At 41.7% G+C, this 72,089-nt stretch overlaps 2 protein-coding genes and 2 long non-coding RNA genes across 14 annotated transcripts in view; 2 read left to right on the top strand and 2 right to left on the bottom strand.

The window, feature by feature from the left end:
- The first annotated feature begins 13,570 nt into the window (after positions 1-13,570).
- kcnj13 (potassium inwardly rectifying channel subfamily J member 13) lies at positions 13,571-35,321 on the top strand. Its single transcript, XM_042063513.1, has 5 exons — positions 13,571-13,606; positions 18,938-19,133; positions 20,075-20,216; positions 23,956-24,101; positions 34,707-35,321. The coding sequence occupies exons 2-5, from the start codon at positions 18,950-18,952 to the stop codon at positions 35,318-35,320; spliced, it is 1,086 nt and encodes a 361-aa protein (XP_041919447.1). The 5' UTR covers positions 13,571-13,606; positions 18,938-18,949; the 3' UTR covers position 35,321.
- A 12,969-nt stretch (positions 35,322-48,290) lies between these two features.
- LOC121683746 lies at positions 48,291-63,285 on the bottom strand. The gene is made up of 3 exons (XR_006022894.1): positions 63,198-63,285; positions 52,148-52,159; positions 48,291-48,302 (listed from the first exon to the last, which is right to left on the bottom strand). It is a non-coding gene; the product is annotated as an uncharacterized LOC121683746 (long non-coding RNA).
- LOC121683726 (ferroxidase HEPHL1-like) overlaps positions 62,482-72,089 on the top strand; it is a 98,080-nt gene continuing 88,472 nt past the window's right edge. For 3 of the 10 annotated variants that reach the window (XM_042063496.1, XM_042063495.1, XM_042063497.1), the window contains exon 1: positions 62,490-62,781. In XM_042063496.1, coding sequence (XP_041919430.1) covers positions 62,654-62,781 — 128 coding nt within the window. In that variant the 5' untranslated portion in view covers positions 62,490-62,653. Of the gene's footprint in view, positions 62,782-72,089 lie in introns of all 10 variants that reach the window. The other 7 variants (XM_042063490.1, XM_042063491.1, XM_042063492.1 and 4 more) reach the window with 4 other exon arrangements.
- LOC121683740 lies at positions 63,888-66,572 on the bottom strand. Of its 2 annotated transcripts, none has more exons than XR_006022889.1 (5): positions 66,279-66,572; positions 64,769-64,883; positions 64,519-64,657; positions 64,173-64,227; positions 63,888-64,064 (listed from the first exon to the last, which is right to left on the bottom strand). It is a non-coding gene; the product is annotated as an uncharacterized LOC121683740 (long non-coding RNA). The 2 variants fall into 2 exon arrangements; XR_006022888.1 differs by having other exon boundaries at positions 64,474-64,657.

Here is a 72,089-nt window from a genome sequence, read left to right on the forward strand (position 1 = left end):
GAGCTGGGGACTGATGCACCCTGTCCCTCCCACTGTATTTCTATGCGTCTGGGTCGTTCCAGCACCCCCTTAGTTCCATTGGAGGCATTTCGCCATCTGCCATAAGTTTGGCTACACATGCAGTTACATCAGGTCTAGTCCGACATGCTGGGATACATCCAATTCCCCATCACACCTGACAGCCAGGAAAGAACAAAGCGGGCGTTTTGGGCGAAGTGTGGGTTCCCTGGTGTCCTTGGTGCTATAGACCAGCGGTTCTCACCCATGTGCAACTCTGTGCCCCAACAGAAAACGCACTGATTTACATCAATCGTAAGGGAACCCATTCGATCAACATAAAAGTGATTTGCGATGCAACTTGTAAGATCACTCACGTATTTGCAAATTACCCTGGCTCAAGCCACGATTTATTCATACTGGCAAACTCTGCCATTCCAGCCATCTTTGAGGGGAATCCCCCCTTGGATGGGTGGCTGTTAGGGGACAACGGCTATTCGTTAAAGACATGGCTGATGACACCATTTATTATGCCAGCAACAGTGCGTGAAACGGTAATCGAAAACACACAGAAACACGCAGTGTGATTGAACGAACATTCGGCATACTGAAAATGCGCTTCAGGTGTTTGGATAAGTCAGGAGGCACTTTACAGTACAGTCCTAAAAAAGTCGCAGCATTCTTTGTGGCATGTTGTGTTTTACACAACATTTCCATGGATCGTGGATGTGTTGGTGACATAACTGAGGAAATATTAGAGGACTTTAGGAGACGTGATGTTGAACTGCATGTGCCGATGCCATTTAACCCAAATACCCCAGCAGCAGCACGGGAGAGGAGAGCTTATTTGACAGAAGAGCTGCATCGTCTATAGTGAGGTAATTTGGGTGGGTTTTTCCCATCCCCATACAATGCTACTACTCGGCCTTTTACAGCCCTAACAAGAACGTCGGTTTATTCTGTTGTGAAGCGCTCCTGGCGTGCACCTGGGAAATGGAACCCTAACCCTAACCCTAACACCATGGAACAAGCGCCCTGCTTTTAAAGGGAATGTGAGATAACGGTCTGATTGGTTTATTGCACGTTACGCCCAAACCAAACCCATGATTAATGTAGCTACTTCAGACCACCCCATTTTAGATTTGCGTCGGGCGCAACAGTCATTAACCCGCCGGTAAAATTGCAACAGCGCCCAAGATCCGCCCATAAAGTGACTTGCGCAAAGTCAATTGCGCTGGAGTGCAAGATAGATCCCCTTATTCATTATTGCTATGTTTCAAACAAGATTAAAATGAAATGTTCAGTGACCTCTACCTGCCACCAAAAAAAGTAAAAAAGAAAAATGCAATCAGGTCCTCAACGTTTCACAGCATAAAACTCCGCTTGTGTGAGTCCAGTCTAGTCATTTACCCGTAAAACTCCAAATAATAGCCCAGGCTTTTATTTTCCCAAATCGCGAAACTGCACCGGCTTGTATTAGAGAGAGGCGTCTATATGAGACAGGCCTTTAATTCCCTTCACACAAAACTTTTCCTTTGCAAAGATGGAAAATATTATCGAATTAATTATTTCAAACACACTGAATATCTACCTATATGACTAGGCTATCTGGTGACAATTACGGATCATCATTCATTTAGTGTTGAGATGTTGTTCATCGAGTGAGAGCCTAACGTTACAGTAAGATCCAAATAGCGGGGATAGCCAGAACAGATGAAACACGTTTTAATCAAACGTAATTTACAAAGAGATCGTATCACACTGAAAGCTCATATTTTGTCACTAGCAATCGGTCCTTTGTCAAATACAGTTGCATTATCAGCCCTGACTACTATTTATACAAAAGTGGAACGTGCGTAATGTTTCATTCTCCCTCCTTTTCGGCACGAATGAAACAGCATGAGAGAACATGAACCATATTGTTTCTCCCATATTGTATTTGCCAAATTTGACAACAGTCTACATTTCAAATCATAGCCTACTTCCAGGCGCGAGGGAACATATTTTTTACCAGGGGTGAATAATGGATGTCCGACGATTTCGAATTTAGACAACTAAATACGCCATTTCAGCGCCGTGTATGAGTAGGTCTAAGAGTGAGAAGTTTTATAATGCCCTGGGCAGCCACATTCCACTGCAACTATGCGCAGGACTTGCCACTCCGACTCATCAATAAAAACTGCGCGCACACACACCAGACCCATTAGAAGCGCACTTGACTTTACATCATTAAACTATTTCAGTATATAGCCTAGTCTAAGGTAAATTCCTTTTCTGACTTAATTCTCTTTATCACCATGGCGGTACGCATTTAGAATAAAGAATAGCCTAACGTTCGCAAACCCTTCTGGTTTTGTTGCCAGCATAAAAACAAGCTTACCATCGGCCTATCCGCAAATTTTAAACAAAAGGGATGAATTGAACGATGACGAAGTCGGACATATAGGCATAGTTCCTATTGAAAAAGTTATACAATTTGGAACTCTAGCTTTCCCCACCGCAGTCTTTTAATGGCATCTAATCAAAACGTGCACAGTCTGCACCATACTTAAGCCCAAATCACACCAAAGATTTGTGACGAGATGAGCGGCAACATTCTATCAACCAGCAACTTCATGCAACATTCTAAAACCTTGCAACTGTGACCAGACATGGTGAATGCTTTGTGACGGCTTGCAATGACGTGCAACATATAATTCACACCGCTGCAACTCCTTTCTGTAACTGGGCTTTAAACAGACAATCTGACGGGTTTTAGAAGATTAAATACAACCCGAAACTAAAAAACAGACCTGGGCCCAGTTCCCCGAAAGCATCTTAAGCCTAAGAGCGTCATAAAGTCCCTCTTACGAACGTCTTAAGATTTGCCGTTTGTTTCCCGAAACCATCGTAGCTTAAGAGCGTCGTGAAAACACTCGTAGATCTATGAGTGCTCCAGAGTACTCGTTACCGGCTAAGAGAGTCTTAACAGTACTTCTCACTGAGGTCACCAACAGGACATACAGAGGAATTACAAATTAGAATACATAATCCAACTTACATTCCCATTCTTTATTGTGTTTACCTGATGAATCAGATTTTAGCGTGCAAAATAGCATAGCCTACATTTAATGGTCATAATAATGTGATGAAAAGCGGACAAAAATGCAATCAAGTTATGAAACGAGACGTTGCCAGAATATATTTTAGAGAAAGCAACATGTGGTTTAGTCTGTAGCCTACTGCATCAAAATCGAAGCCTACACATTTCCTCTCTTTGCTAAGTGAAGGCTATATTTTATTACATGTAGGCCTATGAGGTAAAAAGCAGAGAAAGCAACATGTGGTTTAGTCTGTAGCCTACTGCATCAAAATCGAAGCCTACACATTTCCTCTCTTTGCTAAGTGAAGGCTATATTTTGTTAGGCCTATGAGGTAAAAAGCAGAGAAAGCAACATGTGGTTTAGTCTGTAGCCTACTGCATCAAAATCGAAGCCTACACATTTCCTCTCTTTCTTACTCGACTTCTTTCTTATCTTCAAACGTGTTCTTAAGTGACACCGCGAAAAATTATTGCATGGTGCAACAATCTAATCTTAAAATAATTACAATTATTTATGTCTCTGTGTGGTATATAACCTACTTGGGATGCTTACATGCAGATGTCAAAGTGTCTATTTTTGTATTGATGTGAATTAATGTGTAGATCCGAAGTTTAAATGGTAGGCCTATAGTTGTGACGTGCAGTCACCTGACATCACCGTCAAATCCCTGGGCCCAGTTTCCCGATAACGACGGAGACACGCTCTTAAGAGGGTTTTCTACGATTCATCTTAACGATCGTTCGTTTGTTTTTTTCGACTGTTTCCCGAACATGCTCGTAGCGTGAACGCGCGTGCACTACTCTTAAGAGGAGCTGTCCACGTTAATAGTTCTGAAATATCCTCTAATTTGATGGTGATGTCAGGTGACTGCATGTCACAGCTATAGGACTACCATTTAAACTTCTGATCTACACATTAATTCACATCAATACGAAAATAGAAACACTTTGACATCTGCATGTAAGCATCCCAAATAGTCTAGGTTATATACCACACACAGACATAAATAATTGTAATTATTTAAGATTAGATTGTTGCACCATGCAATAATTTTTCACGGTGTCACTTAAGAACACGTTTGAAGATAAGAAAGAAGTCGAGTAAGAAAGTGAGGAAATGTGTAGGCTTAGATTTTGATGCAGTAGGCTACAGACTAAACCACATGTTGCTTTCTCTGCTTTTTACCTCATAGGCCTAATAAATTATAGCGTTCACTTAGCAAAGATAATGGCAAACTATTCTGGCAATGTCTCGTTTCATAACTTGATTGCATTTTTGTCCGCTTTTCATCACATTATTATGACCATTAAATGTAGGCTATACTATTTTGCATGCGGGACTTTACAACGCTCTTAGGCTTAAGATGCTTTCAGGAAACTGGGCCCAGGCCTCTATTGGAGACTGGCTTTGGAGGTCTGAAAGGAGGAGTGGAGGAGGAGGAGGAGTGCAGTATGGAGGTCTGAAAGGAGGAGTGGAGGAGGAGGAGTGGAGGAGGAGGAGGAGTGCAGTATGGAGGTCTGCTAGGAGGAGGAGGAGGAGTGGAGGAGGAGTGGAGGAGGAGTGGAGGAGTGCAGTATGGAGGTCTGAAAGGAGGAGTGGAGGAGGAGGAGGAGTGCAGTATGGAGGTCTGCTAGGAGGAGAGGAGGAGGAGGAGGAGTGCAGTATGGAGGTCTGCTAGGAGGAGTGGAGGAGGAGGAGGAGGAGTGGAGGAGGAGGAGGAGTGGAGGAGGAGGAGGAGTGCAGTATGGAGGTCTGCTAGGAGGAGTGGAGGAGGAGGAGGAGTGGAGGAGGAGGAGGAGTGCAGTATGGAGGTCTGCTAGGAGGAGTGGAGGAGGAGGAGGAGTGGAGGAGGAGGAGGAGTGCAGTATGGAGGTCTGAAAGTAGGAGTGGAGGAGGAGGAGGAGGAGTGGAGGAGGAGTGCAGTATGGAGGTCTGAAAGTAGGAGTGGAGGAGGAGGAGGAGGAGTGGAGGAGGAGGAGGAGGAGTGGAGGAGGAGGAGGAGGAGTGCAGTATGGAGGTCTGCTAGGAGGAGTGGAGGAGGAGGAGGAGTGGAGGAGGAGGAGGAGTGCAGTATGGAGGTCTGCTAGGAGGAGGAGGAGGAGTGGAGGAGGAGTGGAGGAGGAGGAGGAGTGCAGTATGGAGGTCTGCTAGGAGGAGTGATTGCATCATTGCCTCAGGAGGAGCTGCATCATTAGTCTCATTCAGGCAAGTACAAATGTATGCATGATATAATATTGCTGTTGTTCATTTTAGCTGTCATTGTACATTACTCACTCTATAATGTACAATGACATTGTAGCTAAATGTTGTAGAGCATAGTGACCTATGCAGTTAGGACGAGTCAGTGCAGTGGAGGTATCGGCCGAACAGATTTACAGGTTTCCATGCATCAGGGAGAAACAGAAGGCTCCCTATGTTATGAGATGCATCAGGGAGAAGCAGAGCCCTATGTTATGAGATGCATCAGGAAGGCTCCCTATGTTATGAGATGCATCAACAACTATATGAATGAATTTGGCCTAACTGTTGTGCTTGAGTATGATCTCTAGGCAAATGTGTATGAAGGGCCTCTAACTTTTAAATAAACAAGGACAATCAGTGTGTATATGTTTCAATCTATGATGCTTTAGGACCTGTAAATGATTTGATGCCCTGAATTTGCAATTTTTGCATGACCATCTCATAATATAGGGAGCCTTCTGTTTCTCCCTGATGCATGGAAACCCGTAAATCTGTTCGGCCAATACACAGTGTTCAGGGCAGCTCATATATAAACACAGTGTTCAGGGCAGCTCCTATATAAACACAGTGTTCAGGGCAGCTCATATATAAACACAGTGTTCAGGGCAGCTCATATGAAAACACAGTGTTCAGGGCAGCTCATATGAAAACACAGTGTTCAGGGCAGCTCATATAAACACAGTGTTCAGGGCAGCTCATATATAAACACAGTGTTCAGAGCAGCTCATATGAAAACACAGTGTTCAGGGCAGCTCATATATAAACACAGTGTTCAGGGCAGCTCATATATATACACAGTGTTCAGGGCAGCTCATATGAAAACACAATGTTCAGGGCAGCTCATATAAACACAGTGTTCAGGGCAGCTCATATATCTCACAGTGTTCAGCTCATATAGCTCATAGTGTTCAGGGCAGCTCATATATAAACACAGTGTTCAGGGCAGCTCATATGAAAACACAGTGTTCAGCTCATATGATAACACAGTGTTCAGGGCAGCTCATATATATATACACAGTGTTCAGGGCAGCTCATATGAAAACACAGTGTTCAGGGCAGCTCATATATAAACACAGTGTTCAGCTCATATAGCTCACAGTGTTCAGGGCAGCTCATATGAAAACACAGTGTTCAGGGCAGCTCATATATAAACACAGTGTTCAGGGCAGCTCATATGAAAACACAGTGTTCAGGGCAGCTCATATACACAGTGTTCAGGGCAGCTCATATGAAAACACAGTGTTCAGGGCAGCTCATATATAAACACAGTGTTCAGCTCATATAGCTCACAGTGTTCAGAGCAGCTCATATGAAAACACAGTGTTCAGCTCATATGATAACACAGTGTTCAGCTCATATGATAACACAGTGTTCAGGGCAGCTCATATATATACACAGTGTTCAGGGCAGCTCATATAGCTCACAGTGTTCAGGGCAGCTCATATGAAAACACAGTGTTCAGGGCAGCTCATATGATAACACAGTGCTCAGGACAGCTCATATATAAACACAGTGTTCAGGGCAGCTCATATATAAACACAGTGTTCAGCTCATATAGGTCACAGTGTTCAGAGCAGCTCATATGATAACACAGTGTTCAGAGCAGCTCATATATAAACACAGTGTTCAGCTCATATGAAAACACAATGTTCAGGGCAGCTCATATGAAAACACAATGTTCAGGGCAGCTCATATATCTCACAGTGTTCAGCTCATATAGCTCATAGTGTTCAGGGCAGCTCATATATAAACACAGTGTTCAGGGCAGCTCATATGATAACACAGTGTTCAGGGCAGCTCATATGATAACACAGTGTTCAGGGCAGCTCATATATCTCACAGTGTTCAGCTCATATAGCTCCAGTGTTCAGTTCATATATAAACACAGTGTTCAGCTCATATATAAACACAGTGTTCAGTTCATATATATACACAGTGTTCAGCTCATATAGCCCCAGTGTTCAGTTCATATATAAACACAGTGTTCAGCTCATATAGCCCCAGTGTTCAGCTCATATATAAACACAGTGTTCAGCTCATATACGTAGCTTGTGTTCAGCTCATATAGCTCACAGGCTTTTCATTACTGTAAATGAGAAGTGCATTGCAGTCTACAGCCTACAGTGTACTCTGAATGCCTCACTGAGTTGCTTTAGCTCAGAGAATGGAGTTTAGTGTTTTAGCAATTGGAAAAAAACACACACACACACACTCACACGCTGACACACACACACACGCACTGACACACACACTCACACTCTGACACACACACACACACTCTGACAGGGCCAGTGTTGTGTACACACCAGTTCTGTATGTGTTTTTATCCAAAGACAACGTGGAGAAACTCACACACACACACACACACACACACACACACACACACACCTTCTGTCTCTCTTTCTCTTCCTCCCTCTCTCTTCCTGTCTCTGTATCTCTCTCTCTCTCTGTCCATCTTGGTATGTGTGTGTGTGTGTGTGTGTGTGTATCTCTCTCTCTCTGTCCATCTTGGTATGTGTGTGAGTGTGTGTGTGTGTGTGTGTATCTCTCTCTCTCTGTCCATCTTGGTATGTGTGTGTGTGTGTGTGTGTGTGTGTGTGAGTGATAGAGCAGTATTCAGAGCAGTTCATTACAAGACGTGTGTGTTTGTGTGTGTGTGTGTATTTCATCTAAACAAAAAGAATGTTCTTTTAGCCTTTAGTCTTGACCTACTCATGTCAACCCACATCACACTCACACACACACCCCCTCTCTCTCTCTCCCGCTGTCACACACACACACACACACTCAAAACATTACCCAGTAACAGTATTAACAGAACACACTCACTAACTTATCTCATCCTCTCTCTGACACACACACACACAATGAAAATAAATAAAAACAGATAGTAACAGTATTAACAGAACTAACTCACTGACCTCTCTCATCCTCTCACACACACACACCACTACCAGACACACACACAGTACACACACACACACACACCACACAACTACCAGACACACACTTCACATACATACACACACACACACACACACACAACGATCAGACACACACACACACAACTACCAGACACACACACACACACACACACACACACACACACACACACACAACTACCAGACACACACTTCACATACAATGGTCATTAAAATCTGTAGAGAAGCATGTAGTGGACTGACACAATTTCACACAATACAAACACATAGCATAAACACAAACATACACACACACACACACTCTTAAAGCCCACATCTATACACACAAACACACACATAGCACGCACACACATTTATACAGTACAAGCACATAGCATACACACACACACACACATCTATACAATCATATAGCACACACACACACACACAATACAAACACATAGCATACACACACACACACACACACACACTCTTAAAGCCCACATCTATACACACAAACACACACATAGCACGCACACACATCTATACAGTACAAACACATAGCATACACACACACACACACACACACACACACTCTTAAAGCCCACATCTATACACACAAACACACACATAACACGCACACACATCTATACAGTACGAACACATAGCATACACACACACACACTCTCTCTTAAAGCCCACATCTATACACACAAACACACACATAGCACGCACACACATCTACCTTGAATTTTCCCTGGGGATCAATAAAGTATCTATCTATCTATCGATCTATACAGTACGAACACATAGCATACACACACACACACTCACACATCTATACAATCATATAGCACACACACACACACACACAGTACACACACACACACAATACAAACACATAGCACTCGCATACACAAACACACACCTCAATACATGCAAACACACACACACAGCTTTGCACCATGCGAATAAGTGTCCCCTCGGTGTAGTCCATTTTCAAATCCACTCCGGGCCTGGTGTTACCTCTGTAACACACATACCCACACACACACACGCACGCACGCACGCACACAGACACACACACTCACACACACACACACACACACCCACGTGCGCACGCACGCACGCACACACACACACACAGGCTTTGCACCGTAACTCAGCTTGGTGTCGGGTTTCAACACATAAGTGAGTGAATCACTGCATTGTCACAGCAGCACCAAGTGACACCAAGTTAGAGGACTGCAGGGTTTGCTTTTAGCTTACACTCACACACACACACACGCACACACAGTGTTTGCCTTTTGCTTACACACACACACACACACAGTGTTTGCCTTTTGCTTACACACTTTTTGCAGAATTTGGCTCATTATGTCAAAACTATATACTAAAAAAAAAAAGCATATATAAGTATTTAGGGGGCAGCCGTGGCCTACTGGTTAGCGCTTCGGACTTCGGAGGGTTGCCGGCCGTTGCCATTGTCTTTGACAATGAGCATCGCTAATCAAATCGCGTGGAATGGATACAGTGCGTCAGATGGAGGAAGCTAGTTATGTCTTGGAATGTTGGTTAGATGTCACCTCACTGTAAATGTCTTGGAATGTTGGTTAGATGTCACCAAATGTCTTGGAATGTTGGTTAGATGTCACCTCACTGTAAATGTTTGACTGGCCTTTCCTCTGTTCCTAGAGTATGCCGAAACATTTGGAGGGGAATCAGAGAGTGGTAAGTCCTGGGAGGGTTCATCTTATTATTTATCTTCCATGGTCGGCATTGCCTTTGTATTTCCCCAAAATGTTCCATCTAAGCAAAGCAAAGGCCTACTAAGTTTGAAAATAGTTTGCCACCTCATAGTATGATTAGCCAGTGCTCTGCTTCTTGTCGGCTGTTTATTACATCCAGCACTTCACCGCTCGGTTGGCCATTTCTGCGGCCAGCATGCCAATGGCAAATGCATTGTGCATGGAGCATTGTGTTATATTAAATTATCTTGCATGTAAGAGCTGGCATTATGTCATGATCACTTCTAGTAATAATCACATTTGATTGGAATCTCCTGCAATTCCACAGGGATTCCTTTTGCAATTTGTGTACAACAAATGTTATATTGTTTGTTGAATTTTTCTTGCCTCCTCCTTTGGAGCTTGCCAGAGGCTGAAGCAGTAGGCTACTACATACAAACACAATCGTTAATCGACTCAAGGCATTCCAGCCTACTAATTTAATAAAAAGTAAATCATGCATGATTAAAAAATAACTCAATGTAGGCTACTTGGCTACGCAATAAGGTTTCCATTACAACAAATGAATGAAAGCGGATGCTTTGTCTTGCAATAAAGGGCGGGCGGAAATCCCGACACTCTTTCAACTACGTGAAACCGTAATAGTGAACCATCAAATACCCCCATATTTCAGTGCCCATCAGTCCCAACATTTAGCAATATAATCAAACAGTCCAAAAGTAAATTAAATCCCAAACCAAACCAAAAATCTTATGCTTTTGATAACCTACTGGTATGCCGCACCAAACGAAATGCATGTCTCACAATAAAACTCACGTCAAAAATAAAGGGCTGTCTGTAATACAAGCCTGCCCCAAATAAAGACCTGTGCTTTGAGCAGCCTAAGTAAATAATTTAAGGATTTGAGGAATAATTTGAGGATTTACGGTATCTAAACAAGCCTGGATTACTTTATGATGGTTGTCAGTAGACAAACTGGCTTCAGATATCCAACAGAGTGAATACGATATTGTGCAGTCTTAGATGGCTGTGGTTAGTGACATGATGCTGTTAATGGGGGTTTTTACGTAGCATAGCATAAACCTATAGCTTATTATTTATTTAGCATAAACCTGTATCTTATTATTTATTTAGCATAAACCTATAGCTTATTATTTATTTAGCATATTATTTATTTAGCATAAACCTATAGCTTATTATTTATTTAGCATAAACCTATAGCATATTATTTATTTAGCATATTATTTATTTAGCATAAACCTATAGCTTATTATTTATTTAGCATAAACCTATAGCTTATTTATTTAGCATAAACCTATAGCTTATTTATTTAGCATAAACCTATAGCTTATTTATTTAGCATTAACCTATAACTCATTTATTTAGCATAAACCTATATCTTATTATTTATTGAGCATTAACCTATAGCTTATTTATTTAGCATTAACCTATAGCTTATTTATTTAGCATAAACCTATAGCTTATTTATTTAGCATTAACCTATAACTCATTTATTTAGCATAAACCTATATCTTATTATTTATTTAGCATTAACCTATAGCTTATTTATTTAGCATAACCCTATAGCTTATTTATTTAGCATTAACCTATATCTTATTATTTATTTAGCATAAACCTATAGCTTATTTATTTAGCATTAACCTATAGCTTATTATTTATTTAGCATTAACCTATAGCTTATTTATTTAGCATAAACCTATAGCTTATTTATTTAGCATTAACCTATATCTTATTATTTATTTAGCATAAACCTATAGCTTATTTATTTAGCATTAACCTATAGCTTATTATTTATTTAGCATTAACCTATAGCTTATTTATTTAGCATAAACCTATAGCTTATTTATTTAGCATTAACCTATATCTTATTATTTATTTAGCATAAACCTATAGCTTATTTATTTAGCATTAACCTATAACTCATTTATTTAGCATAAACCTATATCTTATTATTTATTGAGCATTAACCTATGGCTTATTATTTATTTAGCATTAACCTATAGCTTATTTATTTAGCATAAACCTATATCTTATTATTTATTTAGCATATTATTTATTTAGCATAAACCTATAGCTTATTATTTATTTAGCATTAACTTATAGCTTATTATTTATTTAGCATTAACCTATAGCTTATTTATTTAGCATAACCCTATAGCTTATTTATTTAGCATTAACCTATATCTTATTATTTATTTAGCATAAACCTATAGCTTATTTATTTAGCATTAACCTATAGCTTATTATTTATTTAGCATTAACCTATAGCTTATTTATTTAGCATAAACCTATAGCTTATTTATTTAGCATTAACCTATATCTTATTATTTATTTAGCATAAACCTATAGCTTATTTATTTAGCGTATCTAGAAGGCTTATCCCAGGTGCCGCCGGCGCGTTTGATCAAAATACAATCAGAGCCACGAACAACAAGCAATCAGAGCAACTACATGGCTCTGAGCCCGCCTATAGATTTTAGATATATAATATATATATATATATAATAATATTATAGCCTATATCAGATAGATTGTGATTGTCTTAAAATCAGCTAAACCCATAGAGTCCATGAGCTAAACCCATAGAGTTAAACCCATAGAGGTCATGAGCTAAACCCATAGAGTTAAACCCATAGAGTTCATGAGCTAAACTCATAGAGTTCATGAGTTCATGAGCTAAACCCATAGAGTTAAACCCATAGAGTTCATGAGCTAAACCCATAGAGGTCATGAGCTCCACCGGCTGGTGGCCAGATGGACCTGCAGAGAAAATTCAAAATGTGCTAGTTGTACGTCTGGATTTCCAGATCAGATGGATGTGTGTTGAATTTTCACTTTTATTCACTTCCTATTATATGTATTTACCTAATCTTAATTGTTTGGTCATGTCTTGTTATGTCAATCTAATCTTTATTGTTTGGTCATGTTTGTTTGTTGTGTTGTTTGTCTTTGTTGTTTGGTCATGTCATATTTGTTATGTTATTCTCTTTCTTTTGGAGCACATTGGGTCTGTGCTTGTCACATGAAATGTGCTATAGAAATAAAGTTGATTTGATTTGTGTGTTTCCATATGTGTATGAATGTTGAAGTGTGTGTGTGTTTCCATGTGTGTATGAATGTTAAAGTGTGTGTGTGTGTGTTTCCATATGTGTATGAACGTTGAGGTGTTTGTGTTTCCATAAGTGTGTGAATGTGGAGGTGTGTGAGTGTGTGTTTCCATGTGTGTATGAATGTTAAAGTGTGTGTGTGTGTTTCCATATGTGTATGAATGTTGAGGTGTGTGTGTGTGTGTGTCCATATGTGTATGAATGTTGAGGTGTGTGTGTGTGTGTCCATATGTGTATGAATGTTAAGGTGTGTGTGTGTGTGTCTGCACTCATCTCTTACTGGATACTCTGGACTTTGAGCTCTCCCAGCCTGCAGTGCGAGGACCACACACACACACACACACACGCACACACACACACACACACGCACACACACACACGCACACGCACACGCACACGCACACACTCTTAAAGCCGAGGAGTTCCCATGCGTCCAGCACAGAGCCCCTGTCCATCCACAGAGGGACTTCTCATCGCATCGAGACAGGGTGAGCCTCTTTCACACACACACACACACACACACACACACACTCCTGCACGGTTGTATTGCCAGTATGCCTACACCCCAGAAACACTCTCACCTTGAGAACCGCAGACTTTCTCTCTCTCACACACACACACACACACTGGTTACAATCTCTCTCTGTGATGCACATTTTAACCATTTATTTATGTCCACATGAAGAAAATGGTACAGGAACACAAATATTAAGAATGCAGTACAATACATATGCAAACCTATGGACCAGTAGCATGCACCAGGTCTTCACAATGTCACTTAACTTAAGTGATATATAACTTAACAAGCACAATACTCAGTTCTTAAGGGTATAAGTAGCAACGTCTCCGCCACACACACACACACACACACACACACTGGTTACAATATCTCTCTCTCTCTCTCACACACACACACACTCAGTGGCGCAAAAAGTGGGTATGCGCTATATGCGGCGCATAGGGGGGCAACGCCATGGGGGCGCCAAAGCGATGGTAAAAAAAAAAAATATATATATGTATATATATATATATTTGGTATATTCTATATGTAGCTACTGCTGTCCGTTTCTAAATCATTTCTGCATTTCCTCAATGTTCTATAACATTTTAGAGGACTAACAGGCTAGAGTAGGCGCCCTATCTCATAAGATTCCATTATAGAATTCTGACATAAGAGGGAGTGGGGGCGCCGTGAGCGCTGAGCGAGCAGTTAGGCCTATGAGTAGTTAGTTGCTTTCTATGGAAAAAGATGGATACAGCAAAAAAGCTGTCGGTGGCTAAAAATAGAAAAAGACAGAGGGAAAAGGAGGTGGCATGTCAAGGGATGCGACAGCAGTTAAATAAGTGGATGGTGAAAGACAACAGGTAGGATTTAAAGTGTGACGTCTGTGCTTGGAGGCTTGCAAATATTCATATTAAGAGACTAGCGTTTGCTAAGCATATGCCGATTGAAACATAGCTTATTCCATTCAGATAGCTAGGTGGCTACCATGCTCGTACTGCACTTTTAATGGCAAACAAAAATGTCACGCTAGCAACAACTCATTACATGTTTCCATATCCCAACAATGAAGACTCCTTGTAATAACTTACTATTGTGTTGTCAATGTGGCGCAAACAAACAAGGCTAGAGTTGGATCAGCCTTATCCTTTGTAAGTAGCCTAACAGCTGACAAAAGGACGTTATGAGAACCGAGAACAAATGCACCATTTATTAATACTTCCTCAAGTTAAACATCAAATTGGCAGCATTTAACAAAAAATATATTTAATAAACACTAATAGTGTAAATTATTGGCCTTTTGTTTACTTGTTGCCTAGTTGTTTGTGTTTCTTTTTTTTGGAGGGGGGCGGGGGGCACCAATATTGTTGTTGCATACCCCTCAACAAATGGGTAGCTGCGCCCCTGCACACACTGGTTACAATCTCTCTCTCTCTCACACACACACACACTGATAAAATCTCTCTCTCACACACACACTGGTTACAATCTCTCTCTCTCTCTCACACACACACACACACACACTGGTTACAATTTCTCTCTCACACACACACACACACTGGTTACAATCTCTCTTTCACACACACACTCGGCAGAATCTCTCTTTCACACACAGACACACACACTCGGCAGAATCTCTCTTTCACACAAACACACACACACACTTGGCAGAATCTCTCTTTCACACACACTCGGCAGAATCTCTCTTTCACACACACACACACACACACTCGACAGAATCTCTTTCACACACACACACACACACTCGGTAGAATCTCTCTCTCTCACACACACACCGGTGTTTCTCCTGATATGTATTTTGAGCGTCGCCGTAAAAAAGTCACATGACCAGTAGCCTAATTGGAAAAAACACACACAAAAAAAAAACATGCAAGTGAACTGCGGGAACAGCTGCCGTTGGTTCCTCTCCAGGTTTGATGTCAACAAATAATAGTAGGCTAACGTTGAAGGCAGTCAGGGATTTCACAGGAAATCATGTTTGTTTGTGTTCATCTTTAAGTTTATTAGCAGATGCAATATTGTGCAAAAAACGTATTTATATATTTTTGTATTTGTATATTTTAACCAAGGAACCAAATGAAACTCTTCAGTATTCCCAGATAACCAAGGAACCAAATGAAACACTTCAGTATTCCCAGATAACCAAATGAAACACTTCAGTATTCCCAGATAACCAAATGAAACACTTCAGTATTCCCAGATAAACTCCACGCAGGGCTTCGTTTTTGTTCTATATATACAGTCAATGCTCTCAAGCCCTGTGTTGCTAACATGCCTAGGCTGCTGGTGTGTGTGTGTGTGTGTGTGTGTGTGTGTAGGCTGTGAAATGAAGGTCTAGCCTATTGGTGTGTGTGTGTGTGTGTGTGTGTAGGCTGTGAAATTAAGGTCTAGCCTATTGGTGTGTGTGTGTGTGTAGGCTATGAAATGAAGGTCTAGCCTACTGGTGTGTGTGTGTGTGTGTGTGTTGCTAACATGCCTAGGCTGTGAAATGAAGGTCTAGCCTACTGGTGTGTGTGTGTGTGTAGACTGTGAAATGAAGGTCTAGCCTACTGGTGTGTGTGTGTGTGTGTAGGCTGTGAAATGAAGGTATAGCCTACTGGGGTGTGTGTGTGTGTGTAGGTTGTGAAATGAAGTTCTAGCCTACTGGTGTGTGTGTGTGTGTAGGCTGTGAAATGAAGGTCTAGCCTATTGGTGTGTGTGTGTAGGCTGTGAAATGAAGGTCTAGCCTACTGGTGAGTGTGTGTGTGTGTAGGCTGTGAAATGAAGGTCTAGCCTACTGGTGTGTGTGTGTGTGTGTGTAGGCTGTGAAATGAAGGTCTAGCCTATTGGTGTGTGTGTGTGTAGGCTGTGAAATGAAGGTCTAGCCTACTGGTGTGTGTGTGTGTGTGTGTGTGTGTGTAGGCTGTGAAATGAAGGTCTAGCCTACTGGTGTGTGTGTGTGTGTGTGTGTGTAGGCTGTGAAATGAAGGGCTAGCCTACTGGTGTGTGTGTGTGTGTGTGTGTGTGTGTGTGTAATTGAGTTTGTGTGATAGGATACACAACCATTCACATCTGGAGATAGTTTGTTACTCCTGTAGAGCTCACCACAATCATAGAAATGATCTTACAAGGCACTCATCTCCTATAATCCAAGATAGATTATCATTTGTGTTGTGTTTTGGTTTCATTCTTCCAATGTTCCAAATAGTATTCTTTGCCTTTATTGTTAATTTGGTTAACATTTGTGTTTTTAAGAGAGTGAGTTATATGTTAATGTGTGTTAAAGAGAGAGAGAGAGAGATAGTTCACACATTAAAGAACGCCAGAGACAAACCAGGTAAACCATCTCTTTCTCTCTCTGTCTCCCCCCCCCCCCCCCCCCCCCCACACACACACACACACCTGTGTGTGTGAAGAGTAAATGATTGTGTATGAGTTTGTTACTATGTTGCATTTGAATGTAGGTTAAGGCCAATGTTTGTGTCTGAGCGTGTGTGTGTTTGTCTGTGAGTGTGCGTGTGTGTGAGTGTGATGAGTGTGTGCTGATGGGCGTGTGGGGAGAATGTGTGTATTGTGTGTGTGTGTCTTGTCTGATTAACTGTCCAGACCTACATCATGTTATCATTAATGAGATCTTAGATCTGTTAGTCTTTCCATGAGTCACAATACACATTAAAGGATTGAGGTGTCAAGAGTGTGTGTGTCGTGAGTGAGTTGAGAGTGTGTGTTGGTGTGAACATACAGTATGAGTTAAGAGTGTGTGTTCGAAATGACATCTCAATCTCAAACTTCGAACTCAAAAGTAGAATCGACGATGCAGCCACACCCCCAATGTCAAGTCCAGCATGTATGCCAAGACGCACAAACACACACGCACGTGCTGAACTGCGGTTTCAACACTCCTCTAATTTTAGGCTGCAGCCAGTTAAAATATACACATCAACCTACCAAAATCAAAGCCCCTCTTGCTACTCTGAAATCACCAGTGTGGAAGCATTTTGTCGTTCATTCACATCAATTAACACTAACTTAGCCTACTTAACTTAGCAAGTGAAAAGATGATCTACTTACAGTCCAAAATTACTTTAAGGCTTAAAATGCACCTTGATAAGTACATATTCCATGAATACTAACCTTGGGTCTCTTCGGAGTGTGGTGAAACAATCAAATTAACATTCTGTGTTGTTTGATTTCACTATGTTCACGTCTCTGTTTAGCCTAATGTTTTGTTTACATTACAACCTTGTGGTTGGAAAGCGGTTTAAAAAAAAAGCCTTCCGAAACAGAAAAGGAAAAGGCCAAAAAAAAGTAAATAACATAAGGAATGCATTAATAGTAATATTTATAAAAAGATTGAAAATCGAATCGTGACTTTAAAATCGAAAAATAAATCGAATCGAGGATTTGGAGAATCGTGACACCCTATGATGCAAGGCCGTGTGTGATTGAGTGTGTGTGTGTGTGTGTCAGAGAGAGAGAGTGCGAGTGTGCGACTTTTTATCTATCAGCACAATGCTACAGTAGGCTATTTCCACTAAATATTCAGCTCAATATTGTGTGCAAGACTAATGTTTACTAAGTATGCCAAAGCTTTGATCTCTTAGCACTGTCGCCATAACGTTACGTTTTGTCCTGGTGAGATGGCTTCCTGAAATATGTTTGAGACAAGGGGCGCAAGGTGCACGGAGGTGAGCGGCTGGACAAACGCGAAATGACGAGGTGTTAACTAAACAATGTAGTAGGCCTAAGGTAGACAGGCTTTGAAAACCTGTAAGGTTAGGCTAGTCTGTCACAGATAACTTCAAGCACAGCTTACACGCGCAGAAAAACAAATTCATACATGATGTCTTTTTAAACCAATTTGTTGACCTTTACCTTTTCATGGCTTCTGCTGAGAAAACTAGTTCGCTACACACACTGAATCAAGCATTCTTCAGAACGCAGCTGATCAACCCGCCTACTTTCACTTTCAATGAAATCGTAGTAAACGTACTTGCGGTGTGATATTCGGAAAAAGATGTGAAGCACAAAACCCGTCGTCATTGTCAGCGGCCTGTTATAGCCTACATTACAATGGCCTGTGTTATACAGCAATATAGCCTACATTACAATGGCCTGTGTTACACAGGATCTATACGAATTGCGTGGGTCTCATTTTCAGGTCGGAAAAAACGGAATTCCGTTTAAAAACGGAATAATCACACCCCTGCTGTATGTGTGTTTGTGTATGTTTACCTGTGTGTGTATGTTTACCTGTGTGTGTATATGTGTGTGTGTGTGTGTGTGTGTGTGTGTGTGTGTGTGTGTTTCCCCTCAGAGATCTGTTGCCATGACAGTCGACACGAAGGCTCCTCTGATGCCGTCCATCCAGCGAATGGTCAGTAAAGATGGGCGGTTCCTCTACCAAGTCCCCGCCCCCACCAGCCAAACGAGGGCGTGGCTTAAAGTGCGGCGAGACCTCATGGGGGTGTGGCTTAATCTCCGCTGGAGATGGGTCATCCTCATCTTCTGCTGTAAGAAACACACACACACACACACACACACACACGCTGGAGATGGGTCATCCTCATCTTCTGTTGTAAGAAACACACACACGCACGCACACACACGCACACGCACACACACACGCTGGAGATGGGTCATCCTCATCTTCTGCTGTAAGAAACACACACACGCACACGCACACGCATACACACACAAGCAAACGCACGCACGCACACAATCACATGCGCACACACGCACACGCACGCACACACACACACGCACACACACACGCTGGAGATGGGTCATCCTCATCTTCTGTTGTAAGAAACACACACACACATACACACACACACAACACGCACACACACACACACGCTGGAGATGGGTCATCCTCATCTTCTGTTGTAAGAAACACACACACACACGCACACACACACACACGCTGGAGATGGGTCATCCTCATCTTCTGTTGTAAGAAACACACACACACACGCACACATACTTCCATATATGCTCACAACACACACATCTTCCTCTCTCTGTTTCTCTGTCTCACACACACACCCTCCCTCGCTCTCTCTCTCTGTCACACACACACACACACACACACAGGAAATCTGCAGTAAAATACTCCTCCTGGCTTGTGGGTACCAGGTTGCAAGTGCGTTTCTGCTGCAGTGGCTGGTGTTTAATGTGTGTGTGTGTTGCAGGTGTGTTTGTGCTACAGTGGCTGGTGTCTAATGTGTGTGTGTGTGTGTGTGTGTGTGTGTGTGCGTGTGTGTGTTGTAGGTGCGTTTCTGCTGCAGTGGCTGGTGTTTAATGTGTGTGTGTGTTGCAGGTGTGTTTGTGCTACAGTGGCTGGTGTCTAATGTGTGTGTGTGTGTGTGTGTGTGTGTGTGTGTTGTAGGTGCATTTCTGCTGCAGTGGCTGGTGTTTAATGTGTGTGTGTGTGTGTGTGTGTGGGTTGTAGGTGCGTTCCTGCTGCAGTGGCTGGTATTCGCTACTCTGTGGTATGTGTTGGTGTGGAACAGCGGTGGTCTGGACAGAGCAGAAGCTTTTGACCCTCTGACAGGAGACCTCAGGGACATGCCCTGTGTCCTGAACCTCAACAGGTACACACACACACACACACAGTAATACGCACATACACTCACACTAGGGCTGGGCGATAAATCGATTTTATCGATTAACTCAAATTTGACGTTTTGGGGCGATTTGTTTTGAATGAAAATCGGTTTTCTCTTTAACTTCCACCACCGACACACACACACACACACACACACACACACACACACACACACACACACACACACACACACACAAACACTTCCACCACCGACACGCCCCTTGCGCTTCCGTAGTTCAGTGTGGGGTCAGTGCCCCCAGGTTCCATACAAGCTACACTGACCCAGACAGGAAAAGAGCTGTCACTGCGCTGATGTCACTGAGCGCTGATGTCACTGAGCTGATGTCTCTGAGCTGATGTCACTGCTGAGAAAAGTACAGCACAGCAGCCTGGTCCAGCTGTGCAGGTGTGTCAAGAGGAAGCACAGCCTCCGCCCCGGCAACCTACCCTAAGCACCGGCAACCTACCCTGACCCCCGGCAACCTACCCTAACCCCCGGCAACCTACCCTGACCCCCTACTGACCTCTGAGGGTTACACAGACACTGATCCACTTCAGTGGTGGATGCGTCACGAACCAAACTTCCCAAGGGTCAGTAATCTGGCCAAAAGACACTTCTGTCCCTGCTACAGGCATTGTTACATGTAAGTGGGCAAGCCTCAAGCCAGAGGTAGTAGACCGGCTTGTTTTCCTGTCTAAAAATGCATGAAAGAAGAATGTTGACAGATTTTTCATTTTGTTTACAATTTGAAGGGATTCAGGAAAACTGTTTAAAGTTTTGTTTGCAGTTTATGGCCCCAGCTGTGGCGCAACTGGCTGGGGCACCTGCACTGTACGCCGGCGACCAGGGTTCGATTCCCGCCCCGTGATCCTTTCCGGCTCCCACCCCAACTCTCTCTCCCACTTGCTTCCTGTCATTCTCCACTGTCCTCTCATTAAAGGCATAAAAAACCCAAAATAATATAATTATAAAAGTTTTGTTTGCAGTTTATGAATACCACTGTTAAAACTATGTTTTTTTTTTTTTTTTTCATTTTTGAGGGCCACACCGGAATTCAGTTGCTACCAGTGCTTTTTCCAAGTTCTCAATGTCTCGTTTTAAATGTCAAGGCCCTCGGAAGTCTACCAATGAAGTATGGAGCTACTTTGAGCCTCGTAAATGGTGTAAAACAGTGATTTATTTGCATGGCTTGGCCGATGCCCGAGGCACCGCAAAGAAACACTGTTGGTAGCATTGGCTAACTAGCGCCAGATTTCTGAGTGCAGGGGACAAGCCGAGGTGAGCTATGAGACATACGTTCACACTCGGTATCATGTTTCAACACACTTTAGGTCAAAATCACACCAGAATTCTCCTTTAAAGCTGAACTAATTATGTAAACAAACACACGTGAGCTTCAACCTTTCTTTACAAACAAACCCACGCATGATTTGTTCTCTGATTGGTCACATTTTAGATAGATACTTTATTGATCCCCAGGGGAAATTCAAGGTCTCAGCAGCATACAGACAATACAAACACATTCTTTAACAGCAGAAAGAGTAATTAAAGTATATAATATAAAAACACAACTAAGCAATAAGGACAGTAGAAGATAAAGAATATGCTAAATATACTAAAATACAAATTATACTAACTAACACTTAATCTAAATCAATTCTGAAAACAGTATCCACATAGTGGTGATTAATCAATCAGAGGCGCTTGCAATGACTGAGGCTCAGTCCCTGCCACTCGGAACAGAAGGAGAAGGCTAGCTCTAACGGACACACTCGGAACAGAAGGAGAAGGCTAGCTCTAACGGACTGCAAGCACACAGCTATCCAACTCTACTGCAAGCACACAGCTATCCAGCTCTACTGCAAGTATTCAGCTAACTTAAGTATATTGCAGTCAATTAGAGAGCAGCCTCAGGACACTCACCACACACACACACACACAGAAACACACATTCACCACACACACACACACAGAAACACACACTCACCACACACACACACACACTCACAGAAACACACACACACACACAGAAACACACATTCACCACACACACACACACACACACACACACAGAAACACACACTCACCACACACACACAGAAACAGACATTCACCACACACACAGAGAAACACACACTCACCACACACACACACAGAAACACACATTCACCTCACACACACACTCACCACACACACACACACACACACACACACACACACAGAAACACACACTCACCACACACACACACAGAAACACACACTCTCCACACACACACACATACCTACACACTCACCACACACCAAGGCCGTAGTCATGATGTCAACATTGGGGGGGACCAAATCTGTGGTGGGGTCTGAGGCTTTCTGGTCCATCCCTGGACCCATGACTCCATTTGTGTTCAAAATGTATACTTTAAAAGAAATTACAAACTAGAGTATCTTTTGATAACCTCTATATTACACAGAATGTGGTTCTTTGACTTATTACTTACACCTGAAGATTAAACTAAGGCTTAGACTCATAGGTTTGGAGCCTAATAAGATTTTGTCTTTTAATTTAGATTTTATTATGTTGGCGGCTAATCACACAATTTTAACGTAGTTTGAAAGGGACAGGATTCAGGAATAGGCTACTAAGACAGGCCCCTCTTCTGTCTGACTCACCTCATGTTACCCCTGTATGCATTATAGACTGGCTTCTGACAGAAATTACGTTTTGTGCCAACATGTAGAAACACTAGGCCTACTACAGCCTTTAATTGGTGAATGGAGGTGCAAATTCCTTTCTTTGGTTATTGTCCGCGATTCACATTAACAAGGCACATATTGTAAACGTCGCCACATTTGATCACGTTTTGCCTGCATGGATGCGCGATTGAGTGCGCATCTAAATAATATGCAAGATGCAACAATCATTTCTAAGAGGCCTATACACGGTAATTTCTGGCATTACTACTAGCATATGAATGCATTATTTATATGTTGAAAGACATGAAAGAAATGACACAGGCTTGCACAAATTCATCATTTAAAATAAAACGTTTCACTTTCGCCATCATTGCGAGAATAGGCTACAATATGAAAATGTTCCCTTTCAGTCTGATCGCTCCAAACATGTATGGGGTTTCCTTAGCCTGTGCTACACCTTTCCAAGAAGTTTTGTGAAAATTGTTCCGGTAGCTTTTGCGATATTGTTGACAGCCCTACCTCACCGCAGTAGGGTGCAGTAAATGGAAGCTTTTGATAGCGCACGCCACTAACGAAAAACGGAAAATCACCAGGACAAACCACTCAGGGGGTGTAGGCTACTCTGGAACCATAGGTCACTAATTTGTGCGTTAGTTACGTTTGATTACATTTCAGATACGTGTTGGTTTCCTGTAGGCCTAGTATAGCGCTTTATTCTTTCTTTATTTTTCTATGTACGAATATTGGGGGGGACATTTTGGTCATATTTGAATATTGGGGGGGACACGTCCCCCTCAATGTCTATGGTGACTACGGCCCTGCCACACACACTCACCACACACTCTCCACACACACAAACACACACACACAGAGAAACACACTCTCACCACACACGCACACTCTCCACACACACAATCACCCATGTGCCCTGTGTCACCCCTCCACACACACACACTCTCCACACACACACACACTCCACACACACACACTCTCCACACACACACTCACCCATGTGCCCTGTGTCACCCCTCCACAGCTTCAGTGGGGCCTTCTCGTTTGCCGTGGAGACGCATCTGACCATCGGCTACGGAACCGTGTACCCCAACCCCAACTGCCAACACACCGTCCTGCTGCTCACCGTGCAAATGCTGGTAGCTCTGGTGACTGACGCTATCACCATAGGTACACACACACACACACCGTCCTGCTGCTCACCGTGCAGATGCTGGTGGCCCTGGTGACTGATGCTATCACCATAGGTACACACACACACCCACACCATACACCACACACACACACACCATACACACACACACACCATACACACACACACACCACACACACCATACACACACACCACACACACCATACACACACACACACACACCATACACACACACGCACGCACACACACACGCACGCACACACACACACACACACACACACACACACACACCATACACACACACACCACATACACACAAACACACACACGCACACATACACACACACACACCATACACACACACACACACCATACACACACCGTGCAGATGCTGGTGGCTCTGGTGACTGATGCTATCACCATAGGTACACACACACACACACACACCATACACACACACGCACACACACACACACACACACACACCATACACACACACACACAAATCATGTGCCATAAACAGCGAGACATGGCTGCTAGTTTGAGTGATGTACCAATGAACACCAATAGGCTAATGTGATGTTATGGCAACACATAATAATAGGCTAATGTGATGCTATGGTGACACATAATAATAGGCTAATGTCAAGTTGATTTGCTCACTTGCATCTCTAAAGTTTGTGCTGTTAACCTACCTAGGCTATGGGATTTAGGTTATTTAGGCCTTACTGTTAGCCTGGCTAATGTCAGACCTCATCTCATTGAGGTTCTAGGAACTAGACATTCATTTTCTTGTATTTGAAACGTGGTTTATTAATGCCCAGAGCCGTTGATTGGGCGCTACGAATGTCTATCAAATGCGTCTGTACGTAGCTCGTAACGGCTTCGGTGTGTCGTCATCGTCTTGCTGCCCTCCCTCCGTTCTGTGATTGGTTCCTTCGTTGAGGTGAAAACGGAGTCCATAGAATCCAGGCTGCCTAGCAGCGTGAATAAAATTGTGCGTAAGGCAGCATGGGAAAACCCAGGCTACCTTACTGTTGGGTTTAATGTCATTTCAGAAAAAGGCTATACTAAACCTTGGCAAACTTTTACTTCTTGAGAGTTCCTTGCTAACTATCCTGTTATCTCAGGTCATGTCTGTCATTTGTGTAGTGCTAACTAAATTAATAAATTAACCTATGATCCCAGATTTTTTTGCACATTTATTTGTATCTAATCCTTATCCACTATTTTTCACTAGCCTAAAACCATGAGACTGAAGGCTAATTACTAGCCTGAAAAATCATTCACCAAGTGAATAGAGTGGTGACTCATGATTGGGATTTGTTTCCAACACTTGTATTGCGACGGGCACTAACTTGAATCATTTGTCCAGCCTTACCAATCACATTGATCAGAGATTCCTAGTATTACTTTCTATTTCGCTTAAACAAGGGGTGTCCCGACAAACACGGGACGTCCCCCGGATTTGCATTTGGTCCCAACAATAACGTTATACCGGGGACATGGGGAGGACGTTTGTTTATTCACACATAGCAGCGGAGTTGAGAGCGCTCTGAACCGGCTTTTGGAGCTGAATATGCAATAAAACTAGAGACATGTTAAAAACAGACCACGTAGCATTTGTTTAGGGTTGTCTAGCAACATAAGTGACTACTTAATTTGTAAAGCAAAACAATCTAGCTCTACATTGCAGAAGAATTAAGAATACTGCTTCTTCATGACTTGTTTAAATGTCATTGTAATTTATTTGACGCATGCTCGCGTTTAAAACTGTCACGCATAGGCCTAGCTGTCCCTGATGTTACAGCAGCTCCTTCTGGAAACAGCAAAGAGTGCACATATCCGATGAGATTTTTTTTTTTTTTTGAACTTTATTGCCCATACTGAACATTACAAGCAATTTTAGCATTACAATACAAACATAGACCCACACACACACACATTAAACACACTCTCAGGGTTAAAAACAGAGGTTAAAAACAACCAAAAGAAAAGGAGGAAAGAGAGAAAAAATAAAAAGAAAAAAAAAGGGGGGGGGGAGTCACCTTGTGGTTGAGCTTCATTCAACACATATACTGATTACATAGAGGCAGGATAGATAAACCATTGCATTCACACGGTATGTTTAGATTATTCTAAATCAAGGCCCAGAATAACAGGGGTCCATCTTCTTACAAACAAAGGTATTTTCAGCTGTAAAATAGCAGTCATATTTTCCATTGTATGGACCTGTTGGATTTTTTGTATCCACTGAGCTATTGTAGGAGGGCTAGGCTTCATCCAATTAATAGTGATCATTTTTCTTGCAATCATTAACAAGATGTGAAACATGTAGCTTTGGTCCTTAGAAAGCAGGTTTTCAGGTGTTTTCTCCAGTATGAAAAGTAAAGGGTCCAGAGGAATATCCATCCTAAATATTTTGTCCAACTCCTTTTTAATGTCTTTCCAGTATGTCTGTATCACGGAGCAGTCCCAGAATATGTGGGTATGGTCCCCAACCATGCCACAGTTTCTCCAGCAAGTGTTTGGGGCATTGTTTTTGAACATTGATACCTTAAGAGGGGTCCTAAAGAATCTCATTTTCACCTTCCAGTCAAATTCTTTCCACATTTGACTTCCAATCCCTTTATGACTTGCCAGACATATATCTTCCCATGTATCATCATCTATAATTGTATTAAACTCCATTTCCCATTCACTTTTTATATGGAAAGTATTATCTGATGTGTCTTTCATAAGACTCCTATAGATATGTGATACTTGATGCTTTGTTGATACCATTTGTTGAGATATATGTATAAAGTACCATTCAACCCCAGTTGGATCTCTTTTTAGACTATCCCAATCTGTGTGCTTTGTGATATAATGTCGTATTTGTAGGTATCTATACAAGTCACATGAGGGCAAGTCAAACTTATCTTGAAGTTGTGAAAATGATCGCAATGTGTTGTTTTCAAACAACTGATTTATAATAACCAGCCCCTTCTCCGCCCATCTTCTGAATGCTAAGTCTGTCAAAGATGGGAGAAAATCAATGTTTCCAAGAATGGGCATTGCTCTTGATAGAGGCATAGACCCCTTTAATTGCTTCTGGACACTGCTCCAGGCTTTAAGTGTGTGTTTGACCCAGATGTTATTAATTCTTATTTTTTTTCTGAGCCTGCTGACTAAGAAATGGAAGAGTAGATATTGGTATCCCTGGTAAGGAATTCTGTTCAATGGATAGCCATCCTGTTTCTTCATCTGTGGTCACCCATGCCACTATTGCTCTAAGTTGGGCTGCTAAATAATACATTTTAAGATTAGGTAGACCCAGGCCTCCTTTTTCTTTACTTGCCATCAATATTTTTAGACGTATTCTGGGTCTCCTATTTTGCCAAATAAATTTTGATATACGTTTTTCGAGAAGCTTAAGGGTTGATTGTGGCACATGAATAGGCAGAGATTGAAATAAGAAAAGGAGTCTAGGTAAGATATTCATCCTCACTGACTCTATTCGGCCAAAAAGTGACAGAGGTAGCATATCCCACCTACTTATATCTTGGTTGATCTCTTCGATTAATTTGTTGTAATTGGAGGAGTAAAGCTGTGCTGGTTTTGGTGTCAAAATAACACCTAAATATCTAAATCCCTGTTTGGATTTTTTAAAGGAGACCAAGTCATCTAATTGCTGCGGCCATTCACCACTTATCATCATTGCTTCCGATTTGTTAGTATTTATCTTATATCCTGACACTGCACTGTATTTATTTAAGCTATTTAGAAGTGCAGGGATAGAAACCATGGGACGCTCTAAGAATAACAATATGTCATCAGCAAATAGAGCTAGTTTGTGTTGAATCATTCCCTCATCAGGAATACCCAGTATGAGGGGGTTTGTCCTTATTAATTCAGCCAATGGTTCTATGCTTAAGGCAAATAAAGAAGGAGATAAAGAGTCTCCCTGGCGGGTGCCACGTCCCAGTGGGAAGAAGTTGGAGCAGTGCCCATTCACTCTAACTCTAGATTTAGGGTTTTTATAAAATATGCCTATCCAATTAATAAATGTGTCATTAAAACCCATATATCTGAGAGTCTGATAGAGGAAGGACCAGTCAACCCTATCAAATGCCTTCTCAGCATCTAAGCTGAGAAGCATTGAAGGGGTATTCCTTTTGGCTGCAATACATTGCAGGTTTAAAGCCCTCCTGACATTGTCTACTCCTTGTCGATTATTAATAAAACCTGTCTGATCCGGTTTTACGAGTTTGTGTATGAATTTTTGTACTCTTTTCGCTATAATTGAAGTAAGAATTTTAAGATCAACACACAGGAGGCTGATTGGACGATAGGAGGTACATTGGATTGGGTCCTTGTTTTCTTTGTGGATAACACTAATTATCGCTTCTGACCAGGATCCAGGCGGATCTCCCTTATTTAATGCATGGTTATAGACCTTACACAAGATTGGGGTCAGATAATCTATAAATGTTTTGTAGTATTCTCCTGGGAAACCATCTGTTCCTGGGGATTTGTTATTTTTAAGTTTTAAGATATTGTCTCTGATTTCTTTTTCTGTAATTGGCAATGACAGCATGTCAGCCTCTTCTGATGTTAGTTTTGCCAGTTTGATGGATCTAAAAAAAGACTCAATCTTGTCTTTTTTGTGTGGGTCCAGCTGCTCTTCATATAACTTTCTATAGTATGTGGCAAAAGCCTCTGTAACATCAGTAGGTTGTGTTAAGATTTCGTCACTGTCTGGACTTTTTATTTTGTGAACTGTCCTGCTATTTTGCGCTTTCCGCAATTGGAAAGCCAACAAGCGACTTGCTTTGTTTCCCATTTCATAATATTTTCTATTTACAAATCTTAAAGCCCCCTCTGTTTTGTAAGTTAGTAGGTCATCCAATGTTTTCCTTTTCTCTTTCAATGCATGCAATACTTCTTGTTTCTTAGATTGCTGATGTTCTGTTTCTAATTGCTTAATTTCTTTCTCTAGCCTATCCTGTTGACTTAACCTTTGCTTTTTCAATCTAGAAGAAATGGCAATAATACAGCCCCGCATCACAGCCTTAGCCCCCTCCCACAGAGTTATTGGAGAGACGGTATCACCTTCATTTATCTCAAAATAATTTGTTAATTCCTTGTGTATTTCTTGTTTAATTAATTCGTCATTTAACAATGAAACATTAAGTCTCCAATACTTAAATGATTTGGTTGGCCCTATATTTATTTTTAAAGTGACTGGAGCATGATCTGATATGGTGATTGGCTCTATTTTACACTCATTGACCCTATACAGATCTGGTCCAGATATTAGAAACATGTCCAACCTGGAGTAACTGCCATGTACCTGTGACATAAAAGTAAAGTCCTTCTCTTTGGGATGTAAGCGCCGCCATACATCCACTAAGCCCAGTTCGCTCATTATAGCCTGTAGTGTAGTAGCTTTTCTAGATACTGAGCCCACTTCTGCAGGTAGCCTATCCATATTTTGTCTCAGGACACAGTTGAAATCGCCTCCTATTAACACAATCCCTTCTACTGTGCCTGCTAATAAAGTTGCTATGTCTTTAAAACAGATAGAACAGTCTTCATTTGGGGCATATAAATTGAGCAGTGTTACTCTTGTGCCACTAATATCCCCCTTTACAATGATATATCTGCCATCTTTATCTTTAACCGTTTCTATATGATTGAAGTATACAGATTTATTAAAGAGAATGGCCACGCCCCGTTTTCTCCCCCTTTCAAAAGAGGAGCTGAACACCTGATCTACCCATTCTCTTTTAAGCTTTAAATGCTCTTTTTCGGACAGATGGGTTTCTTGGATCATTGCTATAGAACAATGTAATTTTTTAAGTTGGCTAAGTATTTTTTTCCTCTTGATTGGATTGCCTAAGCCCTTAACATTATAGCTAATGCAGTTAAGACTATTCATACCAGTTATATGTACATGTTTGGAGCCTATCCTTAAGCCTACCTATATCACTCATTCTTAACATTTAAACTACCTGTTAACAAAGCTCCACCAGTAACTAGACTAATAATCTCAAGGTGACAGTAACAAATCAAACATAAAATAAAACGTCTAACTATAAGAACAATACACTTCCACATACCCAAATGGTTTGCTGTAGGCCTACTGAGAAAGAAAAGAACATTGGCCTCTAAACTAAGCAAACCATATCCCGATGTAGCCTGGGCAGAGGATGGTGACAGTTCCTCCGTGGGATTAACACAAAGTGTCTTGGCTGCTGTCGTCCAGTTCGTGGAGCGGTTGCTGCTCATTGTGCGTATTCACTCACAGTTCAGCTGAGTTCCGTCCATTGAAGAAAAGAAGGAAGAAATAATAATCCTAACCTTAAGTATATCCAGAAATATTCAAAGAAAAGTCTCGGCGTTGACCTCACTCTTAGTCAAAGAGGGCCGCAAGATCCGCAGAAGGCAACACTCCCGCTGCATCTTCCCCACGTCTCTCACCCACAACATTCCACCTGTAGCGGGACATCTTGCCCTCCATCTTAGCTCTTTCGTCTACTTTTGGATGTATGTCATACTCCGCCAAGACTGGAAGAGCCTCTGTGAGCGTAGGGTAGGTCTGTTCCCCTGTTTCCATGGTCAATTTCAGTTGCGCTGGATAGAGGCACTTGGCTTTAATGTTCTTCTCCTTTAGTTGTTTGATGACCTCTCGCACTTGTGTTCTCTTCCTTTGCAATTCCGGAGAGTAGTCGTGGTCGAAGTATATTTGCTCGTCTTTGTATATTAGTTTTTGACTCCATGCTTGTCGAAGGATCTTGTCTTTGACCGAGTAATCCACAAATCGGACTACTAACGACCTAGGAGTAGCATTGGGGTTTTTCGGCTTGGAGGCTATAGAGCTGTGCTCTCTCTATTTGCATATTCACGTCAGGCATTGGTTTAAGAACAGACTGAATCAGCTCCTTGACAAATGTCTTCACATTTTTCCCCTCGCTACCCTCAGGCACCCGATAGATTCTCAGATTGTTACGTCTTGTTCTGTTCTGCAAATCTTCGCATCTAGCTGTTAGGTTCATCTCTCGGTGTAACAGATAACGTATAGCTCTCTCATACCTTCTCCCATCGTCTTCGGCAGCACTTATACGATCTTCCGCCTCCTTGGTTCTTTTCTCTAGCTTTGTCATTTCACCTTTCAGTTCTTCCATTGATGTTTCCAGTTTCGTAAGGCATAATTTGGTCTGATTATGTCCTTCCCGGTTTTCTGACCTTAGCTTTTCTAGCTCGGCTAGTATTTTGGATTCTGGGCTAACACTATCGTTACCCGCATTTTGATTTAATTTCAAATTATCATTCTTCTCTTTCGACGCATCTTGTTTAGTTGCAGGTCTATTTCTTGAAGATGTTGCCATTGTCAATTCGGGATGAAATGCCGAGTTTTAAGAAGTTTGTTAGGTTATTTAGTATTTGGTTGGACGGAGCTCAACTTTTAGGTTGCTGCTTAAAGCATGTCGTCACCGGAAGCCCCGATGAGATTTCTAACGAGGAGCAGAAGCTCTGCCTCACCAGAGCCTTACTGTTTATTAATAAAACAATGATATAGAATAGAAACATCAGAATCTATTTATTTCATCTTAAAGTTGGCTACAAAGAGCATTCATAGCCTAGAGAAAACGATACATTTTTCTTTATCTGCAATGTTCCAGGAGAAAAGGCTTACATTTATAGGCTGTCCCTGTTTGATCACAGCAGGTCCAAGAAAACGAGTGGATATAACGTCAATGCGTTCTAGTTATGTTTCATGTACTTTATTTCATGTTGAGTTTTGCTTCCCAGCATGCATTGCGATTCATTTAGTATTTTTGGCTATTATTAGTTTTTAATATTTTGAAACAATATGGTTTGAACAATTTATCTTAAGCTAGCCTATAGGCCTACTCTGATGATGTTTTGATATGCCCATTAAAACGTCGTATTAGTTTATTAAGAAAATGACACCGTAGATGTGAAAGCAGCACATCCTAGCCCGGTATAAAGGTCCATGTCTATGCAGCATTAGTGTAATGCATTTGGAGGATGTGATTTGTGAAAATATGAAGTGAGTGAAGTTGGTTGTGTAGTTGTAGAACAAGTCGCTAATGCGTGTTCATGTTTAGTCTCTCCTAGCAACGCTGAGACTTACAAGAAAGTAATAGCCTACCCTACCATACTAAATCGTGCTTCATGTTTTTTGATTCCAGATGTTTCTATTCTATATCATTGTTTTATTAATAAACAAGGCTCTGGTGAGGCAGAGCTTGCTCCTCGTCAGAAATCTCATCGGATATGTGCACTCTTTGCTGTTTCCACAAGGAGCTGCTGTAACATCGGGGACAGCTATGCGTGACACTTTTAAACGCGAGCATGCGTCAAATAAATTACAATGACATTTAAACAAGTCATGAAGAAGCAGTATCCTTAATTCTTCTGCAATGTAGAGCTAGATCGTTTTGCTTTGCAAATTAAGTAGTCACTTCTTGACAACCTTAAACAAATGCTACGTGGTCTGTTTTTAACATTCCTCTAGTTTTATTGCATTGTATTCAGCTCCAAAAGCCGGTTCAGTCCCAATTCGGCCGTGTGTGTGTTTCTGATAAAACAGATAATAAGTACGTCACTACGTTAAATAAACCACTGCCTATTTAGAGCATGTTACATGCATCAAGTAATGACAGTTATCTGAAGAAATGCGCATTATAGGCTAGAAGCTAAGAACAGCGACTTTGCTAACATTACACCAAGCATCACATCAGCTAACATGAATTTGATAAAATCCCTTTCCTAGTTTGTAACGTTATACATTAACGTTAAACTCAAAATGTATGTAGCACATAGGCCTACATTTTGAGTTTAACGTTAACAACCCTTTTCCCAGTTTATGAAGTTGTGCGTCTATGAGCAAATTTGCTCCTAGACGCACAACTTCATAAACTGTATGATATGTTGCCTTAGACTACGGTATACTAATGCAGCTACTGCTAGAGAGACTAACAGACTAGATAGATAGATACTTTAGTCATCCCCAGACATGTAACGTGAAGTCGTGCATGGATGTGATGTCTCCGTCCTGCAGGCGGTAGCCAGAGCGCTCTCAACTCCCTGTCCTGAGCCTGAAAGATCTAGGTGGGTGGAGCCAGGCTACTCAGTTACGATTAATAAGTGTAATAGTTTAAAAATCAATTTAGATTAATAAGTGTAATAGTTTAAAAATCAATTGCGATTAATACGTTTAAAAAAATTATTTTGATTAATATCTGTAATAGTTTAAAAATCTATTTAGATTAATAAATGTAATAGTTTAAAAATCTATTAAAATTAATAAATGTAATAGTTTAAAAATCAATTTCGATTAATAAGTGTAATAGTTTAAAAAACAATTAAAATGAATATGTGTAATAATTTTCAAAAGTATTCAAATGACTAAATATTTTTAGCTACTCGTAACTACTAACAGATAATAAAATACTATACATTCTTAACAAAATACATACACTTATATACTCACTCATACACTTGATATGAATTTCATAATATATGAAGTAGAGTAATAACCTGACTCCGCCAGATGGATTTGCTCCGCATATCCATCTGGGAACTTTTCATTGAAGAAATTTTGGGAAGGCGGAAATACTGGTTAGCTGATTGGATAAACCATCTGTCTATCACCACCTTTGTTGGTTATTGATGGGCCAAATCAACCAATTAGATGAACAAAGTGTTCTTCTAATGCCTTTTTTTAACATACAATTAAGTTAGGTAACATAACTAACGTTAAGATGTTTTAACTTACCATTTGTATGTGACATGAACCTAATCAACGACAATTCCCATCAAGTTTTCATGGTAGGCCCTACACTTCTGAAGAAAGTAGGCTATATGTCTGTGTCGTTCATTCCTCCCAGCTGCATGGCTGAGACTCATAGCTTCAGCTTACCCAGGAATACTTTCTAATTTGAATAAAACTTGCACGATAGCTATGCTCATCTCATCTGTGGATGCCGTCATGTTGTTCGTTGCGTCACACCTCAACCCGCCTCAAAGCCAACGCTGATTGGACGTTCGTTTGGTGAACTGCTCCAACTTCTCTTTATCGAAAAGTTGCCAGACTGATCTGCGAGTGAAACCCTGAAGCTCGCGAGATCAGGATGGTCTCATGAGGCTAGTAGAGTGGCGTAGGCATCACTGCGTTTGTGTCAATTAAATCTCAATTTAATTGTACTTATAGAGCGCCAAAACATTACACATGTCTCATGGCACTTTACAGAGTGGTAGACAATCATAGAAAAGAAAAGAAGTCCATGGGTAACAGGGGTGAGGAAACATTCCCTAGAATTTGGAGATACATATAGGAAGAAACCTCGAGCAGATCCACGACTCAAGGGCCTGACCCATCTGCCTAGGGTCAGATACAGGACAGTGAGGTCTGTATACCTGAAAGATGAATAAGTTAGTCAGGTGTAGAGAATAGAACATGGTGTTTAATGTCAATAAGTAAATCAAGGTGTTGGGGGCCCAAATCAAATCAATTCTTGACTTGGTATCGAAACAATAATTTTGGTATTGTGATAACAACACACACACACACACTCTCCTGATGTGCACCACTCTCTCTCCCTGTCCAGGTGCGTTGGTGGCCAAGTTCAGCCGTCCAGGCAAGCGGTGCGAGGAGCTGGTGTTCAGTCGCCAGGCGTGTGTGTGTGAGCTGGACGGCGAGGTGTGTGTGGTGTTCCGTGTGTGTAACACCACGGGCCTCCCGCTGCAGAACGTGTGTGTGAGCGCCGTGCTGCTGGAGCGAGACCAACACACACACAGCGTGCGGCAGACCGAGCTGGACTTCCGGGTGCCGGGCATGGGGTCACGACCTTGCCCCCTCTTCCTGTCACCTCTGACCTTTGGCCACCCCCTGACCCCCAGCAGTCGCCTGGGACAAGCGCTGACCTCCAGCAGCCAATCACAGTTCGAGCTGGTGGTGTTCCTGTCCGCCTCCCAGGAGACAGGCTCCACCCACCAGCGGCGCACGTCCTACCTGCCCACGGAGATCCTGCACGGCCGCCGCTTCGCCACGGAGACCGCTCACCGCTGCCATGACAACCACTGCTTCCAAACACTGCCCTGGACACCAGAGCCCACACTGGCCACTGCAGCAGAGCCGGCTCAGGAACAGCACGAGGGTGTGGGAGAGAGTGTGTGTGAGAGCGGGAGTGTGTGTGAGCAGGGTGCGGGAGAGTGTGTGTGAAAGCGTAAGTGTGTGTGAGAGCATGAGTGTCTGTTGTGTGTGTGAGCAGGGTGCGGGAGAGTGTGTCTGAGAACATGAGTGTGTGTGAGCAGGGTGTGGGAGAGTGTGTGTGAGAGCGTGAGTGTGTGTTGTGTGTTTTAGCAGGCTGAGGGACAGTGCGAGGGTGTGTGAGAGCATGAGTGTGTGGGAGTGTGTGTTGTGTATTTGAGTGATTATGTGTTACTGTGAATGTGTGTGAGAGATAGTGTGTGTGTGTGTGTACCAGTTTGGCAGTGTGTGTGTGTGTGTGTGTGATCCTGATTTATCAGTTGAATGTAGAAACCAGCGCAGATCTGAGCTCCGGAATCATCTTGGGCTGGGCTCATGTGTGTGAGCAGGGTGGGCTCATGTGTGTGAGCAGGGTGCGGGAGAGTGTGTGTGTGAGCAGTGTGTGAGCAGGGTGCTGGGCTCATGTGTGTGAGCAGGGTGCGGGAGAGTGTGTGTGTGAGCAGTGTGTGAGCAGGGTGCTGGGCTCATGTGTGTGAGCAGGGTGCGGGAGAGTGTAAATGTGGCGGCTGAAAAACTAGCGTAGTTTAGATATCAATCCCATGTGGAACACTAGTGTAGTTTAGATATCATGCCCATGTGGAACACTAGTGTAGTTTAGATATCATGCCCATGTGGAACACTAGCGTAGTTTAGATATCATGCCAATAGAACACTAGTGTAGTTTAGATATCATGCCCATGTGGAACACTAGCGTAGTTTAGATATCATGCCCATGTGGAACACTAGTGTAGTTTAGATATCATGTCCATGTGGAACACTAGTGTAGTTTAGATATCATGCCAATAGAACACTAGCGTAGTTTAGATATCATGCCCATGTGGAACACTAGCGTAGTTTAGATATCATGCCCATGTGGAACACTAGTGTAGTTTAGATATCATGCCCATGTGGAACACTAGTGTAGTTCAGATATCATGTCCATGGAACACTAGCGTAGTTTAGATATCATGCCAATAGAACACTAGTGTAGTTTAGATATCATGCCCATGTGGAACACTAGTGTAGTTTAGATATCATGCCCATGTGGAACACTAGTGTAGTTTAGATATCATGTCCATGGAACACTAGTGTAGTTTAGATATCATGCCCATGGAACACTAGTGTAGTTTAGATATCATGCCAATAGAACACTAGTGTAGTTTAGATATCATGCCAATAGAACACTAGCGTAGTTTAGATATCATGTCCATGTGGAACACTAGTGTAGTTTAGATATCATGCCCATGTGGAACACTAGCGTAGTTTAGATATCATGCCCATGTGGAACACTAGCGTAGTTTAGATATCATGTCCATGTGGAACACTAGCGTAGTTTAGATATCATGCCAATAGAACACTAGTGTAGTTTAGATATCATGCCCATGTGGAACACTAGCGTAGTTTAGATATCATGCCCATGTGGAACACTAGTGTAGTTTAGATATCATGCCCATGTGGAACACTAGTGTAGTTTAGATATCATGTCCATGGAACACTAGTGTAGTTTAGATATCATGCCCATGGAACACTAGTGTAGTTTAGATATCATGCCAATAGAACACTAGTGTAGTTTAGATATCATGCCCATGGAACACTAGTGTAGTTTAGATATCATGCCAATAGAACACTAGTGTAGTTTAGATATCATGCCAATAGAACACTAGTGTAGTTTAGATATCATGCCCATGTGGAACACTAGCGTAGTTTAGATATCATGCCAATAGAACACTAGTGTAGTTTAGATATCATGCCCATGTGGAACACTAGTGTAGTTTAGATATCATGCCCATGTAGAACACTAGTGTAGTTTAGATATCATGCCCATGTGGAACACTAGCGTAGTTTAGATATCATGCCCATGGAACACTATCGTACATCCCCAAAACAGAAAAAGTTGGGATGTTGTGTAAAATGCAAATAAAAACAGAATGTGATAATATACAGTACAAGTCTTGTAAACCCATATTTAGCAGCAAAAAGGACATGGACAACATGTCAAATGTTGAAAATGAAAAATTGGACTATTTCATGGAAAGCATATGTTAATTTTGAATTTGATGCCAGCAACATGTTTCAAAAAAAGTTGGGACGGGAGCATGTTTACCACTGTGCTGCTTCACCTCTTCATTTAACACAATTAAATGTGTTTAGGAACTGAGACCATTTGCTACAGTTTTGAGAATAAAATGTTGTCCCATTACTCCCCGATATAGGATTTCAGTTGCTCAACAGTATGGGGTATTCTTAGTCATGCTTTTCATTCCATTATGCACCTAATTTGACAAATCTGGACTGCAGAGAGGCCATCTTAGCACCTGGACTCTTCCTCTATGGAGAAATACTATTTAAATATGTGCAGAATTCATTTTTGCATTGTTTTCCTGAAATATTCAAGGTCGTCCCTGGAAAAGACATTGCCTGGACGGCAGTATATGTTGCTCAAAACCTGTATACATCATTCAGAATTGATTGTGCTTTGCCAAATGTGCAAGATGCCCATGCTGTAGGCATTAATGCTCCTTCACACCGTCATAGATGTTGGGTTTCGAACTGAGCACTAAAACAAGTTGGATAGGTTGGATACTTGGATAGGCCCTCTTCTCTTTAGCCCAGATGAGTCCATGATTTCCAAAAAGAATGGCAAACTTTGATTGGTCTAACCACAGGACCTTTTTCCACGTTACCTCAGTCCATTTTAAACAAGCTCAGGCCAAGATAAGAGGGTGGTATTTTCTGTATCATGTCTCAATACAAATTTAGCTGTTACAATTTTGGCTGAGATTTTTGAATTGAGTATCAAACTGGGCACATAGACAATGGTTATCAGAGGTTTTCCTGAGCCAATACAATGACAGGTCTGAAAACAGGTCTGGTGTTGATGCAGTGCCATCTGAGGTCCAAAAGACCACGGTCATCCAATTTGTTTTTCAGCTATTTCCCCTGTTTGCAAAGATTTCTCTGGATTCTTTGAATGTTTTAATAATATTATGTCCTGTAGATGATGGACTCAATTTCATGTTAAGAAGCATTAAAATGACATTGTTTCATCATTTGTGCACACAGGTCTACACAGAGTGATAAATATCCCTACATCTTTACTTCTAAGAGACCCTGTTTCTCTGAGATGCTCTTTTTCATACCCAATCGTGTTGCCAGTTCCCTAATTAGTTGTGAAACATTCTTCCTTTTGTTTTCTTTATCATTACACAACTTTTCCAGCATTTTGTTACCCCCGTCCCAACTTTTTTTGAAACATGTTGCTGGTATCAAATTCAAAATTAACATATACAGTATTTTCCATGAAATAGTCAAATTTGTCATTTGATATGTTGTCTGTGTCCTTTTTGCAACTAAATATGAGTTTAAGAGATTTGCAGATTATTACATTCTGTTTTTATTCACATTTTACACAATGTCCAACTTTTTCTGTTTTGGGGTTGTAGTTTAAATCTCTTGTCCAATCATCATGTCCTAGGGGAACTGTAATTACTGCTACATCATCAGTTTAGTGTATTTACTGCTACATCATCAGTTTAGTGTATTTCTGTTCTGATCTGCATTTGTCTGATTTCCATCAAATAAGTTTCCTACCAATCTATGCATCTGTATCCATACAGCCTACATTAGCCTTATTTAGCCTTTTGAAAGCCTACATCAGCCTTTTGACAGCTACATCAGCCTTTTGAAAGCCTACATCAGCCTTATTTACCCTTTTGAAAGCCTACATCAGCCTTATTTAGCCTTTTGACAGCCTATATCAGCCTACATCAGCCTTTTGACAGCCTACATCAGCCTTATTTAGCCTTTTGAAAGCCTACATCAGCCTTATTTAGACTTTTGACAGCCTACATCAGCCTTTTGAAAGCCTACATCAGCCTTATGTAGCCTTTTGAAAAAAGTAAAAATAAGAGACTGATCTTCATGTACACGCCCTCTCACACACACCAATGACACATTCAGATGAGATGATGTGTTCTTCTATGGATCTAATTGCAAGATTTCAGAAGTCTATAATTAAAACGGTTAAATCGACACTGTAAAGCTTCTGTTCTCTTCTGTAATAAAAATATATCTGAGGAACACGACTTGGTGCTTTTCTAAGCAGTCCAAATGATTTGTTCTAGATAGATAGATAGATAGATACTTTATTGATCCCCAGGGGAAATTCAAGGTCTCAGCAGCATACATACAACACAAACACATTCTTTAACAGCAGAAAGAGTAATTAAAGTATATAATATAAAAACACAACTAAGCAGTAAGGACAGTAGAAGATAAAGAATATGCTAAATATACTAAAATACAAATTATACTAACACTTAATACAATATATAAAAATATACTAAAATACAAATTACAAAAATACAAATTATACTAACTAACACTTCATCTAAATCAATTCTAAAAACAGTATCCACATAGTGGTGATTAATAAATCAGAGGCGCTTGCAATGACTGAGGCAGGGACTGAGCCTGTGATTCTCTGTGCATAGTAAGGTATGGTAAGGTGCTCTGTGTGAATGAGTGTCATGGTGGTAGTGCAATGGTGATAGTGGTCATGGTGATAGTGCAAATGAGTAAGTCAACAGTGCAACAATGCAGAAATAAAGTTCTATTGTCATGGGGTAGAATAGATCTGGAGAAGTGGGGGAGGAAATTAAAATGAGGAAGACTGGGTCCTCACGGGGACTATTTGAAATTAAAATGAGGAAGACTGGGTCCTCACGGGGACTATTTGAAATTAAAATGAGAAAGACTGGGTCCTCACGGGGACTATTTTGGCAGCGCACCTTACAGGGACTATTTTAAGTCAAGTCAAGTTTATTTATATATACATACACAGAGGTCATTCAATGTGCTTTACATAAACAAAACCAAACAATAATAACAAATAAAAGCATAGAAGGGCAATATAGTAAAAGAATAGTTAGAAGGTAAAGATCATAATAAAAAGAAAACATAAAACACAAGGTAAAATTATTTAAAAATAAAGAATAATTAGTAAGCAAAAATAAAGGCAAAAGTAGTAAAAAAAGTAATAAAAGACAAGGTAGAATAATTATCAAGGCAGATTCAGAATTTGTAACTCGGCGCAGTTAGCAGTAACGCACGAGGATGGTAGCTTTCATCAGCACTCCTTGGATGCAGATCATTTGTCTTTTTGTCCATCCTCTCTTCCTTGCTCCTGTCCTAACCCCTCCCTCCCTCCTGTCCTCCCTCCCTCCCTCCTGTCCTCCCTTCCTTCCTTCTGTCCTAACCCCTCCTTCTGTCCTAACCCCTCCTCCTGTCCTAACCCCTCCTTCTGTCCTAACCCCTCCTCCTAATTCATCCTCCTTTCCTTGCTTTTTGGGTATTGGATATTTCAATGTGGTAATATGGTGGCAGCATGGAGGGGAGTGTCTCCAGGACGCTGGTTTCACTGTTAAGCCTGCATGAGGTGTCGTGGGCCTAACTTATAGAAATATCGGTGAATGAGGGTGCCCACTTGATAACCCCAATGACATGCCGCATGCTATATACTGCTGTTGGATGGGCCATTTGTATTGTGTTTGTGACCATTTGTTGGCGGATTTGTGGGTAGTGTTAGCCTAGAAATCTAGACGCGCCCCTAGCGGCAGCGAATTACATTTGCTGCCAGGGCTAGTCTAGCAACTCTCCGTTGGCTTGTGAGCTCCAGAAATCGAAACTTAATCAGGCCAATGAAATCGTGTATAGAGTCGTTAGGTGGGCTTAACATAATGATTGATGGCAGAGTTGCAACGGTTTGGCTTGAATTCCCTGCTACTTGAAAACAAATAAGATGGATGTTGCTGCTGGCGAACAGTGTGACACGAGTTAAGCATTTATTAAGTTGGCAAACGTTTGAACTAGCCAACTAGCTCCGCTGGTGGGAAACGCATGGGACTCATAGCGCTGCCGCTGTCCTATTGCGTGCAGAGGGAATTTGAAAGACAACTGATTATCCCGAATGTGGGTCTGGCTCGTCAGGCTAGGGTAGTGTGCTTTTTAAAGTTAAACTTGAGCAGGGGCTTCTGAATGTGTTTTTACCATCTAATCCTGTGTATTAATGTAATGCTCCTGTCCTAACCCCTCCTTCTGTCCTCCCTCCCCCCTTCTGTCCTAACCCCTCCTCCTGATTCATCCTCCCTTCCTTGCTCCTGTCCTAACCCCTCCTAATTATTTTAGTGAAGGAAACAAGGAAGGACATTTTGAGAATAAAGTTGAAATGACATGTCGACTTTAATCTCAATGTGTCAAATGTTACAGTCGACATGCTGACATTAAACTCGAGATACAGTTTAAATATACAGTTTAAGCTATGTACACTTCCCACAACTTCAATATTTAACAATCATGGTACTTCAAATAGATGTTATTTCAGATAGATTGCTGCTACACCTTGGTGAATGTCTGTTAACAACTCATTGTCGTCATTGTGAAGCATGTATATCTCACGGATATGAAAATACCATGCACTATGCCATTTATATAACTAGAATAATACATGTTTCCAATGATTTACAATGTTCACTATGCCATTTATATAACTAGAATAAAACATGTTTCCAATGATTTACAATGTTTCTCATAGTTCGAATTACAGGGGGTACTAGGGGGTACTATACCCCCCAATAAAGACCCAGTACCCCCCAAAGAGACAGAAATATCAGTTTTGGGGGGGTCAGATATTTTTTCTGATATTGTGAAAAAATATTACAGTTGGCTACAGTACAAGTCAACTCCTATTTTCACTAGGAAAAGTTTAATGTAAAGCGATTTCAGACACCCCTATTATGGACCGTACCATTTTTAACCACCGTGGCACTAAAAGAGATAGAGAACGACTTCAACTTCTCAAGCAAGTGTCAACGACGTTGAATGACAAAACGCTAGATTCCTCCAGTAGCCTAAATTCGGTTTGCTGCTGACGTGCATGAGTAATTTGTAAGTTGCTAGTAGACGTCTAGCTTGTTGAAAATGTGCTATTTTACAACCTTCATGTATTAACGTGTTTTGTTCTTTCATAGCTCATGTCACGTCTTCATACATTTAATTACCGGCTACTATACCTGCTACTTACTTACCCACTGAGGCTAGTAAAGTGGACCTTGGTTAGTTACCAAGGTTAGTTAGCAAGATAATTCTCTATTTAAATAATTTATTATTTTACATTGTGGTGAGGTAAAATCGATTGTCATTTCCAAGGAGATGAACTCCAGTCCATAGCCTAGGTGTCCATTGATTCTCATTTTATCTTGAATAAATTATTGTGCCCTTTTGAATTAGTTTGGCACAGATCCTGTGTTGTTTTTATTATGCACAAGAGGGTCTGATGTACTGTAGCTAAGCCTACATAACATTAGTGAAACCTGTGGAAACATAAAGAGCCAAGTAGCCTTGGGTAAATAGTACATGGGTCATTCCACGTCAGTTCAACCAGGGCCCACGCACTTAGGTCTCAAAAAATTCTGAAAAATTACCAGGTGTACCTATGTTACGCAGGAGACACACTGTAAAATGACTCTTATGTAAGATCAATACTTTCCAAGATACAGCCAGTTTTACAGGGGGAGGGGGTATCACATATTGATGTCAATGGGGCATTTTGCCCATGTTCAGGGTGGAAAATAAAAAAGAAAGATTTGCATAAGACAAGTCAAATTGGTGTTTTCAAAAAGAAGGGATCATGGAGAATAAGGAAAAACATATTTAAAAAATCTTTGTATATTCCCACAAGGTGTTTGGGTGCTCTGAAAATGATAACCAAAATGATTTTTCAGACTTGTGAGGTCTGCTGTTCAGACCCTGAAGGGATTTATTTTCTGTTCATTGCTTTTTGTGAGAGTGTTTCTACTTATCTCAGTAAGGAAAATAAATCAAGAGCCTATGTTGAGTACAAATATGTCTTCTGAAGGCTTAAACAGAGCCCAGCCAAAAACTCCAATAAAATTTGTATCAACTTTGAGGGACAGCTATGACCATGCAGGATTATCCAGACCAAACGTGACGATTTTGCTACATACTATTCCTATTTATGTACCAGCATGCAAAATTTGAGCCTCCTACATGGTTTAGTTCTTGCGCTGTGGGCTTGTGAACTTTGACAAAAAAAAGAGCCCGAACAAAATCGACACCCTCCCCCTGTAAAACTGGCGGTATCTTGGAAAGTATTGATCTTACATAAGAGTAATTTTACAGTGTGTCTCCTGGGTAACATAGGTACACCTGGTAATTTTTTCAGAATTTTTTGAGACCTAAGTGTGTGGGCCCTGGTTGAATTGACGTGGAATGACCCACATGCTAGTATTTGAATTTGTTTTTAATTGGTTAGTAGGCCTATTGTTTTTACATTCTGGTTATCGGATTCTTGTAGGTTACCGCTCTGTAGTTCTTATGTGGTAGTATGTTTTTTCATAGTAGGCTATATGCTCCTTAATCACATTAAAGATTGCTTAGGTTTCACATATCTCTAGGCAATTGTGTTGATTTGACACTGACTACCATAGACTATAATGGTAAATTGGTTTCTGTTTATACAGTAGGCTAGGCTATATTAGAGGGTTGGATCTTACCTCCAGGTCTTATGAAATCTAAAAATAAACCAAATCAATATGTCATGAAATAAGCAATAGGCTTCTTGTAAAGGTAGTACTTTTACTAGTAATTAGAATGGTATTTCAGTGCACTTAACTTCTAACTTTTGAGAGTTGATCAAAACAGTTCTCTTTTGGATATAATAACAATGAGATATTCTGTAGCCAACTGATTATCAGTTTGTCGCATGTTTACACCTTGTATGTGTGTTGCACAACACATGTTGCACTTGGCGATCACAATGGGGATTGATATGGTAGTGGACCATGATGGTCATAGAAGAAGTGAAGGAGCAGTACCCCTCAATTATGGTGGAGTAATTCGCACTCTGATGTTTCTATAGTACAAAATGTTACGAAACTTTAGATTAAAAACACTCTTGAAACAGTCTTGAATAAAAATAAACACTAAATAAACCGCTAATAAAAAATAAACCGCTAATAAAGTTTACTTTTGACCACCGAATTTATCGCCTGTACTGAGCAACGGAGGTTAATATGTTCTGTTTTGTCCGAATGATGTCTGTCTATCGTTGTTGCACTAGGAGAAAACTGGAACATTTCATTCGTCCCCCGTTTCAATCGCCCTGGTCCCGGTTGTACCCTAGGCCTACTTTTGAGCGGTTGTTCTCTCTCCGAACTAGTTCTGATATCAAGATCAAATGTCGAGATTAAAGGGATATTCCACCATTTGGGGAAATACACTGATTTTCCACTTCCAGTTCATCCAGCCGTTCTCTGAGTCTGACAGTAACACTTCTAGCTCCAGCTCATTGAATCAGATCAGATTCAGTCAGACTCAGAGAACGGCTGGATGAACTGTTTAACTCAAGGGGAGGTGGAAAATGAGTGTTTTTCCCCAAATGGTGGAATATCCCTTTAAAGTCAATATTGTGATAACCTGTTGAGTTTCTTAAATTGTTGGGTGCCTTTTAGGGGAATTGGGTGGTGGAGTTTACGTGTGTGTGCACAGGTGCGAGTGTGTGAGAAGTCGGATAGAGAGAGAGAGTTGGGTTGGCAATGCCTGTTGAAAGCCTGAGTTGTGTCTAACTTGTTTTTGTTATAGTTGTTTACAATAAAGTTCGGGAAGTTTCCCTCCTGTGTAACAAAGGGTGTCCGGAGTATCACAATATGATGTACTTTATTCTCAAAATGTGGAGTTTAATATTGACACATCGAGATTAAAGCCGACATGATATTTCAACTTTATTCTTGTAATTTCGAGTTTATTGTCGACATGACGATTTTATTTTATTCATTTCTGGCCAGCACCGTTCAACAATCACATTGGACAAGTAACGTTGGCCTACAACGTTCATTTGCTGTGTCCTCTTGGCACTTCAGCAGTCTGGGCTGTGCGGTTGTAGCCCCCTCACTCACAGTTTCCCAAAATATTAACAAAGTACACACAAAAATAGTTCGGAAGCCAAGTCTATATTTACAGTAATTCAGGGGCAGTAAATGCAAGGGAAAAATTTGAGTGAGCCAGATACCAAGTCCTAACCTGACGTAGTCATACTCAATTCTAGTCAGAATATGAGTCTGATACTGCTCTATTGGGACGTAATTATGGGGCGTGTTTCAACCGATACAGGGGGGAATGCCTCTGCACTCAATTGGATAGACCTAACCAATCAGAGCAACAAAATAGCTTACCGTGAGGTGTAGGAAGAAAACACACGAACCATCCTTCTGCTCCTATATCCCCTCCGTTTTTAAAATAATTCTGTTGAACAGTGATATGCTACAAACATGTTAAACAGCTGGGAAAGGCTGTCGCAAATCCCTCGAACAGGTGGTCAATCAGAGATTTCAAACGAACGAGGGAACATGTCACAATGCAACAGCGTTGTTTTCCCTTGATGAATGTGAAACCACGAGTTTTCCCACATCTCAACTTTGGCCAAAGTCTTCAGAAATAATCGTTTTCAGTGATACAACCTCATTAAATAATATGAATTTTCCATATGGGGTCTTAAAAGCCATGTATCCTTCTAGCCACAGCGTTTTTGTTTCAAAATAAGCCTAATCAAAGCGTGATCAGATGAAGATGACGTGATAGACCAGGCGCTGTTGCTCACCTGTCCATCATCGTAAAGCCTGATTTGATTGGTCCGCCCGATATATATGCCAGACCAAACTTCCCGACCTCAAATGTTGTGGGCGGGACTAAGTTCGGAATGGCACCCAGGCTAACCAAGTCCAGTATGTTTAGAGAAAAAAATATTTTGTCATTGAAAGTAATGCAAATTGTGATAAATAATCGTGATCTCAAAATGTATCAAAATAATTATATTTATCATTTTGGCCATAATCGTGCAGCCGAATAAATTAAGAGCCATCCGAAATCAATTACCGTCAAGTCGTAGTGTGTTATAAACCCTCCAATGGCGAACACCGATACCCCCTCGATGGCTCTTAATTTATTCCTTATTAACCATGACCTTATTAACCCACTATGGCCTTTATTCCTTATTAACCCATATTTATTAACTTATTAACCCACTATGGCCTTTATTCCTTATTAAAGTGCTGCCCAATATTGGCATAATCATTACCACAGATTAGGCTAATCATACACTGTCTCAGATGGTGTACTTCCGCCAGTACGCTTAAATGCTGAGCCGTGTGTGTGCTGTGTGCTTACTCGTGAAGTGCGTACATTTCAACAGAATATTTCAACAGAACATTTCCTCAGAATCGTCTGAAATTAAACACCAACTCTGTGCACGGATATGACGATCGCAACATTTAAATATAACTTTATCCTCTATTGGACAGTGACATGGTCGTACTGTGTCAAAACATGAACCGTTTATGTTATAACTTGCTTGCACCTCTGTAAAGTGTGTTTTCCACTGCTGCTGCTCCACATGTCTCAACCGTGACTACGGGTTGCACTACCACGACTTTGAAAATGCTCCGTCCCCTTCCACTGTGTGGCCAAGATGGCGTCTGTTGAGGGCGTAAAGTGTCCAGCGTTCCACACTCAGCTGCGTCACCACCTGGAGATGAGCAGGACCCTCCACGCCGTCGGAATGCTCAGTTCACTCATGCACTCAAATGAGGTATCGTAAGTGCAGAAGTACGCCATCTGAGACACAGCCAATATGATTTGTTGAAAGGTGGGTAGCCGCTCAAAATTGACCTCTGACCTTGGCAAACACACCTGAAATGTTAGGGTTAGGAGGAGAGATTAGCATTCCGGAATCAATTACATGCAAAGAGATAAAAATCAGGAACCAATCAGCACAAGACATGATGTTTCCAGGGTCACAACAACAACAAATTCAAAAATCCTAGAAACATTCTAATGCTGCTATTTTAATATTTGTAACTGTGGGATGATTTGTAGCTGTAAAATCAATCTGTACCCGTAGAATAGATTTGTAAGTGTAGTGCATATTTGTAAAATTGACATATGAGTCTATTCTGATTCCATAGAGCGCATCCCAACGGTCATTCTAAAGAATGCACCACAGGTGCACGTTACCAGGCTGTGTAATGCATGCAGTACAGTTGCATATTAACAGAACCATATAATACAATATAATGTAACACAATATGATATAATATAATATAACACAATCCCTAAAATGTATAGTACCATCTGGAAATTTGAATGAAGAGTGCACTAGAAAAAAATCAGCATTTATTCAGTTTATTCAACCAAAGAGACAAGACAAAATAAACACAAACATGTAAAAATATGACTACTGTGTAAATGATCTTACTCCATGATGATTGGCTACAGCATGTTGAGGCAGAAAGTCATCCCATTTGAAGATAATGATGTTTGGCTACAGTGAAGTTTCATTCCATTTGAAGATCATGATGCTTGGCTACAGTGAAGTTCCATCCCATTTGAAGATCATGTTGTTTAAATGATCTTACAGGCTACAGTGAGGTAAGGGCAAATGTGATTATTCGTGAGTCATTAGGTTTGAACTTCAAGATTAAGTTAATTATTTATTAAAACAGAGGTCATTGAAGTTCAAATGGAGGTCATTAATAAGGAAATGAGTCATGAGTCAAGATTAGGCCCCCTATCTTGGCGATCAGAAACGGATGGTCAGAGGCAAAAAGTTTAAATACATTTAGGGGCGTGTCCAGTGATTTTGTTATCAAACGTCAGGCGCATTGTTCAAAAGGGTTGTTCTTCTGTTTCTTTTTTTTAAAGTATATTTTTTGGGGCTTTTATGCCTTTAATGCGACAGGACAGTGGAGAGTGACAGGAAGTGAGTGGGAGAGAGTCGGGGTGGGATCCGGAAATGTCCACGGGGCGAGAAGTCAAACCCGGGTCGCCGGCGTGCGGTGCAGGTGCCCCAGCCAGTTGCACCACTGCTGAGGCCATTCTTCCACTTCTTAATCAGTCATGGGTGTGTTTTGGACGTAACAGCCTTTAAATCAATTAGAGTGACATCAGTGGTCATTCCCTTTAACAGCAAGCAGCAAAACTTCAAACTTCCACTAAACCTTGTTTTACTAAAACCTGCTTGTGACTGCATGCATTCTGCACTCGCCTATTATTTGAATTCAAAGGTAAAGAGTAAAGAGTAAAACTAACTTCCCCATGGCAACAGTTCTGCGGTTATTTTATTTACTTACCACAGACAGTTCCAAAACAAGACAGTTTCGCGCCGTTCTGGTTTCAATCTTCTGATACTAGTTGTTCTACCGCTCTTGCTCTTCCACATGTAATGGGCCGACAGTCACTTTGCAGAATTGGGCCATGTACATTTATAGTGTCTGCCAACAGCAACGATACTGATCAATGCCCGTCCTAAAGTATTGGGCCACACACTGTATGAGATCCGTCTGCCCAACTTGCTTTAAACACTGTAGTGCAGTAGCCCATCAGACCACAATCGGGCCGAATAGCAATCGGGTCATCAGACCAAAGTAATTAGCCCAACTACTGCGAGTAAACTACAATCGGGCCAAGTAAAAAAACACAGTAATCAGCCCAACTACTGCGTGTAAACTACAAACGGGCCAAGTAAAAAAACCCAGTAATCAGCCCAACTACTGCGAGTAAACTACAATCGGGCCAAGTAAAAAAACACAGTAATCAGCCCAACTACTGCGTGTCAGTGTCGGCCCATTCAAGGGGACAGTGCCTCAGTGGAACTCCGCCGACAGTGGCAGCACTCAGCCAGGATCGGGCCGACTGTGTTTGCTGTGTTTCAGCCGACAGTGGCAGCACTCAGCCAGGATCGGGCCGACTGTGTTTGCTGTGTTTCAGCCGACAGTGGCAGCACTCAGCCAGGATCGGGCTGACTGTTTGCTGTGTTTCAGCCAACCTGGACCTCAGCCGACCTTGCCAGCACTCAGCCAGAATCGGGCCGACTCTGCTTGCTATCTGGGGCTGCGTCTTCTTTGATAAGCAGTGTCATGAACCACAATCAGGGCTACAAATATGTTTTGTTTAGCTTAAAATATGCTTTGTCTGTCTTTTAAAATGACATGCGGGGCAAGCCCTGGCAAATGTGCGTTTGGTCTGAAATGATCAGCGGTCTGTAGCCGTGGCGCCTGTAGGTGTAGCTGCTACAAGTGCAGAGAGAATCTCCCGTGTGTATTATATTCACTCCATGTTGGCCTACCATAACCTCCCAACTGTGCACTAGTCCAATGACCACATGACTGTAGGCTATATATATTTTTCTGTAAAATAACCACATGCATTTTTTCAACTTTATGAAGCATAATTATGCACTAGGAGGTTATTTGGAGCGCATTGTGTTTGCACAGGAGAGAGAATAACAGTGCACGCGATATAAGGTGTGTGTGTGTGGGGGGGGGGGGGCTTATCTGGCCCCTGCACTTTGAAACTCGCTCTGGAGCGCCTGCACGCACGCACACACACACACACACACCACCTCGGACACGCCTCTTAACACACACACACACACACGCCACCTCGCACACGCCTCTTAACACACACACACTAGGCTGGTAGCAGTTTCGTCATCTGGGGATTTTCACAACTATCCGATATTGACAGTTGGTAGACGTCAAGATGCTATGGCAAGCCGTTTAGGACATAACGTCTGTCAAAATAACGCCTCCACGTGTAGATTTTTTACTTCTTCAGGAGTAAAAAATAGACGTCTGAGCGTCAGACGTCATATTTTTAAGTGTGCCACGCGCAAAAACTTTGCATCTAACGTCAGAAGTAAAAAAATTACATGTGGGTGATTTGCTGCAATGCCAGAGCCTTTGTGCCAGAGTAGACACAGCATTGGCTGCTGGAAACAGGAAATGCAGCCGCTATAGTTGCAGCAGAAGAAACAAGATGCCAGAGCTGTACGGAATAATTAATTATCCTGAAAAATCTGTTTGCTACACATTTGCTAACAGGTTTGTTATAGGTTCACCCAGGCTAAAGTTCGTAACGTTTTCCCAACAGCTCAACTGATAAACATAAGCTAGGCTACAAACACAAGATGGGGGTAAAAAAACTTTACACATAAGTGTCTTATTATTTTTTTATTCAACAACCTGGCTGTAGAAGTGCAATCCCAGACAAAGTTTAAGTCGTGTTAATTCCACTGTTCCCATCGATATTCAGGCTGTCTTCCTCAGTCATCTCCATGGTCAATCTGAAACAACCACAAAATAAACATTAGCCATTTATTCCTTTTTGCAAATAGGCTAAGTCACAATTACACACGTTTTTTATCATCAGTGATCCTGTTAGTGTTATCACTGTTTTTTCCAAAATAGTTGTGATGGCTGTTTTGCTTAAGCTAAGCTAGTAGCCCATATTGCTGGAAAATAATAGTAGGCTATAACCTTACAGTAAAGTTATCAATCGCTCGGTTGCTTGTTGTTGTCTCTGAATATACCAACAGAGATATAAAGCAGATAGCCTACCTTGAAAAGTTGGGCTGTCCTAGTCCAACCCCAGGCTGGCAAATCATGTCAAAAGATTGATAGTGAGCAAACCAAAGATCCTTGATTAACGTTACTGCTTGGACTTCTGCATGCGTGGCAAGAATGTGGGGTTGTCTCATAGCACTGTTAGATCTGACACAAACAGAAACACAAACAACAATTGACTACTTTTACCACTGCTAGGTAATAATAAAAATAATGAAACGAACATGATCAATATTGAACCAACTATATCTTCTTTTCCAGCCTTACTGTAGAAATGAAGTGGCCATGGGAACATAGTGCACCCCCATGGTTTCTAAATTTGTGCCATTCCAAAATACCTTTTTTTTTCTTTAGCAGCCAGTTGACAATAAAGTAGGGAAAGGACAGTCAATTTAGCAGAATCAGCACCTTAATTAATATCATTACCACCTGGGTCTGCTGTGAAAAAATGGTCCTTCGGCTCATATCCGTATCACAGGTTTGGGCCAAATCAGTGTTTTGTATTTTAAACGCATCTCCTGACTTCCAGTTGAGTTGCGGAAATTGGACCTGGGACAAATCTGTAAACCGGTGATAAAACAGCATTGCTAGCAGAGCTGAAACCTGTATCAGGAGCAGACCTGGCCCACATTCAGATACCGTATGTCCGCTAGAGGCGGATCTAAAGGCTTTTATATGGATCCGGCCCAAAGGAAATTGCTATCTGGGTTTTCATTCATTTATTTATTTTATATCCCCCCAGAACTGCCTTGCTCAAGGACTACCACAAATTAACTGAACGGTCTCCTCACACCCCTGGAACTGAGGAAGGTGCAGCTCTACATTGTAGTACTGCAGGGCATCTGCTACAATGTGAATAAATATTTGATTTATGAGCTCCACCTTCATCACCTTTTTGGAATGGCAACTGCTCTGCCTATGACCGGAAAGCACTGCAAAGGGTGGTGAAAACTGCCCAACGCATCACCGGTTCCTCACTCCCCTCCATCGAGGCCATCCAGAGCAAGCAATGCTTGCGTAAGGTGCTCAGCATCATCAAAGACTGTTCTCACCCCAACCACAGACTGTTCACCCCACTCTCCTCAGGGAGGCTTTACAGGTCTCTCCGCACCTGAACCAGCAGGTTCAGAGGAAGCTTCTTTCCTGCGACTGTCACCCTACTAAACTCTAGCTCTGCATCCCGGTGACATCCAACGAACTTAAGCCCCCATCACCCCCCGCCCCCGCCTGATGCCTCCTTGTCTGTGCTTGTTGAGGTGTCCACGACCATGGTGACTCAAGGCTGCCATGGTTGTAGAGTATATACTTATACTATATACTATACCACCATGGCAGCCTTGACAGGGACAACAAGGAGACGGACATCCCCCACCCCACCCCCTCACAACTGCACTACCCTATCCCATCTATAGTGTCTATTTATTTACAAACTTATCCATAGCCATATTCTACTGCTCTTCATCCTGCACATACACTTATTCTTAATACTATTATAATGTTACTGTTTCTGCACTACAATGGTACTGTTACCACACTGCACATAGCTGTACAGTGGGCAGTGCTTCGACTTGGCCAGCTTCCCTCGCGGACCGCGCGCGGGATCACGCGACTTTAATTTGTATTTTTCCAGTGACGCTGCAACAACCGGCAGAGGTCTCAAGTGAGCAGGGTGTCTCGTAAAAAGAAATGGAGCTGGAAAACCCTACACAGACTTCACTACAGACTTTAGCAGACTGGTTTAGAAATAATTTAATAGCCAGAAATATGCCTGCCCTGCCCTAATAAAGAATCCCGTTTGCAGCCGTAGAAGAAACACAGGACAAATTAAACATTCTGGTTTTCTCCGAGTGCAACGATGATAGACAGACATCATTTGGACAAAATATAGAGCATATTAACCTCCGTTGCTCAGCCAAATGCCTTCCTGTTACGTCCTGTTATCACGGAGTTACAGGCGATAAACTATTTTTGATGGTCACAAGTTTACTTCATTAGCATTTATTTCTTTGATTATTAAAGAGTGTTTTTCATTTAAAGGCTTGACTTTGTGCTTATTCAGAAGAGCATTTAGTGCTCTCCCCAATCCCAGACGTTCACATTGCATGTTTGTTTGTAATGGATGCAACCGCGAGATACGCTTGTCATAGGCGCCGATACCGTGGGTGCTCCATCTCTCGGGCACCCACTGAAAACATCGAGCACCCACGTGTGCCAGCTTACAGTCCCGGCTAAATTTACATTAATTTAAAATCAAACATCGCAGTTTATGTTAAATTCAGCATCTCTCATAATGTGATTGGATATGTTGCTGTCAATTCCCTACTTCATATACTAACCACCAACGAGAGCGTCTCTCGTATGAAAATTCCTGACACTTCCCACCTGAAGAATTAACGCAAGGCTTTGTCGGGTCTTCAGCCCCGAATGTTTAAACTGCATTAGGTGACACAAATGGTATTGCCTTTATCTTATAACTCCTTCTGAGTCTGAGCGACTACCAGGCCTATGGTTTTTAAAAGTCAGATGTTCCCTGACAAAGACATTTGAAAATTAAGAACGTTTATTGACTTGAAAAATACACTAATTTTTGCAAACTCCCTTCATTCAACCCTTGAAGACATCGCGGTCTGGTGCGCTATGTAGATCGTTTCTCGTACCATTTAATTTCTCAGAATTTAGGTCTACTAGGCCTACAATAACGTCATCACCAAATACATCTTTTATTTTTAGTTGATCAACCACAAAGAGTAGCATAGGCCTACTGTGCACAGTGCATGACGACTGTAGCAGCCCAAGGTAACCAGTTGTTGTAGATAAGAGGCAACCCCTTGTTTCAGATAGCCTGGACAACATGTTACCTGGGTGTTGCCTACGTTATTAATTAATGGTAGCCTACAATAGTTAATTGATTCGTGTAACATATTAGTTGGCTCAAAGAGTAGGGAATCAGGATGGATAGAGTCACGCGTGTGTTGCATTTTTGCGGGATTGAATCCAGTTTAATGCTAGTTTTCAACACATATTTTTTTTACATGTCCTTTGTCCGAGTGGCTGTAATGTAGCCGAGCACTCATGGCGTATGAAAAGCGACTCCAAACCGCCTAAAACAACTTGTTTGTGAATTGTGCGCAAGGAAACCAGTAGGTGGAGAAACCAGAAGGCACACAACACCGGAACGATTTTAAGGCTATTTCGCATAGGCTACTCAATGGTGCTATTTCACACGCATTATAGTGACCCCCACTCACCGGGGTTAGGTGGAAGGTGTTAATAGACGATTGGCGAAGCCTACAGTGGACTAGGGCTGTCAAAATTGCTCAAAAATGACGTTCGAATATCCCCTCTAAAATAAACACACGTATTCGAATATATTGGAATATCTAGGCTATATTATTTGCGCATTATGTCAGTGACGCGCATCATGTCATCTGTTTTTAACTTTTTGTATGGTTATTGCTTGACAGGGGGGATCCCAAGCAGCTTTCAGCCATAAGGCATTTCCTAATTCACCCGACATTGATATTCAAAATGTTGAAACTATTTCGGCATAGCCTATAAGCAGTTTAATTAAATGTAATGTTAGTTGTAAACAGGGCTTGAAAACGAAATAATTTTTCAAACGTTCCGAACGGTTCAGGTAAGCCTATGTTTAACGTTTTCGTTCTTGCATGCGTTCCGCCACCAACATATCGGTCCTGAACCGGTTCGGAACGCAAAATATCGTTCGTTCTTAAAGTTCCGGCAGTGTTTGGTGGGCCTATCAAATCTATTTTTGTGGACTTTACCTTAGAATAGACGTACTCATTATTTCCCCTTGATTTAGCCTATACCGTAGCTATGCCCAAAAATAATAAATCACAGGCGGCATCCAAAAACATTCAGATGGGCTATCCATCCCATAGCCTACAGACTTACTGTAGACCTAACCTATGCCTATAAATAATTTCTTTTCAAAAATATTTCTGGATACGTGCTAAACTCCTTACCTGGTTGTAGCTTAAGTTTTATCCATATGGAGATCTTCAAAGGCTTGCGCTATAATTCCAACCCTGTTTATAAACGAACCTGTCTGTTGCTGACAAGGCCTATCTCAAATTTCCTGTTTAACTCTTCATAGGCTACAAGCAATTTCCAAATCAGTTTCAGTAGCCTACGCTACGAGCTGGCCTAAGATCCGAAGTGGCAGACGGATAGGTTACATTACAACAGCAAGACAAAAAAGGCAAACCACAGGCCTTTTTTTTTGGGCAAGCCTGCATTCAAGCCTGCATTCGCGGCAGGCCTTCTGTTGAAGAATTTTATATAAATCCTGCACTAACAGTAATCCTCCTACCCCCTCCGCAACCACAGCTGTGGATAGTGTGGCATGCTCACACTTTATGTCTCCTTCTTGCAAACTAGGCCTATAGCCCAACCATTTACGTCTTCAAAAAATAACAACTTGCCAGATATGCCTTCATATCTTTGGGCTTCATTCAGCATTTTGTTCTTCCACTGGAAATGACTCTTCTACATTTGCTGCTTGCTGCATCCTTTCTGTTTGTATTGTTTAGACGTCTTGAGTTAATGCATTAAACATTGTTTGCTGGTAACCAGCCACAAATAGCCTACAGATTCTTGCGTGCGTACATTCTCTATTCTCTCCAAAATGTGCCCGTTCTATAGGCTGGCCAAGTGCTTCTGCGGCATAAAGCGGATGTATTTGTTTATTGTACAGAAAAATAAAAAATAACCTGTCAAGCAGTCAATTGACATTGCAGTCAGGGCAAGTAGGGCAAATTACGAAACCAAAACGTGGGTCATAGTTGTCTAAGCCTCTGTTGTGAGGCCAAACCCATGAACAAAGACGCATTGATATCTGCAATAGTTTTTTTTTGGCGAAACAAGCTCGCAGCCGAACGAGTCATAGCACTGAAGGGAGAGGCAACTGGCATGTGATCTCCCCACGGGCCAATGGATGTACAAGTTTTCTCCTGTGCCTACGATATTTAATCCAGTGTTTTGTCAAGTTGCAAAATGCTATTCGTTTTAATGAATTTTTATGATAGTATGAAGTACTTTTTGTATAGGGTAGTATCTTAATTGCTTTGTACTCAATACTTGACCAATGGCTATTGCATCTGTCTATTGAGAATGTGGCATGTGATCTACTGTGTAGGCTTCATAAAATAAAATAAACAGATTGCTAATGGCCTACAAGCTGATCTGGGGTGCGTTTCCCGTACAACTACGGAGGTTAGCTTTTTACTAACAGGATGCATCGTTCAACTAACCAACATGTAAGTTACGACTGTTTCCCAAAACTGTCGTACTTACATAGTACTGTAAGTTTGGACCATGATAGTTTCCAAACTTCAGTAGTCTGGACTAAGGTGGTTAATGACGTTTAGTAGCATGTGAACGGGCACCAGCACATACTTCTGTGGCGCATTGCGTTAAGGCCGGCAGATGACAGCCGCCGTTGCACAGCAGTTACCAGTCCCCTGTCCAAGAGTTCGAATCTGGGTTAAGATTTTGACAACAATATTAACATCGTTGTTTACCTAAGTTTATCTTTTGTGCAGATCATATTATCAAAATCAGAATCAGCCTTCTTGGCTTGGTTTGCGTAAACTAACAAGGACCCCCCCCCCCCCCCATGAAAATCAAAGGCTACATATTCTCAGCTGACTCGTCAAAAAGTGCTATTATCTGCAGGTGTTGTGTGACTTTTACTTACGTGCACATGGCTGCAAATTGACTTTTAATTTATGTATTTTCTGCCTTGGGCATTTTAAAATATGGATGTAAGGTGGTTAGAAGTGTAAATATCAATTAGAAACCGAAATATATTTATAATTATTAATTTGCAAATATAGGTTTAGTCAGATTTTTCTTTCTTTTTTTCTTTTTCGCATGTCCAAATTTCCGTCAATGATTCCCGGGACACTGAAAGACCGGGGTAGCCGAAACTTGGTGGGCATGTAACCCCATATGGATAGCATGGAACCATCGTTTTTCGTTTTGATCTGTAGCCCTCCCGCTGGACTGCACCCCCCGAAAGGAGGGTAGGGCAGACACAGTTTTCTGTGAATATCTCGAGAACCGTAAGGTTTAGGAGGACCATTTTTTTTGTATGTTGATCTCAAGGGGCCATGTCAACCCATTCCATAAACACTCATTTCATGTATAGCGCCACCTAGTTAAACACAAAAAAGTAAAAATGAGGTGTTGTAATCGCAGGTATCTGTGACCTAACATAGTCTAAACTGCACGAAATTGGAAGTGTAGGATCATTATGACACCCTCTGAATGCACGCCAAGTTTCGTGGAATTCCGTTCATGGGGGGCCACACAATAAATTAATTTATGTTACTATACACCAACTGGCCTGTAGGTGGCCGGAGACCGTTTTCTGTGAATATCTCGAGAACCGTAGGGCCTAGGAGGTCCACCTTTTTTTTGTATGTTGGTCTTAAGGGGGCATGTCAACCCATCCCATTACCACTTATTTCATGTATAGCGCCACCTAGTAAAAAATGAAAAAGCAAAAAATTAGGTGTTTTCATCACAATATCTCTGGCTGACATGGTCAAAACTGCACAAAATTGAAAGTGTAGGATCATTATGACACCCTCCGAATGCATGCCAAGTTTTGTGAACTTTCGTTCATGGGGGGCCTTACAATAAAATAATTTATGTGTACATTTAGTGACCGTGCACCAACAAGGATTCCCGGGACACTGAAAGACCGGGGTACACAACACTGGGGAGGGGGGTAGCTGAAAGTTGACATCTGCCCTGACTGAATACTGATGAATAATGAAGCCGAGGCCCACTTGCGGCGCCGCAGTGAGTTCGCAGGCTACCGTTGCATTGTGGGGAATGGAGTACTGGTGGGTGCAAAACAGCAGCTGACGGCTGTGGCCTGTGGGCCGGTTCTAATACTAATCAAATATCATCCCGGGGGCCGTAGATAATTCATTCGAGCCTTGACTTTGACATGTCTGTCCTAAATGGTCAGGGAAATAGATAATCAACAGTGTAAATCATTACTAATAAATGGCTGACAAATTTTTTTTTTGTAGCAGGCCTTTTGCTGTAGAGATAATGACTATCCATATCCATACATGGCCGGCATTCCCATCATCTTGTGATAGACTATGCTTGGCCTAATGGCTCTCCTGCCCCGTGTCACCACCTCTGCTCCTGTTGCGAGCAGCATGGCCAGATCTGCCTCGCGCTCGCGTCTAGTGGAGAGAATTTGCGCAGCTCGGACTAGGCCTACTGTCATTCTCATTGCGACTCCCCACATTGCCTCTACGTTCCCCCCTAACTGTCCTATGAGCACTTCGACCTCGTCTAACATACCCAGTGGCATTAGACAAAGGCTCCACCACGTTACTGTCGCCGCGATTGCGGAGAAGCACACGTCCAGAAGACAGAAGCTAGCGCTACATGGACATTAGGCTACCTCCAGCCTCGTTCGCCACACCACTAACACCCTGCTAATTTCACGATGAACACTCCAAACCCGTGAAACATTATTCCCACCAGTGACATTGGGCAAACGATTCAACGTTTGTGCTTGGTGTAAGCTAAACTATGGAGTAAACTCTCACTTTGTCCAGCTGCATCATTGCAAGGCACGGACGCATCTGAAGCCTCACTAAACGAATCACCGTCATTTTCTGAAGGCAGATATTCCCCTTCAGAATCAAGGTCCGCGAATAGAAGACCCAACACTTCATTTCGGGTAAACTTTTTTGATGCCATTAGACGATAATCTAATGCAAATACTCGCTGACGTTGACAATATCGCTCTGATAAAGTGGCTCACAGGCACACTAGCTCCGTTATTGCACGCACTGATTCAATGCGCTGTAGCGTAAAGGTTTTGTTTAAAGCATGCCCTTTTTTGGACTCAGGGATGACGTATGACATGTCTGCCACAGAGTGGAGTGGAGGTCGAACGAAATATGACACCCTATTTGACTAAATCGGCCGTTTTATTCAGTAACACATCTTGTCGACAAAAGTCGACCGTGGCGCCTAGAGGGTTAAGCCACTATGAATATTAAAATACACACAACCATGTTTCCTGTATCAGCTCTTCTACTCTGAGTCAATTTACTCTTATTGTAGAAATGGAGAACTGGAAAAAAGAGAAAGTTAGTTAACGTTACGCTTCCAGTCGGGCTAATCCTCTGTGTGTAGTAGAATCCATCTTGTCTCGTTGGGTAGGCTCGCCATCTTGTCGTTGTCGTTACATGTGTTGTCCATGTCAGACGAAGCATTCAGTTCAAAGCAATAAAAGTTTGTGTCGTTCAATCAAACTGAGAAAGGCAAATCTTCAATAAAGTCTTTTCTGAAAACTGACGTTGTAATAACTGATGAAATTCAAAAGAAAAATCTCAAAACAGATATGCTAGTCAATGACGATGCAGGCTATACTCTGGAGCTAGCACTCAATTAGACAAAAAACATAAAAGGCTGTAGCTTTAAACAGCACGTTTCGTTTCACACAAACGGTATCTGAAAGTATAATACTTTAAATCTTGACCTAAACTGACTTTAACCAGGTCGTTTAGTCGCAATTGGTTTATTTTAATGTTCTCACTCTATCGTTTTCTCAGCGCTTCTTTTTCCCTCCGTCTTCGTTCTCTTTCTTTTCTGGACTGACGAATTCTTAGTTAAGTTTCGATTCCCTGTTTCCTCTCACTACATCCTGTAGAGGGAGCTCTAACATTTTCCTAGTCATTAAAGCTATACTATTTTAAAGCTATAGAGTTCATTTTTATTCACTTCTTAATCAAATATCTGCAATGCATATTTTCTGTTGTCACTTCTTTCTTAGTTTCAATAAAATATAAATCAATAAACTAAACACTGTTTTGATGTTTATTATTATTGATCTTATTTTGGGTTCATAGGTTAGTTTGTAAACCTGGGTTACATACCCCTCAGGTGTCTGAATGGCTGATCTCACACTCGATCAGTAGGAAAAATGTGGGCAGGGGAAGTGGTTGAGCACTGCTCTTCCATGCCCACATCCACGGCTGAAGTGCCCTTGAGCAAGGCACCTAACCCCCTTACTGCTCCCCGAGCGCTGCTGTTGCAGGTAGCTCACTGCTCGGGGTTAGTGTGTGCTTCACCTCACTGTGTATTCACTGTGTGCTGTGTGTGTTTCACTAATTCACAGATTTGGATAAATGCAGAGACCAAATTTCCCTCACGGGATCAAAAGAGTGTATATATACTTATACAGAAAGGTTCCATAAACATTTAAATGAGATCAGCCATTCAGACACCTGAGGGGTAGGCTATTCCAAGTAGGCTACGTGGTTACGGGTGCAGAGAGACCTGTAACGCCTCCCTGAGGGGAGTGGGGTGAACAGTCTGTGGTTGGGGTGAGAACAGTCTTTGATGATGCTGCGCGCCTTATGCAAGCATCGCTTGCCCTGGATGGCCTCGATGGAGGGGAGTGAGGAACCGGTGATGCGTTGGGCAGTTTGCACACCCTTGCTTTCCGGTCATGGGCAGAGCAGTTGCCATCCCAAAAATGTGATGAAGGTGGAGCTCATAAATCAAATATTCAGTCACAGTCTAGCAGATGCCCTGCAGTAATGCAATGTAGAGCTGCACCTTCCTCAGTTCCAGGGGTGTGAGGAGACCGTTCAGCTCATTCGTGGTAGTCCTTGAGCAAGGCCGTTGTTCTGGAGAGATATAAAATAAATAAATGAATAAAAAGGGATTTGAGATGCATCTTATTTTTGTTAAGAGTGAATTACATGTGAATAATACAGTGTTGGGCAAGCTACTTGGGAATTGTAGTGAGCAAAACTATCAGTTACTCTGCCATGAATAAAACTTCACTACACAAAACTACCACCCCAGTCAAATGTAGCAAGCTTAGTAACACAAACACAGCAGTAGGCTAGTTCACTACATAGGAAGCTACTTTAAATTGTGCTAATTTCACATGACAAAAGTGTAGCTTGTTTGGCCAAGCTACTTCATATAAAGAAGTTAAGCTATTGAAAAGTTACTTTATTCAGGAAATAGTGAAGCTACCACCAACACACTTATTACTAGCTAAGCTACAAGTAGCAACTGCCCGATTCATTTCTACAATAGCATTCTTGTGTCAGTTGTAATGTAAGTCAGTGTTATGGAATATGACTTATCAAGTCTCAGTTCATAGCCGGGTGAACACCTGAACACCTAGCAAGTAGCCTAGCTAGCTGGCTACGATTTACATACAGTAATAACAAAGATCCTTGCTCCTTTTCAACTCTCTGGTAATATTGCATTCACAAAATACAACCAATAGTACGATAATGTTAAATCTTACTTGTGAAAAGTAATCCCCCGAGCCCTGTTTGCGATGGTCCGCCGATTTGAGCAGGAATATGCTGCACATTGCTCTGGCATCTTGTTTCTTCTGCTGCAACTATAGCGGCTGCATCTACTCTGGCACAAAGGCTCTGGCATTGCAGCAAATCACCCACATGTCATTTTTTTACTTCTGATGTCAGACGCAAAGTTTTTGCGCGTGGCACACGTAAAAATATGACGTCTGACGCTCAGACGTCTATTTTTTACTCCTGAAGAAGTAAAAAATCTACACGTGGAGGCGTTATTTTGACAGACGTTATGTCCTGAACGGCTTGCCATAAGACCCAAGCGGCAGGAGGCGTATTCAGTTCCCGGTGTTGTGTGCCTTCTGCTTTTTCCCACCTACTGCTTTCCTCACAACAGCTGCAGGAGTTGTGGAACATTCACAAACAAGTTGTTTTAGACGGATTTGAAGTCGCATCAGTCATATCTACTGTAGGCCTACGTCATGATCACTACACTCCATGATCACTACAACCACTCGGACAAAAGACATGTAAAATATAGGCTACATTTTTGCAAACGTTATAGCATTAACCACGTAAACAACACCGTGGCAACATTTTGTCTTGCATTAGGTGACACAAATGGTATTGCCCTTATCTAATAACTCCTTGTCTGAGCGACTACCAGGCCTATGGTTTTGAAAAGTCAAATGGTCCCTGACACAGACATTCGAAAATTAAGAACGTTTATTGACTTGAAAAATAGGCTACGCTAATTTTTGCCAACTCTGCATTCAATCCTTGAAGGCATCGCGGGCTGGTGCGCTAAAATAGATAGTTTCTTCTCGTGGCATTACATTTCTCAGAATTTAAGTCTACTATAATAACGTCATCACCCAATACATCTTTTATTTTTAGGTGATCAACCACATACAGTAGAATAGTAGCCTACTTAAATTGTTCAGACTACAGCAGCCCAAGGTAACCAGTTGTTTTAGATGAAGGGCAACCACTTTTCAGACAACACACGTTTCAGATAGCCTTCCTCAGGACATGTTATCGGGGTGTTGCCTACGTTATTGATTGATGGTAGACTACTATAGTTAATTGCATCGCGTAATAGCCAGGGGTAAGTTGGCTCGTTGAGTAGGCCTACAGTCAGGCTGGAGAGTGATATAGGGATTGATTTTGCGGGATCGAATCCAGTTTAATGCTAGTTTTCCAAAACATAGCAAGTAATAGGCCTATTTTTTTACATGTCTTTTGTCCGAGTAGCTAGCGCTCATGGCGTATATGAAAAATGACTTCAAACCGCCTAAAACGACTTGTTTGTGAATGTCTGACAAGTGACAACTGCTGCTGTGGTGGTAGCATGCACGCGCAAGGAGGAGGCGGAGAAAGCAGAAGGCACAAGACCGGGAATTCAGTTTCGGTTTTGATTTGAGGATGAGAAGACAAAATTCCTCTGCGTCTTCGAATCAAATGCGTTGAACCCCCCAGTTTGGACGATGGTCTCCCGCGTCTCCCTCCTCACCCCCGTCGCGCTGCTGCTGCTGCTGCCTTTGGCCGGAGGCGTCACACGGACATACTATATCGGAATCCGCGAGGAAAACTGGGATTATGAGCCTGGTCAAGAGTGAGTAAAATAGCGCTGAGTGTGTGTGTGTGTGTGTGTGTGTGTGTGTGTATGGAGAGACGGGGAGGATTTAATGTTTCCCAAGCAGTTGGCCACCCCACATGTAGGCTAAGCCTATGTCGTTAGCTAGCTAAACTCTTAACTTTAGAAAAGCAGAAGTCGTTACTTAACTTAAGAGTCGAGCTAGTTGAGCTAGTTTGCTGTTTAGACACATTAATCATTCTGACATTCATGACCAGCCAGCCTTCTGTAACTTCCAAATATTAAATATTATAATATAACATTTTAATCCATTTAAGTCAAATTTTGGTGTTCTTATAGCCACCGGTGGTTGAGTGTAATCATGCCAGGGCGGAAATAGCCTAGCCTACTGCCAGGGCAGAATAACTCCAGTTGTTGTTCCCATAACATCCCACAAGGCCATAAGGAAGAGCCTACCCAGATAGCAAAATTTGACCGGCCCACCTGTGGCCCACTACCTTGCCTCAGGGTTTTGTGAGTGTTGGCCCAGTTCTGGCTGGGCCTCCGGCCCAACAATGGCCCAGTTAATGATAACTGACACAAAGAATTTCCTCTGGCCCAGATATGGCCCACACACTGCAAAATGACTCTCATTGTTTCTGTTGGCCCAGGTCTGGCCCACACACTGTAAAATGACTCTTATTGGAACTGTTGGCCCAGGTGTGGCCCACACACTGTGAAATGACTGTCATGCATTCTGTTGGCCCAGGTCTGGCCCACACACTATATAACTGAGTGTCGGCTGGGCCTGTACTGGCCCACACACTATAAAACTGATCTGACTGAGTGTTGGCTGAATGTCGCTGGGTCCCCGGGCCACATGCGGCCCATTAACTACCAAAAGTACTTGAAAATAAACAGAAATCCAGAACTAGTAATTAAAAGCACAAACTACTTTTATTAACAAGTTTAACAAACACAACCTTGCAAATAAAACAAACATTTAAAAATTATACAAGCTTTTACATATATACACTTTAGAAATTAAACAAGTTAAAATATACAAGATACTTCTATCTACAACAATCAACATCTTTCATATACAAAAACACAAACAATTAAACATTTTAAATTCTGTACTTTAAATTCTGTATTTTTGTACCATGTACCATGACCTACCCAGCTACATACATGCACACATACTCACTCTCAAAGTATTTTTCAATAGCAGCAACCTTTGCCACCTGCCTTCTCTTTCTGTTGCCGCTTCATTGTTGCCTCCACCAGTTTCAGCAGCACTACCAGCCGGGGGTGTCTCCAAACTGCATTTAGGTATAAACGAATATTATAAGATCATTATGAGGTCTAAAGCAAGATTTCAACATGTCATCTGTCAGAGAAGTTCTGTTTGTCCACTCAAATATACTTACAGATAGCCACCTCAGCTCTCTTTGGGGGTTGATCAAAGAGTTCTTTCCATCCATCCTTCAATTTGAGATGCATGGACAGCATGTAATTTCAAAAGAAATGAAAAAAAAAATCATTAAACTATTTATCCTTTACTGTCTGACAAAATATTACTAAAGCCCAGTCTTGCCACTCTCTAGCTGTCTTGGTAACACCTCCCTGGTAGTTATTTTGGGCAAACAAGACATTGTGTGATTGTTAAATGCTAATATATTACCAATGACAATCACCAAGAGCAAGACATATTTGTTAACATATACAGACCTGAAGCACAAAGGCTTGTGGACTTCCTTCACAAGAGCCTTAGACCTGAAGCACAAAGGCTTGTGGACTTCCTTCACAAGAGCCTTGTGGGTGCTCCAGATGGTTGGCCATGTTTTCAACAGCGCATGTTTCCTGCCCACTCCTGTTCTTTGCTGACATAATAGATGAGGCAAACCAAAAGCATCTAAAAACGACACATCACAAAACACAGGCCTAGATGAAAGCTGATTCCTATGATTTGGCTCATCTAAACAAAAACGTATGACTTATTCTATTAAATCAATGTACAACTTACCAAGAGCTCTTCAGGTCTCCTGTTTTTCCAACACAAGAAATGGTTCAGACATGTATACACGGGTAGCCTTCTTCATCCAAAGGAGTGCAGGTCTCTGGTCAGTGTGGCCTGGATTCTGAGGTGTACATTTAAAAATAGTCACAGTAACGTTAGGTTAATGGAAGTATATGTGTTCAAAATGATTACATGATCATAAACAACCCCTCAGTACAAAATACAGAATGACCTTAAAATACCGATTTTGATGAGCTTTACATGACCAGGACAGGACCCACCCTGCTACCATCTCTCTCTCTCTCTCTCTCTCACACACACACACACACACACACACACACTCTCTTAAAGGTCCAGTATGTAGGAAATAATGGAAAATAAACTGTAACTATTCCAAAAATGATCACCATATGTTGTCAGAGAGTAAGGAAACACGATGAACTGAAGTAATGGCTTATTTGACAACATTACTCTAACCTGTAAAACCCTGTAAAACCCATGAAAAAAAATGAGTTACGGGGCGGAATCTCTTGGAATTTTCGTTGATGTTTTGAACGATTAATTCTAGAATGGCGTATTAATAATGGGCTAGCACGTCCTCCTATTTGGGATGCCAAATTAGCAAAAGCCAACTGTCAACAGCTGTCAGTTGTAGTCATGAACGCCTACGAGAGGCAGGCAAATTTACAAAATTAAAACAAGAAACAAATTAAGTGGACATCGGAGGAGCTTCCTGAGATGGTGACGTCTTCGTCAAACGAAGAATATCAAGTCTGACGCAGAGCTGGCCATATTTCTCCACAACAGGTAGCCTAGGCTAAACTTCATCTGCATCGCTAACTTCAGCTAAATATGTTACGTTGGTTAGAGAGGTATTTTTTGTTTTCACTGTTTCCGTAATGTGTAGGTAGCTGGGTCATGGTTGGAGAAACGTTAAAGCAGCTGCAGGTCAACTAACGTTAGCTGAGTCTTCATTACATCTGGCAACCCAGAAGAGGCTCGCGTCTGGTAGTCTTGAGAACGTTCACCAGTGTTTTGATTTTGGCCTACAGAACGTTCGGTAACAATCCTACAAATCGCACCTTTAAGGCATACAGTCTCAGTCCTGCCTGCCTAGTGCCTGAAGTTGGATAGATAACGATGAAATGCCCATTACCATTACCAATCGCTATATTCTAAGTCATGCAATACTGGTTAACTGTTAAGCTATTTCTAAAATGATTAGATCCCACTTTTCTTTGAAAATCACATAATTATGCAAGTATAGCTAACGTTACAGCACTGAACGTTTTTGACTAACCACCAACACTGACGTTAACGGTAATTAGGCCAACAAAGTAGGCTAAGAAATCATAACGTTATGTTACCGCTAGCTTCGTCATCGTCAAGGGGGTTAGATTGAAACACCCATTCTTGTTATGCTACTTGTTAAACTTTGTCTGCAATAATAAGCCTACGTACATTCATAATGATTTACATGCAATAACAGGTAAAGGTAAAGTTGCATGTTACTTACCACAGGCAGTGTCCAAAACGAGACAGTTTCGCGCCGTCCTGGTTTCAAACTGAACAGTTGCTCTGCTCGTGGCTCTTCCACATGTAATGGGCCGACAGTCACTTTACAAAATTGGGCCATGTACGTTTAGCGTCCGGCTGTCGCTAAATGTTTAATTTTTGCCGCCAACAGCCGCCATACTGATCATTGTTCGTTCCTGAAGTATCGGGCCACACACTGTATGAAATCCGTCTGCCGAGATTGATTCGAAAACTGGCAGTATCCCATCAAACCCCAATCGGGCCAAATAAGACACTCAGTAATCAGCCCAACTACTGCGTGTCAGTGTTGGCCCATTCAAGGGGACGGTGCCTCAGCCGACCTGAAACTCCGCCGACAGTGGCAGCACTCAGCCAGGATCGGGCCAACTGTGTTTACTGTGCTTCAGCCGACTCGGACCTCAGCCGACACTGCCAGCACTCAGCCAGAATCGGGCCGACTATGCTTGCTATCTGGGTATCTACCGACACAGACATCAGAGAGACCGGGGACGAGTGCTGATACATTTCTCTGATAAAGCATTCAGTGGGTGGAGTGGATGTTGCTGAAAGAGGAAACAAGCCTCTCAGGCCTCTGTACGTGTTTGTGTGTGTTTGTGCTTTCAGTGGGTGAAATGGATGTTTGATTTGTTTGATGTGATTTCCTGTATTCTGGTGCATTTTGGGGATGGCCAATACTTTAATTTAATCAGATTCATAGCCTACATCCTGATTTGTTGATATTGAGGCAGTGATTCCATGCAAAGGCTTGGGCTTCAGGGCCCCCTGACCCCTTGGGCCTGGGCCCGGTAGGCCCGTGCAGTAATCCATCCCTGGCGTGTGTGTGTGTGTGTGTTCAGAGTTCAGATTTGCACCTGAACGCAGGCAGTGGTGGAAATGAAACTGTTCAGATTTGCACTAGATTTGCATTAGGGATCGACCGATATGTTTTTTTCAGGGCCGATACCGATATCAATTATTACCAAAACAGGAGGCCGATAACCGATATGTAAAACCGATATGTCAGTTGTCAAAAAGGGGGGTAGGTAGTAAAGGCGATATGCTGCAAAAAATTAATTAAAAAGCATTTAATTATGCAAACTTTTCTTTCTTCTTTTGACACACAATTGTCTATCAACTTGCATCACTTGCAAGTGTAAATCCTGTGTATCATGTTAATCCAAGAGCTAAGTGATAGCAATTATTTTCATAGACTAGGCCTACACAATGGGCTATGTGCTTGTTAAGGGACCTGTCACAAAGAGGATGCTTTGCCATCGTGTGTGTGAGTGCACGAGAGAGGGAGAGGAAGAGGTGCATGCGTGATGGCAAGTGTTACGGTTGAATAGTTTAACAAAACGGTTTTAAAATAGTTCTTAGGCTTTTTAAGTATGCAATTTGTGTCCATGTGTAGGCTACAAGCTACACTTTTGAGAGCCTAAAGCTCAGGACGCGATTTAGTTCAGGTCGGATTAAATTACGGCTGGCCCTGGGTGCATGTTGTCTTTTCTGACAGTCCGTTTCAAAAAGGAGCAATTAGACTTTTTGACGTTCGCTATCGCATAATTTAGGACTTGTCTGTACTATGTCCACCGTGGCGTCCCGTTATTCACAATTAACGAACGAGGCGGAGGCAGAGAACTCCCGACACGCAGCACCCGAGTTTGTAGGCTAACTAGTAAACAGTAGGGGTGTAACGGTACACAGAAGTCACGGTTCGGTTCATACCTCGGTTCGGACATCACGGTTCGGTATGAGTTCGGTACAATGGAGGGAAAAGCAAAACAAAAATGCAGAAAGCACCTAGTGTCATACAGTCTCTTCCCTGAGCTATCTGCAACAGCCTGAAGTGTGTAAGATGTAGGCTAAACAGTACAATAAGTACCCAGACTCCATCTGTAACTTGTAAACAAAATAAATCAGCTATAAAACTGAAAATAGGCCTACAGCATCTCTTATTTCTGAAAGTGCAAATTACATAGAAAAATGATTTTTAAAAATCCACTTAAGCAAGACCTTCAACATCTGTGTTTAGTTGTATATGGAAGGGTCTACAATTTGCCTCAATATTTTTTTTATTGTGTGTAAAGTAATAATCTAGCCTACTAACTGAAAATATCACACTATTTTGCCTTTTTTTTAAAAAACGAAATTGCTCCTTTCATTTCATAAGCAGACTACAACTAGAAGTGCCCTTTGACGTTAACTCACCGTAGCATGGTTTGTTTATTAGCCTGGTTAGCGTTGTCACTTTATTTTACTGTCTATGCACTTAACACTACCAGCTCCTCATGTGAGAAATTACAAGTTACCCCAACATAAAGGTAATTACCACGCGATTTACATAGCTTTCTGTCATTACGAAATCATTTAATTTAAGCCATAGGTTTTGGCCCTATTTGTATGCGTATCCAAAGGCTGCTGAAGCGCAGGGGAAGTTTTTTCCCCTTGTTTCAGTGACTGGTAGCCTACATCATCTGGGTGATGGCTTCGAATATGTGTAGCATTTTTTCCACTCACATACCCAACACAACTGCTGAACAACGCCGACACACAGTTTCATCTTATCCACCACTCTTTCGCCTGTACTAACATTACTGTAACTGAAGTTCTCAAACTTGCGATCTTAAAGAGACCAGCGGATCCTCTAACTCTTGTGGGTCTAACCTTAGTGCTGCTAATGACTGACGGACTCGACCGACGACCTGACAAAAAAAAACATAGGCGCCAATCAGAGCTTCAGAGCTAAGGCGAGGCTACAGATTAGCGTTAGGTGTCGCTAAAGAACTCCCGTAAGTCTCGCTACTTAACAGTAATTGCGCATGACATTAATTAATCCGCACAGGAGTTTTATGTATTTTTATACCGTGTATTCTCCGTGTAAATTCATGCACTGAACCGCGACGCCCGTACCGTTTCGGTTCAATACGAATACATGAACCGTTACACCCCTAGTAAACAGTAAAGTGCATCAATTGGGAATTCGCTAAATGAAGGAAGTGGGTGCTTTACTTATTGATCCAGATCAAAGAGACAATAGCTTACAAAGTGGTGTTTTTGTAACTTCAGTGTAGATGATTGTGATTCATTGCAACTTCAGCAATGTAGGCTACCTTCCTTACCTTCGAAAAATAGCTCCGTACAGCTGAAGCCCAGTCTACAGTCTGCCTCAGTGAGAATCCTAAACTTTGTTTGTGTTCAGTCTTCGATCCTGATTGGCTGCATTCGTGCTAACTAACAAATCAGACGGTGTAGTGGGCGGGACAATGCTCTTGACCACAGAGTAGCAAATGCAGGGAGTGAGAGACGCTTTACAGACAAAGTAGCGCGTTTCATTCTTTATCCATTTCAATATCGGCTTATCGGTGGAAAAAATTACCGATACCAATTATTATAAAAATGCTAAATATCGGCCCTAATAATCGGCCAGGCCGATAATTGGTCGATCCCTAATTTGCATGTGGTCTAGTCATATCAGACAAGCTCACTGGGTTGTGTGGGACTCTGTCCACCTAATAGGAAGCCAGCCATGCTGGATGGAATGCCAGATTTTCATGTAGAGAAGGTTTGATTGGTTGAAAACTCATGACCATGCATTAGAGGTCACTTTGTATTTCATGACCATCACAAAGGCCTGTGCTTTGCTCAGCCTAAGTAATAATAAAAGAAGCTAGTTAAATACGCTATAGACCTTGGCAGTACCGCCCTTCCTCCGAGAGAGCTTAGTTTCCGGAAGTAAGTCCGCCGCTGCTGGAATTCAAGCGCCACTGCAAAAAGATTTGCCTAATTAAAAAAATTAAAAATAGACGCAAGTGAACTTCAGGAACAGCTGCAGTTCGTTCAGGTTTCATGTCAACAAATAATAGTAGGCTAACGTTGAAGGCGCAGTCAGGGATTCCACAGGAGATCACGCTTGTTTGTGTTTATGTTTAAGTTTATTAGCAGACGCAATTTTGTGCAAAAAAACGTAGCCTACATTATGTTAACCAAGGAACCAAATTAAACACGCCAGCGAGATAGCTCGCCCCTACCTTCAGTAGCCTATTCCCAGATAAATCCACGCATTGTTTCGTTTTTGTTTGTGATACAGGCAATACTTTCAAGCCCTGTGTTGCTAACATACCTAGGCTGTGAAACTAAGGTCTAGCTAGCTAGCCTATTGGTGGGTTTAATTGAATTTGAGTAATAGGATACGCAACCATTTACATCTGAGATAGTTTGGAATTCCTGTAGAGCTCATCAAAATTATAGATATGATACAAGACACTTATCTGCTATAATCCAAGTGAATTTTCTTCGAATTTTTGACCATTTATTTTACCAAATGACATGGGAAACATAATTAATTTCATCCACATATTCTTATGCACCATGCACAACAACGCTACTAAGTTAGCTTAAAACCGTGAGAATCAAGCCAGCGTCACGGGCCGTCACGGCATTAAAGTGACAGGCACTCAATTCGACTTGCACAGCACCAATACAGTGTAATGGCATGAAAGAGAAGTCTATATAGTTTATAGTGCTGTGCAAAAGTTAAGACACCCATGCTGAAATTGACTAAAGGGAGGAATAAAAACATATTTTGCCTTTTGTCTTAATGCCTTAATTAAAAGAAAATAGGACATCAATTATTTTTAATGCATCATGTATCGTAAATAAATACATTATATATAAATGTCTTAACTTATGCACAGCACTGTATATTCTAAATAGTAATAGTTTGTACAGTGGCCTACAGTGTACAGTTGTACAGTGGCTAATACTAATAATGTAAATGAAAAAGGTGAAAGAAAAACATGAATAATCCTGTTCAAGTACTGCAATAATCATGCTTGTGTTGATGGTTATGTCATAATTTGTAACTCAATCTGTCCATTTCTTTCACAAAATCCACCAGAAGTCACAATTTAAGGAGTCTTTTTTTCAAATGTTTCTCTTTTTTTGGGGGGGGGGGGCTTCCTACGATCACCAGCACCGCTGCTGGAAAAAATTCTAGGGGAAACACTGCAGGTGCACGCACCATCCTTCTATCATTCATGAACGCACACCAGCGCACGTCCATGCGAAGCATTACAAATTGCACGATTACAATGGGAAACATAATTAGAACAAAGATATTACGAAATACTGTACATCTCATAATGAGTAGTTATTCACCATCATTTGCAAATTGGTAATGACGGTTAAAAGTGATTAGGGGAGAGGTGAGAGACACGTATGGAGCACAGCTGAAGACGCATGATATATATAGACGAGATATAAGCAACTCCTGCAGGATAAATGTTGTTTTATTCAGTCAGTTGAGCAATATTAGGGTAAGTGTTGCTTTTTCCAGCCTATGTTTTCGGTGAAAGTAACTGCATATAACTGTCTTGTCGTTGAATCTCCCTGTAAAACTCACCACAACTTTGTAGGTCTTGTCCCTCATGCTGGCCCTTACAAAACCCACAAGCTGACTTTTGTTTATGTAGCTGTGACAACGCATGTGCATTTCAGGCAGCAGTTTTCAAAGAAAACTAAGCAAATTAAGTCTAGGCCTACTATGTGAAGGTAGTCCTATTTGCGTTGCATACTGTGGTAAAGACATAGGCTACCGGTAGGCTATAAGGTCGTCTCGTTCAACTGGAGGAGGATTTCCTCGAGTTGCCCCAATTGGGACTATAGTTTCAAAGACTGTTGCAGTTCATTTCAAGACTTTTCGTCAATGGTAAGACTAGAATCAGAGAGGGTTCAAGCGAAGTAATCAAGGATCTTTGCTACAATTCTGCTTGCTTGGGCCTCTTGTTAATGT

The sequence above is a fragment of the Alosa sapidissima genome, chromosome 15 (assembly GCF_018492685.1).
Source record: "Alosa sapidissima isolate fAloSap1 chromosome 15, fAloSap1.pri, whole genome shotgun sequence".
Taxonomy (NCBI): Eukaryota; Metazoa; Chordata; class Actinopteri; order Clupeiformes; family Clupeidae; genus Alosa; species Alosa sapidissima.

What these genes read in the sequence shown, in the direction of transcription:
- kcnj13 (XM_042063513.1), top strand. Translation starts at nt 18,950, where the DNA reads ATGACAGTCGACACGAAGGCTCCTCTGATGCCGTCCATCCAGCGAATG. An exon ending in TGTGTCCTGAACCTCAACAG is followed by an intron (nt 20,217 to 23,955) that starts GTACACACACAC and finishes ACCCCTCCACAG; the next exon opens with CTTCAGTGGGGCCTTCTCGT. An exon ending in GACTGACGCTATCACCATAG is followed by an intron (nt 24,102 to 34,706) that starts GTACACACACAC and finishes CTCCCTGTCCAG; the next exon opens with GTGCGTTGGTGGCCAAGTTC.